Source organism: Sciurus carolinensis, chromosome 6, assembly GCF_902686445.1.
Source record: "Sciurus carolinensis chromosome 6, mSciCar1.2, whole genome shotgun sequence".
Classification (NCBI taxonomy): domain Eukaryota; kingdom Metazoa; phylum Chordata; class Mammalia; order Rodentia; family Sciuridae; genus Sciurus; species Sciurus carolinensis.
Window position 1 is genome coordinate 123,896,486 of NC_062218.1, and position 72,089 is coordinate 123,968,574.

The 72,089-nt window shown below is 37.0% G+C and overlaps 2 protein-coding genes and 1 pseudogene across 3 annotated transcripts in view; 2 read left to right on the top strand and 1 right to left on the bottom strand.

The window, feature by feature from the left end:
• Positions 1–13,462: 13,462 nt before the first annotated feature.
• Positions 13,463–18,513, bottom strand: LOC124986397 (transport and Golgi organization protein 1 homolog; annotated as a pseudogene).
• Positions 14,601–47,024, top strand: Tmed7 (transmembrane p24 trafficking protein 7). 2 transcript variants are annotated; one of them, XM_047555050.1, is made up of 5 exons: positions 14,601–14,693; positions 35,396–35,515; positions 35,793–36,196; positions 40,376–40,621; positions 43,993–47,024. In XM_047555050.1, exons 3-5 carry the CDS (start codon positions 36,002–36,004, stop codon positions 44,227–44,229), a joined length of 678 nt encoding a protein of 225 aa, XP_047411006.1. In that variant the 5' UTR covers positions 14,601–14,693; positions 35,396–35,515; positions 35,793–36,001; the 3' UTR covers positions 44,230–47,024. The 2 variants fall into 2 exon arrangements, with proteins under 2 accessions (XP_047411006.1, XP_047411005.1); XM_047555049.1 differs by lacking the exons at positions 14,601–14,693; positions 35,396–35,515 and having other exon boundaries at positions 35,726–36,196.
• Positions 47,025–65,650: 18,626 nt separating this feature from the next.
• The window catches only part of Ticam2 (TIR domain containing adaptor molecule 2), a 22,145-nt gene continuing 15,706 nt past the window's right edge, over positions 65,651–72,089 (top strand). The window contains exon 1 of the mRNA XM_047555048.1: positions 65,651–66,013. The gene's annotated coding sequence lies outside the window, so the exon portion shown is untranslated. The remainder of the gene's footprint in view (positions 66,014–72,089) is intronic.

Consider the following 72,089-nt stretch of genomic DNA (forward strand, 5'->3'; position numbering starts at 1 on the left):
AGTCACCCAGTATTATTGTGTTGTGGCCTACTTGATTCTTGAAATTGAGAAGGGTTTGTTTGATGTATGTAGATGCTCCATTGTTTGGGCATGAATATTTACAATTGTTATGTCTTGCTGATGTACGATTCCCTTAAGCAGCATAAGATGTCCTTCTCTGTCCCTTTAGCTTGAAGTTCACTTTATCTCATATGAGGATAGAAACCCCTGCTTGTTTATTTGATCCACATGAGTTTTTTCCCATACTTTTAACTTCAGGCAATGGAAGTCTTCACCTATGAGGTAAGTCTCTTGGAGACAGCATATTATTGGGTCTTGTTTTTTAATCCTTTCTGCTAGCCTGTGTCTTTTAATTGATGAGTTTAGGCCATTAACAAAATTCATGGTTATTATTGATGTATGATTTATATTCCCAGTCACTTTGGTTTATTTCTGGTTTTTAATTTGAATTAGTTTCTCTTTTGACTCACTGTTCTTTTAGTGTAGTTCTTCCCTTTGCTGGTTTTCTTTTTCTTTTTTTTTTTTTCATTTCATCTTAATGGAATATTTTGTTGAGAATGTTCTGTAGTACAGGTTTTCTGGTTGTTAATTCTTTTAAGTTTTGTTTATTATGGAAGGTTTTTTTTCATCTTCAAATCTGAAGTTTAATTTTGCTGGATATAGAATTCTTGATTGGCATCCATTTTCGTTCAGAGCTTGGTACATATTATTCCAGGACCTCCTAGCTTTGAGAGTCTAGGTTGAGAAATCAGCTGAGATCTGAATTGGTTTCCCCCTGTATGTAATTCATATTTTTCTCTCATAGCCTTTAAAATTCTATCCTTATTCTGTATGTTAGCCATTTTCATTATAATGTGCCTTGGTGTGGGTCTGTTGTAATTTTGTATATATGGGGTCCTGTAAACCTCTTGTATTTGATTTTCCATTTTATTCTTTAGGTTTGGGAAATTTTCTGGTATTATTTTATTGAAATGATTGTGCATTCCTTTTGTATCTCTGTGCCTTTATCTATCCTGATAAATCTTAAATTTGTCTTTTCATGTTATCCCATAATCCTTGGAAGTTCTGTTCATTGTTTCTTAACATCTTCTCTCTGTGGTCAACTCTATTTTTGAGATTATGTATTTTTGTCTTCATCACCTGAGGTTCTATCTTCTAAGTGGTCTAGTCTTTTGTTGACACTTTCCATTGAATTTTTTATTTGGTTTATCAATTTCTTCATTTTAAGGATCCCTGCTTTTTTTTTTTTTTTTTTTTTTTTTAGAATCTCTTCCTTTTTTTGAAGTGATCTTTCACTTCCTGTATTTTCTCTTTGATTTCACTCCTTATACCATCCTTTACTTAGTAGATCAGTTTAACTATGTACATTCTAAACTCCTTTTCTGATGTTTCTTCCACTATGGTGTCCATGGATTCTGTTTTTGGAATATCTTGGTTTGTTTGGGGTGATTTATTCCCTTGCTTTTCATGTTTGTTTGTGCATTTACCCATCTAAGAGTGTGGATTTGAGGCAGTAGAGTTTCTCCCCTGTGGACTTATAGTGTCCCTGAAGGTTTCCAGTACTTCACTGTTTAGGAAGATACAAATAATAACAACAGCCAATATAAATGATGTACAACATTAACACAAGTTGTTCCTATTATGATGTCTATAATGTAAATTATCATAATAAATAGAAATGGCATGATCATTTATTGCCTACAATAAAAACAGCAAGTTTGTTAAAGGGTTTATAATTTCAAATGGTTAACAGGGAGAAAACAGAAGTGATATAAGATATGATGATTATGAGGGAGGAGGAGAGAAGATAGAAGTAAAAAAATAAAGGGAGAGTGAAAGAGAATAATATAGATTGGCCGTAAACAGAAGAAAAGAGAATCAAGGGAAACAGGAAGGAGAAAATTCATATGTGTAAAGTAAAAAATCTTTTAATTAAAAATAAAAATAAAACAATACAAAACTAAAATATATTAATCAAACACCCTAGTTCACAAAAAACTAATCTATGAAAAATAGCTGGCTTAAAAAATGCAAGAAATGAGAAAAAAATATGAATATGTACAAATGTCCATGTTCCATTAAATTCACAATTTAACAGAGAAAAAGAATTTTAAAAAAGAAAAAAACCTTGATGAAAAGTTAAAAAATTCTTTCCACTGGAGTTCAAAAGCTTCTGTTTCTCTTCTCAGCAGCTTTAGGTTAGGTCTTCTGGGTGTGATGCTCCACACTCTGGACTGCTAATAGTGAGAGAGGTAATCCCATAGGTGGAGTTCCTGGAGGCAGGGTTTAGGTTTAGGTGGACTCCAGGCTCTTCTTTGAATGCCAGTTGGTCTAGAGACTTTAAATCAGTGCACCTCCAGAACCTAGCACTTGCTGATTTACACTGGAAGATTGTACCCTGGGTTCCACTCATGTGGAGGGGAAGCCAATTCTTACTCACCTATGGCACCCATGGACCCCACGTTTCCTAATCTTGGGTTCAGTCTCTAAACAATCTCTCCTGCCTCTACCCTTCTGAGTTTCCAGCCAGAGGCACCTTTCCCAGCTGGTCCTGCAATAAGCCAAACTGGAGGGGGAGGGGTAGAATCTGGTGGGTTTCCAGGACCAGCTGTCCCCTGTGTAAACCTCTCTCCACATTTGATTTTCTCCTGCTCACTGAAGCACACTGTATGCTGTGCAGTGTGTGGGCCTGTATTTTGGGCCAAACTCAGGTTTGCAAGGAATTGACTCCCTCAGCTGCCAGTCCCCATGCCACAGTTGCAAAATGGTTCCATCCTTTGTCCTCTACACTCCACCTAGAGAGATGCAGCTTCTTTCCCAGTACAAGGATATTGTGCAGCATGTCTTTCAGGTGTGTCAGGCAATGTCCTTGATCTCTAAATGCTCCATAACCAGACATGCCTTGGGCTTCCCAAAAATGCAGATTTCTTTAATTCCCTCATCTCTTCACTGTGCTTACAGAGGGACCACTCTGGCTGGTGTTTCCCACCTGGCCGTGGTAGCACCTCTGCCACTGGGAATTTTTTCCTTGTTTTATTATATCAAACTTCCTGTGTCTCCAATCAACTTTGAATGTCCATTTTTAAATTCCAGTAAAGTTTTGCCCCCGCCCCTCTTTTTTTGTTCACCCACTTGCAGAGAAACTGCCTGTCTGCTTTCTTAGTTTCATGCCACAGAGCAGTCAGGAACGTGACTTCCTCTATTCTGCCATCTCAAAAACCCCCAGTTCCTAAGTCCTCAAACTCCTTTTTTCTTCTACAAGAGAGATTTGGCCAATCTAAATTCTTTACATTATTGTATGAGTTTTAAAATCAGTTTGTAAGGTTGCAATTGTGGCTCAGTGCTAGAGCGCTTGCCTGGCATGTATGAGGCTCTGGTTTGATTCTCAGCACCGCATATAAATAATAAAGATAAAATAAAGGCATTATGTCCATCTGCAACTTAAAGAAAAAAATCAGCTTGTCAGTTTCCACAAGTGAAAGCCCTGCTTAAATTTTGATTGGGATTGTATGGAATCCATAGATCAATTTAGATACAATTAACATTTAATTAGTATTGAGTCAATATGTCATATTGCTTTACTTAGGTCTACTTTAAATTTCTTATCAGCATTTTATTTTTTATCAGAATTTATTTCTGAACACTTAATTTTTGAGTTATTAAAAATGGCATTTAATTGTTTTGAATTCTCATATTCATTGCTAGTGTATAGAAATACAATTGATTTTTGCATATTCAGTTTGCATCCAGTGACCCTACTAAATTCGCATGTTAAAGTAAGTAGGGTTTTTTTTGAGGGGGGTATAATTGGAATTTTCTAAATACACGATCTTATTACTTCTTTTCCAAACTCTGTATCTTTTATTTCCTCTTCTTATCATATTATACTCATGAGGGTTTTTTTTTTTCAAGTATTTTTAAAAGTTCCAAAACATATGAGGTTTTCTGATCTGTGTTTTAGTTTCTAATTTTGTCATACTCTTTACTGAACAAATTGTATGTCATCAGTTCTTAGGAATTTATTGATCCTTCTTAATCCTTCTTTATGGCCTTGTACATGATAAATTTTTATAAGTATCACATGTTCCCAGGCCTGTGCACTCTAATTGTGGAGGAAAATGCACAATATCTTGGCTGCTCATTTATATGCCATAAGTTGAAGGATTGCCCCCTAACTTTGAGCATACTTTCTTTGAACTTGTACTAGAACTGTGTCATGCACAGGCTATTCCACTTTTTATTGACCCATGTACTTCACAGAGATGGAACAGATGTAAGACCAGTGGATTCTACTGACCTGAACTCATTGTCATCCTTACTTTGCTCTGAAGTATGTCTCCATTCCATGATTCAGAGGCCAGGATTCCACTCACTCCCCAAAATTGCCCCTATTTTAAGGTAACATACCTCATGGATTTGAGCATTTAATTGGTGCTACGACCCTTATATTAAGATCCTAAGCTTAGTCCTTAGCCACATCTTCCTGTAACTGTAAGAAATGAAATACATTGTGGGGTGCAACTTAAGAGCAGACTGATCATCACTGATAAGTCCAAATTTGAGATTCTTTATTAGCTGGTCAGCTGACTATCTCACACAATGCCCAAAATGGCTATTGGGAGAACAACCCCTACCAAAGACTTGCAGGGATTTTTATATCATAAATCAGTACATCAATTTTAAGTGTCTGTAGATTCAAACCTACAGACTAACAGCATGAGATCTAAAATCATAAGTAGTAGGGGAAGTAAATAAAAAATGACCTTAGTTGGGTTCAAGTTAAAGAATATTTACTAACATCTAGACAATTGTTGCTGACATGGTACATTGTCCAAGAAAAATAGGAACCAAAAAGAGAACAATTTTACATTATATAAGAATTGCCTATCATGCTAAGTGAGATAAGCCAATCTCAAAAAAACCAAAGAACAAATGATCTCACTGATAAGTGGATAATGACACATAGTCGGGGGTGGGAGGGAGGTAAGAATGGAGGAAGGAGGGACTGTATAGAGGTAAAAGAGGAGTGGGAGGGGTGGGGGGAAGGAAAAAAATAATGGAATGAATCAAACACTATTACCCTATGTAAATGTATGACTACACAAATGGTATGCAGAGAAACAACATATATCCCATTTGTGCACAATAAAATAAATTTAAAAAAAAAGAATTGCCATTTTGTGTTGCCAAACATGCTATGCTAAGCAACTGTTGATGGGTACAGAGGGAGGCTGTTCCCATGGAAGAAGCATTTCCTACATAACATGGAGTCTCAGGGTAAAATGGAGTCTGTTTAGTCACTGCCCAGAAAGCCTGGCCTATAACATTTCCAGGGAGTCAAATATGTTGACCCATCACAAAATACACTTAAAAAAATTTTTTTTTATTTTAAAGCTGCTATTAAGACTTTCTGTCCACATGAATTCTTATCTGATTATTTCATTTCTCCTTTTCTCTGCTTATGCTCTCTAGGGATATCAGAATAACTCAAATGACACCATAATTCCAAAAACCATCATTGTTGTAGCAATCAAGTTGCACAGCTATTTGATTTCCTAATACCTTGCCTTTCCATGTCCTCAATAGCAACAGTTCAGTAATGTGATACTACTGTACATCAGGGATTACTTATAGTCCCATCCCCCAACCCCCTTGTATTCTTCAAATATTGCACAATCCATTCTAGGGCCTGATCCCATTTTAAAGATTCTACTCTGATTCCTGGGACCAGTCATGGTATCCATTGCTGTGTCAATCAGGGTCATGTGGGGAAAAGATGGTGCAGTCAATTAAAGAGAGTTTTACAAAGGGTCTATTTGTTAAAAGGCAATAGAGTAAGGCACACTATGAGCCACAGTGTAATTCTCTGGGACTATGAATAATAATTTCACACTCAAAGAGGCAATAAGAAGGAACTTCCACTGGAAGACAAGATCTTTGAGCAAGAGATTCCGCTCCCCAGATGTCAGCAACCCTGAAGGGAGATAACTAAGAGAATAGCTTAACCTCACTGTTCTCCTTCCCTCTGATTTCTTACCAGGGATCTTCAAATACAAACCCAGATACAAACATAATTAATAGGGCAAGAGAATCTGTTGAGATAAAATACACAGGATAGTCATGGGGCACACATTAGAATGGAAAGGAAAAAAGAGTAGATCTATAAGATCTCTCAAAAAGTGTCCAGCAAAATATGAATTGTATCTCAAAGATGCTGAACTTCCTTAAAGATGTACAGCATATCTGTTAAGTAGTCAGTCATTGGCAGATAGACGGTATTTAAAACTGTGAGTTTGGAAGGCCTGTGATTGAATTATGTTGTAATAAATATTGATCAAAGGAAGATGATCCTGCATGGGAGACAGAAAAAGCAGCCAAGGGTCTGAGAAGAAAACCAGAGAGTGATATATCCAAAGACAAGGAATAAGTGTTTCCAGAAGAGGAAAGTCCCTACTTCTCCAGCCTCTGATGATCAATTAGGTGGAGGAAAAATGTCTATTACTTGTCCCTGCCATTTGACTTACCATATTGGACCAGTAGTTATTAAACATTGTTATCTAATATTTTACCAACTTACATTCACATAAAACCACTTTATACATATTTTCTTTTTTTTCTTATGAATTTATGTCAAAGATGAAGGAACAAATTTTATTCAAGAATTGATAGTTTGATTTATTGATTTATTATTGTTATAAGAATTCTTTATTTGTCCTAGATACAACTACATTGTCAGTTGTATGATTCGCACATATTTTCTCACATTTTATGGATTGTCTTTTCATCTTTCTTGTGTCTTTTAAAGCACAAAAGTTCAAAATTTTGAAGTCTGATTATTATCATTTCTTGGTTGTGCTTTGGGTGTCCTAGCTAAGAAAACACCATCTACTCAAAGACCATGAAGATTTATGCCTGTGTTTTCTCATGAGAGTTCTATCACCCTAGTTCTCTGATCCGTTCTTGGTGAAGGTGTGAGGAAGGAGTCTAACTTCATCATTGGCATGTGAGTAGCTAGTTGTCCCAGCAGAATTTACTGAAAAGATTCTTCTTTCCCCAGTGAACTGTCTTGGCACCATTGTTGGCACTCCTGTTTTCTTGACACAATTGGCTGGAGATGTGAAGGTTTATTTCTGGCCTCTCCATTCTGGCCTCACTATTGATTTATATGTCTCACGTGCTATATCACATGCTGTCTTGATTACTACAACTCTGCAGTAAGTTTTGAAATCAAGAGGTGCGAGTCCCCCAACTAGGCTCTTTTTCAATATTGTTTTCACTGTTTGAAGTCTTTTGCATACCCATATGACTTTGAGTATTATTATGTTTATGGTCCCCTTGTCAATTTCTGCAAAGGCAGCAACCAAAATTTTGGTAGAGGCTGCACTTATTTGATCTGTAACTAACTTTATTTTTAAACTTTTTAATGTCTATGCATGTGATATGTAGGTCTCCAGGTCCCACAAATATGAGATTGAAGCTGACATTATTTACATTATTTTTCTGGCTCACAGTGGTTCTTTGAAAAAGATATTAAGAAATTTTCTCAAGATCATTCAGTTAGTTAGTGGCCAAAATGGGGTACTACCCCTGGTATGTTTGATACCCAAAACTACAATCTTCTCATGATAATATGCTATCTCTAATAATAACTTCTTATGGATTTTTTTAACTATATGTTTTTTGATATTTTCTCATACATTCTCATTACTCACAAAAGCTTACATAAATTAGAAAAGATAAAAATTATCATCTCCTAATTTGCTGTCATAGCACTCTGTGTAGGTCCCTATTTATCACATGTCTGCATGCTATGAAAACTGGCCTGTTCTAAACTAGACTGTGAGGACCTTTGGGTAGAAATATGCCTGTTTAGTTCTTTTATAGCTCTAGTGACTGAAGAAACACCTGGCACAGGTAAAAGCTCTGTGATGACTGAGTGAATAAATGATTGTGTTACTCCTATGACCATTAGATTTCCAAGGCTGGCATTATAAATTTTATTTTGTTTTTGTTTTTTGTTTTGCATTTCATTTTTTATTTAGATGTTTAAGATTTCACACTAAGTTAAATTTTTATAAGCTGGTTAACACTGACAAATTATGTTCCCAGAATTGTAGCCTCATATTCCCAGACAGTATAAACATATGGCTGAACTGACATTAATACATGTTACTATTTTATCAATTACATAATGAAACAAATTATCAAGTATTCAAATATTAAGTTACACAGTTCAGAAGGCATAAAAAATATTAAATGTCTTGCTCAATTCATTAGCATAACCTACTTTTTTTTGCAAGAGAGGTTAGAAAGAGAAGGGTGAAAAATCACACTTCAAACAAATACAAATGGGTAAATAGCTTCAGATAAGTATGGGGAAAAAATTTTATGATTAAGAACTACTTTAGTTGCAATAACAAAATAATATTTACTCCATTATAGAGCATAGTCTACAGGTTCTGCACAAGAGACAAAGGCAACATTTGACTAAAAATATTTAGTAACCCACTCCCACTCTTTTTTCAGGCCCCCTGTTAAGTTGCACTTCAGAGGGCAAACATTAAATTAATTGCAAGCCTTTTTTATTATTTATTGATGTGGAGACATGAAAAACGTGCTTCTGTAACAAAGTAGTTTTCAAAATGGAGGTTTCCCATAACAGCACAAAATAAGAGTTATAGAAAGACATTGAATAATCACAAGACTTGGTCAAATTTTTTAAAAAATGGGTAAGCAAACCTTAGGTATGCTGGTGTGATGTATGAGGGAGACATAAACATAAAGTGAGCAGGTAAAAACATATGCCTTACAATGTTTGAAACAACTGAAAGAATAAGCCACAAAAGGTCTAGAGTGTTCTTCACTCCTGGAATTTTGGTTCTTTGTGATACTAAAAATACACAAGTATTTTGCAGGTATTTTTGCACCTAATCTTTCTAAATTCCTTATATATTCATAAGATTCTGGTATGGAAATAGATTTAAAGACATTATTCAGTACTGCATGATTTCAGAAAAAGTCAGTTGGTTACTAATTAGAGGCACATTTTAAATCCTGAACATAGGAATTTTTTGCTAAATGTACAAACAGGTTGATCATAACCCAAGCACAGAGGTTGTAATTCAGTTTTTGAGGCCAGGCAAAATTTCCTTCTCGTCTTTCTATGGAAACATATTAGACTTTTTCACCACACCAACATGTTGGTTAAGATATTCAAATTGGATCCTTTCTCAAGTTCCACCTCCAAGTCACTAGCATTAGGCACTCAGCTTTTGTTAAATGCAACAGTTGTTTCTATAACCATTGGAATCTGAAGCATGGTTTCTTGGTGTTAAAGTCCCCATGCCACTTCTGTCTATGAGTTGTACTGCATCTTCATAATATTTTTTGCATCTTCATATTTTATTCCACCCTCAGTTAATGCTTGAGCCACAAGCACAGGAGCTTTCCTAAGGCCTGCAAAACAATGGACAGCTTCTTCATGACTCCTGATTTTTACAAAATTAAACCAGTTATCAACAATCTAGTAGGATGGTGTGTACCACTGTCAAAAAGCCAGATAAGAACCTGATGACTTCTTTCTCTGAGAGAGAGTCTAAGTTGCTTCACACATTTTTACTACTGTGGTAACTCCATAACTCTTAAGTTTCTCTGTAAATTTGTTTTAGGCCAACATTATGTGAAATAAGGAATCTCGTGTTCTTTTCTGACTTCCACAGGAACAGGGTGGTTCATTTTAACCATATTAATTTAGTTAAAAAAATGAAAGAATTTTAAAAATTGAATACAAAAACAATGCAAAAAAGCTGAAGTCTATTTCAATATGTTCCACTTGAAATTCTCAGTACTCTGAGTATGAAGTTGGGAGTATTGGGAAATGAAACAAACCTGCTAACAAGAAGTGAAGCAGCAATTCTTTAATCCCATAATACAGAGGCAAACTAAAGGACACACAATGAGGTTTACCCATCCAGGTCAGAAGTCTTGCAAAATGCTCTGTGGATTTCAGTTCAACACTTCTGGGTTCAGGCTAAACACTCTTATGGGGGCTTCTTGGTGGAGTAATAATTAATTTCTACAGTTCACCTGTGTGCAGAGAGCTCTTGCTGTACCTAGCAGTAATCTCCACTGCCCTTCAGAAACTCCATAAATGTGTGACCAAGAACACCACGGAACTGAGGAATATGTTTTCTCATTAAAGATTGTGTCTACTCATACAGCCAGTCCCTGAGGCAGCAGCAATACAGTCAGTGACAATGGTGGAGGCTGCAGGGCAGAGGACAGTAGTGGTCACCACTGAGCCATGCAGTCTGGTGTAAAGACATGAGACCACCATGCAGGGAGCTACTCTGAGGAGAGTGCTACTCTTTACTTGAGTGTGGTTCGTTTCCCCAAGCACCCTGGGGAAGCTCAAGGGCAGAGACCAGAGCCTTGCTTACAGTCAAGATCGATAGTCCAGGATGCATTCTTCCTCATTTCAAGAAGAGCCAAGCCAACTAGTCATGAGAAAACAAGCACATGCCGTTCACAGCAGAAGAAACACAGTGATTGATAAGTTATGAAAAGATATCCAACCTCTCTATTTATCAGAGAAAAGCAAACTAAGAATTTTCCTTTGCCTTATAAAACTAACAAAGGCCAAAAGGTTTATAATATCCAGTGTTAATAGTACCAGGGGGAAATTAGCCCTCTCACACAGTCTTTTTAAAAATTTGTTCTAATTAGTTATACATGACAATAGAATGCATTTTGATTCATCATACATTATGGAGTATAACTTCTCATGCAGTCTTTCAGGAAAAGGAACTTGGTACAAGTTTTGTAAGGGCAGTTTAGTAATGGTTATCAAGTTGTAAAATGTGAATATGTTCGGATACAGCAATTCTGCACTTGGTACAAGTTCAGCTTCGAGAGGCAGTCCTTGGACCTCTTTTTCTCCTCTTCTAGGTGTGCCAGGACTGCAAGATCCTTACTGCTCTTATACTGGTACCTTGTCTCAGAGTTATTTTTTTTGAGCTGGTAAATTTGAGAGCTAAGGTACCAGCTTGCTCCAGGCTAAGAGCAAACTTATTTATCGTTTGCTCTAAGAGCAGTGGATTTCCCAGCTCACTGTTCCTTTGCTGCAACAAAACCCCACTGAATGCATAGCATCCACCCAAGCTATATTGTATCATCCCTGTGTGACTTGGTGGCAAGAAACACCAACATAAACAATATTAAATTCATGCTGCTTGCTGTGCAATGAGTAACAAAGTCCTATGTTCCTAAATATATATATGCATACGTTAATTATATATATATATGTGTCTGTATATATATATATATATATATATATATGTATATATGTAATTCCCATTTTCTACAAATTGAAATTAAATTCCAGCCCAGATCACAGTCATTCACTTGTAGAGACAGAACCAGAGGTCAGAGTGACCAGAAGGCAGAGTGACTAAGCCTTGACAGCTAAATGAGGAAGATTTAGATAAGTAATGTGAGAAACTGGTAGAGGAAAATCACAGAAAATTCTCATAACACACTTCATTTAATCAGCCTCCTGGACTGTTTGGCCCTTTCTAGTTACTCCATAAACCATTCTAACTGTTTCCCACAGCCTGTTGAATACTGATGGCTACTAGGATAGTGATTCTCAAAGTATGACACCCCAACTAGAAGCATCGCATCCCTGAGAACTTGTTAGAAATGCAAGTTCTCTGGCCTGAGCCCAGACCTCCTGGACTAGCTGAAACACTGCCACTTCCAGGTGATTCTGATGCACACCAAAGTTTGGGAAGGCCCTGCTCCCTGCACCCTGCAACTTCACTCCCTCCAGCTGGGCTGTTTTTTTACCAAGAGAACGCTCTTCATGCCAACTGTACTCATCACTCTACTTACATATTTTAACTAATTGTTATGTTTATCCCGGAAATATGAAGGCAAAAGGAAAGAGAATTGCTGTTTCTATGACAACCATATTGAATCTTTTAGAAAGACCCAACAAAGACAAATGAGTCAATAAAAGTGTTCTTGAAAGAGAGAAATCGAACATCTAGTGTTTTGTTCTCAGTCTATTTCATAAGTCTTTTAATGTTCATTCCACTTTATAAAAACTAAATCTGGAAACCATAGAAAATGGATGAAGTTTAGGTAAGAAATACGGGGCAAAACACCAAGCAATGATTCTATATTCAAAGAAAAGGCCTTGCTTTGAGGCCTACATCAAAAGATTTGCAAATAAATATGCATCTACATATTTTAAGTTAAAATAAAATGTTTAAGGTGTGTATGTATTTATTTTTTACAATTTTTCATTTCACTGATTTTTTTTTATCCTCATTAACCAACTGATTTCTGGACTCCTATGTGGTGGGGAGAGCTTCTTTGGATATGATTTAAACTCTGATAGGAGGTTACAACACCTAGAATGGGGGATAAGATACATCTGTCTTCTAATTGCTATTTCTTTTATTCTTGGCTCATGAGGAAAGAGGTTTGCATTTCCCTTCTTTGCTTCTACTCTTTTATCTTTGGAGCAAGAGGAGACCATGGTTAAAAGCTATACCCTTGACCAGCTGTTATGCTAAGTTTAGCAGTATTCTAAGGAACATGTCCTGGGGTACATTATTGAACCCAGTGACTGATAAGGTCACCATCACACTGTCAGTGAAAAGCCATTTCCCAGAGAGAGAAGAAACTGTTCTCCCCATCCCAATCACCCTCCTTAGAGAGTTTTCCTTCATTTCTTCCTGAGAAATCTGACTTCCACATTGACTGCTCCCTTGGTCCATTGGACTCACTGTGAAAACTTGGTCCCTGCTGATTAATCTGTTCACTTTCCTGCAAATATGAATTTGAGATACAGAGACTCAAGTCTTTACTGAATGTGTGAATTGGAAGGGATGTACAACTGGAGCAGGGGTGGCCATATTCCCTTGCATTGGGAGAAGCCTGGAACTGAGAGAGTGAAGCAATTGCATGGAAAGAAGCAAAACCAGGAGAACCTATGAATGTAGACAGAGTAACTTGGGAACCTAGTTGTTTCCTGCCCTCAAAGACCATCAGCTCAGCTACTTATCCAGTCCTCCTCAGAGGTTACTTTTTTCCCCTTAACCTCTTTCACAGGCTTATAGTATTCACTAAACACTACTCCTGAAGTAGTGAGTAGTTAGTAGCAGGCATCTTAGTAAGCATATTGAAAACAAGCACTGGCATTCTATAATGATGTGTCTGTTGGCTTAAAATCTGAACTTTAAGCAGTTGCAGTTAGAGATAGTCTTCGGCTTAGCAACAAGGGCCCTAGTAAATGATATCCTGATAATGGAACAGGAATGGGCTGAGAATCATGGGAAGGAAGGAAGGAGCAAAGCAAAGTAGGATCACAACACTGTGTTGGAGAAGAGATGTTTAGAGCAGAACAGACTCTCTTAGCTCTTCTTAGCCAAGGGTATTTTATTAGAAATAAAATAATAAATGGTTGAACATTTATATCAGAAGACAAGTACAGTATTTTTTTATAAAACATAATTATGGTTAAATTAGTTCTTACTTCATGGTGAACTCAGCCATAACCCATAAATCCTGTTGGCATTTTATTTTTTTTATTAATAAACAATTTTTATGAACTATTACTACAAAGAACTTCAGCAAGAAGGGAAATAAGTTTATGATCTTTGAGTAAACATTTTTAGTGTAACAGTCTGTGACCAGATATTGAGAAAGAGAGAAAGATCAAGCTTTTAAACACCATTGCTCTGTATCAACTGGAATACACTAAAAATAGGATAATGGAAATACATGTTCTTAAAGCATTTCCACAGGAAATGTTCATATTTTATGACATTCTAAATCATTTAGCAATTATATATGCTACATTAACTAAAACACAGGTATTCCTTATTGCACATTTCAAAGTTGGAAGGATACTTTAACTTAAGAGGTGATCGTTATTTAGAGGGGGAAATGATAGTTTTGAATTTTTTGGCTCAAAAATGCATACTGCCAAGGCAGCTTAGTTCTAAAAACAAACTCTTAAAACTTTTGGATTTTGAAGCCAATAATCCCTTAACACAGTGCACAGTCCACATTCTGACCAAGTGTCAGAGGTCATGGTTACAGGCTCTGTTTTAAAGTCTGTGAATAGTCCTGGCTACTACTCTGAGAAGCAGATGAAGGCTCATCTCTAGAGCCTGAAGGTGTTAACTCTCTTGCAGCAGGTGATGGTAAGTAGTCTTGGGGACCCCGGGTTGGGGGTGGTAATCAGGTACCAGGAATGAAGTACTCTCTTGGACCAAATGAACCTAAAGGTCTAAATGGTGTGGGTCCTGGTAAAAATTCCCGAGGGTCAAGAGGCAGATCCCATTTTCCAGGTGGAACACCCAGTGCATATTCTCTTAAGCCTAGTGGTGGACGCACACCAGGACCAAATGGTGCAGGAAATGACTGAGGCCCAAAAGGCCCACCAAGCTGAAGTGGTGGTTCATATGGAACAGGTGGTGGTAGAGGCCCTCCCACAGGGAAGCCCATGAGAGATACCCCTGGGAAAGGAGGGCATCCTTTTGTAGCCATATTAACCTTGCCCTCATCCATCACCTTGGCCGGAGAAGAACTTCCGGAGCTGCTGTTCACGAGAGCTGGACCACATCCTGGGTCAGAGGCAAAGGGTTTCCCAGATGCCTCAGAAGACCATCGAGGACGAGGTAAAGGTCCATCCATTGACCCATATTCACTTGGAGGCATATCTCTTCAATTAAGAGTAGCAGAGAGAGCTGGTTCTGCTGTCAGTGGAGGGGAACATTCTCCACCACTCATAGGGGATGAACCAAAAGAGCCATTCTGGCTCAGTGGACCTCTCCAGGGAGGGTTTTGTGTATTTGGTCTTCCCGGCATTGGTTTTACAATCACAGGTTCATCTTTTGGGTCATTTCCAATAATTTGTGTCTCAAATTAGCAGTTTCCCTTTTCTCTTCAGCTATAGCTCTTTCTGCAGCACGAGCTTTCAGCCAGTTATCATGAGCTTTCTACTCATGAGTAAGCAATCTGGTTTTTAAATTAGTGCTTTGTTTTCTGTAATTCTTACTCCATTTCTTCAATTCTATGCTTGTAAGTTTTAACTTCCTCTGCAGCCAAAACTGCCTTTTCATCTGCAGCTGATAGCCGCTGTCCTCTTTCTTGTCTCTCATACTCTTCTTGACTCAGTTTCTCTTGCAGAGCCATCTCCTTCTGCTGGTACGGTTCATTTAAAATCTCCACTTTCTGCCTCAGAGTTTTGCACTCCTCTTACAGCCCAGCTTTAGCAGACTGTAGTGAATTGCTGTCATCTTCTAATTTCTTTATTTGGTCTTCTAGATTACATTTTGTGGACATCGAGGCTCTTAGCTTAAGTTGTAAAAGTTTTAGATCCTGTTTAGCTACTGATATTGCAGTTTGTGTCCGAGAGAGACATCCATCAGCTGCTTAATTTGATTTTTCGCCTTCACACTCTGGTCACCTCCTACTTCTCCATTGGCTAATTCATCTGACTCACCTCCTCCTTTATTCTGACCCTCAGATCCCAATTCACACTTTATCTGATTCCACTGTGTAAAACAATAGTCAAAGCATTAATATTATTATCTTTGTGAGTAAGAGCTACTTCTAAATCTTTCTGGGACTTCTCAAATGATTTTATTTGCTCACTGAGCTCAGCATGTGATTTACCCCCATCTTCGATTTCCTGCTGCAACTGCTCTTTCTTCTACTTAAGCCTAGCATTTTCTTCCTGAACCCAATGGCATTCAGACTTCACCTTCTCTTCACTAAGCTTAGCTTCATTAAGAGCAATTTGAACCTCTGAAAATTCTGAAGCATTCATTGAAATAACATCCTTTAACAATTTCTGGTTTTCTAATATCAAGTCCTGATTCTTGACATTCTGTTCTCTCTCAGATCCTAACATAACATGAAGACTTTTAGCTCTGTCATCAAGAATCTCATTAGTTTCTTCAAGTAGCTTGATTTTATCCTTATATTTAATTGCTTCATCAGAGAGAATCATATTTTGTTTCTTGGTTTCTTGGATATGTTTCTTTGATTCCTTGATCTTCTATTCATAATTTGACAACTTTTGCACCAGTTCTTCATTTTGTTCATGATATTCTTTAACTTTTCAGTAACTTGATATACTCTAACTTTTACAACAAGGACAGTACTCCAGAAGAAAATGGCAAATGAAACAATTCCCAAGAAGACAGTGAGAAGTACAGGTTCCCATGTAGTCCATAAAAATCAGGCCCAGGCTGAACATCATTGGGCAATGTGGCAACTAGCTGAAATAGACAGGTTAGAAGCAATGAGAAACCTTATATTTATAACAAAACAGTCATAAAGAATCATCATGGCAATTCCAAAACCACCATCATCCAAAAACTACCTCTCAAAATTCTCCAATAGCTTCTTCGAGAGATAGGATCCTGGAAGTGTCATATTTCTTGTTTGCTTGCAGTGTTTTCAAGTATAATGAGTCTAAATACTTTAAATTGAGCATATATTTCCATTTGTAATAGGCCCTATGACATTATATTGTCTGACACCTGGCTAGAATCCCTCTGTATATAATACTTCTCTCATTGATAACCCGGTTTTTATGATTTAAAAAAATTATGTAAGACAAAAACTTAAATATATGATGAAACCAATTAATTTCATGGTTACAAATAAAACCATGAGGATAATGAATAATACCAATAATGAACTATTTCTCTAAGGTTTTAAATCATATTTCCATTCTACTCTTATATAAACAAAGACAAATGACAAGTAATTCCAGACAACTCTAGAAAATGGTTTAGATAAACTACTCTGAATCTAGTTTCCTGCTATAAAACTCAATGTCTAATTCTAAATGTGTGCTCAAAGGGAGTGTATTGAACACCAGCCTACGCTCCACTATTCTACACCGCCCTCTACAAGTATCCAAGATAACTCTCATTCTGGCCCCATCTCCCAACAGTCTCCATAGGGACAAGACCTATTGTGACGTTAGCTGCATTTAGGAATGTAACAAGGGCTTGTCACCTCTAAGTAGTCTGTTAAAAAGTGCAATGAGGAAAGCTTCAAGTACATTCTCACTGGCCTCGCCTAACAATACAGTTCGATCCTGCCTGCCTGGGGCCTGACACACTCCAATTCTCTGTCTCCGCATCAGTCAGTGCCCCCACTCCGCTCAGATGCTTCCCTGCTGAACGGCACAGGACTCCCTGTTGGCATTTTAATGAAATTCAGAGTTAAAGAATCCTCCTCCCTCCAGTCTACACCCCACAGGGTGCTATGGAATATGGACACTCATGGACCTTTAATACAAGAGTCATAACTCTGTTACCCAGAGTGGGCAATACCAGGTGAGCAGGCCCACTTACCAGATATTCTTTAACAGGGCTTCCTTTCTATCTGGAAGTGTGAAATAACCAGATTTCCTTTTGTAGCCCTTTCTTTGTGTTCCCTCCTTTAACCTTGTTAAGAAACAAAAACTAATGGTGAAGTTATATCCTGGAAGACCCAAAGATGGAGCATTAACTATAACTTAGAGGAAAACTAAGATTACCTTAGGCACCCCTGCCTGTTGGACAGAAAAGGGCTTTGGAACTGAGTCTGGCAGGCTGGTGGGAAAATGAGAAGCCTCAGACACAGCTGAAAGGAGTTAGGCCTATGGCTGAGGAGGAGGAGGCAGTTGGGGACTGGGGTCCTGTAACCCAGCACCAAATCCTTTGCATTTGAGAAAAGAGAGAAGCCAGGGTGGACTCAATGAAAAGGGTGGGAATAGTAGGGTTAAGGCAGACTCAAATGGTAAAGGGCACCAGTCCAGAAGAAGGAAGGTAAAGGAAGGCCAACTATAAATGGTAAGAGAGAAGGGGGTCATTCAGTTGGGTGAGGTGTGGTGTGTGTATAAACCAGTAAGGGCCATGGTGTGTGTGTGTGTGTGTGTTTCAGCCAGGGGACAGATTTTATTGTCATGGCTTCAATGCAAGTAGAGTGCATCCATTTCAGCTCCTTGTTTACTTTTCAGAAAACATGAAAAGGAGAGTTAAAGGATTAAGAGTGCAGAATCTGGTATGAGACAGGCATGGCTTCAGAATCTGTTTGCTGCAGTTAGCTGTGTGGTCTTCATCAACTAAACAAATTTTACCCACCCTCCCTTTTTGAAAAATGTGCAATAGTAATTTCCACATAACCATACTGTCTTGAGAAAGAAATAAGACAGTATGCATAAAGCCCCTGACAATATCTAGTGCACAGAAAGCACTTACAAATGGCAGCCTTCGAGGTAGCTCTGGCCTCTGTTGGAGCTCATGTACTCAGTGCTGATTCTGTGCCAGCTCTTTACATCTATACTATACTCATTTCCTGATGCAAGTAAAGCTAACATTAGTTATGGTTGTTTACACCAAGATTCATGCCTTGAAAGCAAGGCATATTTTGTTTCCCTGTGATTTTTATTCATCCTTATATATAACTCACATGGGCACTATAAGCATATTCCATGTGAACCAATCATGAAAAAGCTGGAGTCCAAATAGAAATTAGCTACATTTCCTGTTTTACAAATGTCTTATTTATATTACATAAAAATAGATTTTTAGTGAATGTATATTACACATATGAGCCTGTAGATATATAAATGCTATTTATTTGATATTTTATAATAAATTCAGCAAATCTATTCAAGAAAAATAAGCCCTTTTATTTTATAATTTCCTTTTCCTTTCCCTTTACCCTCTTAAAAAACCATAGCAACACCCAGCTAAATCGCTCACAATTCCAGTGACTTTTATGTTGTTAAAATCTTTAAGTCCAAAAAAGTTTTCACTTATCAGCGATATCATTTGTCCTTTGGTTTTTTGAGATTGGCTTATCTCACTTAGCATGATATTCTCCAAGTTAGTGTTAGGGTTAGAGTTAGGGTTAGGGAGGTGGGGCAAGAATGGAGGAAGGAAGGACTGTATAGAGGGAAAAGAGGGGTGGGAGGGGTGGGGGGGAAGGGAAAAAATAACAGAATGAATCAAACAACATTACCCTATGTAAATTTATGATTACACAAATGGTATGCCTTTACGCCATGTACAAACAGAGAAACAACATGTATCCCATTTGTTTACAATAAAAAAAAATAAAAAATAAAAAAAAAGTTTTCACTTTAGTATATTCAAAATAAAATATCATGAGTAATAACAAAGGAGTCAAGATACTCTTTTGGGCCTTGGAGCATTGGTTCCCTAGGCCACAGCTCTGAAGACAGAGAAAACCAGCCTTATGTTTGGCACCTGGGTTAAATCTGGCCTATCAGTTCATGATTGCCCCTCATCCTATATCCTTTGGTTTGCCTCCAGTACTTAGACTTACCTATGCACTACCTTCCCAGAGGAGTCACTGTTCTCTCTGCTGTTCCCAGCTCTTGTCACATTTTGTAGCATGACCTCACATCATGACCACAGTTCCTATAACCAATCCCAAAAAACCAAAGGCCAAATGTTTTCCCTGTTCAGTGGATGATGCTACATAATGGGGGTCGGGGGGCAGGGTGAGAGAAGAATGGAGGAACTTTAGATTACATAGAGGGAAATGAGAGGGAGGAGGGGGGTAGGGGTATGAAAGATGGTGGAATGAGACAGACATTGGTACCCTATGTACATGTATGATTACACAAATGGTGTGAATCTACATCATGCACAACCATGGAAATGAAAAGTTGTACCTCATTTGTGTACAATGAATCAAAATTCAGTATGTAAAAAATAAAAAAATTTTAAATACAACAACAACAAAAAAGGCTTCCTGAACTTATCCACCTACTGCAGCATTTATTCTCCCATCTAGTCCTTGGAAACATGGTTTCTTTTTATAAATAAGTGTAAAGTGTCATTATGCATGGGCTTAGGGAAAGCACAGTATTATACAGTACCATATTTAGACAACATACTGTTATCTTGCCCAGACTTATATAAAAAGAACATGTTGTTACCTCTTATTCCTGTGTATTAAGAAAGTGCATGTGCCATTACTACCTGCACCCTTGTCTTTTCTCTATAATCTGCAACTTTAACACACTTTGTTTTATTTCTCTTTTTTCTCCTTGTGAAATTTCTGAAAATAATTTTCAAATCAAATATGTATAGTACCACCTAATTCAGAAACTGCATCTCTATCCTGTTTTAAAAGCATTTTAAAAACTTGCTATGTTTTAGCATGAGGAAAGCTCAATAAATTTACCTACTCTCAAGATTGATTACTTTAAAAAAAAAAAGATTGATTACTTCATCACTTATAACCAGGGAGTGAGGAATGAGGGATGGGTTAGTTTTCATCACAAATAATATAGCCTCAAAAATAAAAGTTTATCTACCTCCTAGAAATTAATACATAAATTAGGAAATATCAACATATATATGTATTTATGTTTGCAGTGCTGGGGATGGAAACCAAGGGCACTCTACCACTGATCTACATTGCCAGCACTTTTTAATTTATTTTGAGACAAGGTCTTGCAAAGTTGCTGAGACTGGCCTTGAACTTGAAATCCTTCTGCCTCAGCTTCCTGAGTTGCTGGGATTACAGGTGTGCCCTATCATGCTTGACTCAATCCTCAATCTTGAATGTAACATTTGTTTAATTACTGGTAGGTAGTTTTCTTCTTCATGATTAAACCTTCTAAATGGTGAGTAATTTATATATTGGGCATAATATAATGATTGCCATCTGGGCATAATCAACAGAACTTTCTTTGATTTCTTCACAAAGGTCAGTATGCAGTTGTCTCATCATATTCATGTTTTGATGGTGATCATCTGACATCCACTACATAATCCTCAGCGCACCCTTTCTTTTCCTTTCTATTTTCCTCTCATTTTCTCTCTCACCCTGCAGGGATTCTTCCCGCCATCTTTTTTCCCTTCTGTCTGTCCTCCTCACTTTTCTCTATCCTCCTGGTTTTCCACTACATAATCCTCTGTGCCTTCACTTGAATGGGGATCAGATTCAATACCACACAGTCACAGACACTTAATAAGCTATCATCAGAATAATGCTAGAGATAACAAAAGTATGAGTCATTAGTTATTAGAGATTTTTTTCGTGCATCTATGTTGTATTCTAAGGTAAATGGAAAATGTGCAGTTATCAGGTGAACTTCTGAGTGCATGCTATCCACAATCCAATGAGCTGAATTCTCACAAAGGATGGCCTATCATCTTTTGGTCAGTATACGGGGAGACAAGTCCAAGAGGTCTTATTTGATAGCCATGAATATCAAAACACTTAATAACATGCATATTATTTGCTTGTTTTTAATCACCAGCTTCCTATCCAAGTGATTATTATATCATATTTTATCATATTGATAAATGATCAAATTGAGTCAATACCCATAAACAGGAAAAGAAATTTTTATCAATTTAAAAGAAAAATTTTAAATTTGAATTTGAAATATTTATTTGCTTTAAACTATATCAAGTCTCTTTGAAATCAATATTGTCTTCAATCTATATTGTCTTTAATCAATATTGAAATAGATATCGTCTTCAAGAAAAAGAAAATTATTTTCTATTTTCTAGTTGGCAGAAGAGAAAACTTGATGTTTTCAGGAAATCATATACTAGAAATGCACCACGCTATACTAATTTGAAGTATGATTATCTATTAGACTAGAACTAAATGGGAGACCATAATAGGCATTTTCATTGTCATTTGTCCACATTAGCCCTTGTTCAGTCTGAAGTCATATTTTTTTTCTTTTCATGAAACTGAGAACCAATGATCATTATGCCAGATAGCTAATGGGTCATCTTTTTACCACAGGACCTTTGGACATGCTGTTACTTCAATAAGACTTACCTTCCTTTTCCCCTTAGAACAACCTATTGCCCTCAGCTGAGTTTTACCTTCCTCCAGGAAGCCTTCTCTGACCACCCTTACTGACTGGCTCAATAACCCATCTCCACATTAGATGTTTCCATTGCACCCGGAAACCCACATCCTTAGGAATTTGTCACAGCTGTTACTTTATCAGCATCTACCTTACTCATTAGATAGTAAGGTCCATGGGAGCATAGACTGACTATTTTTAACCATTATATCTCAGTATCTACCAAAAGGCCTGGTATGATAGATACAAAATATTCGATGTGTAAATAAATGATAAAGGTAAACTTTACTTTTTGTATACAGTTATTTATTGCAAAATAAAATGCACATATAATATCAGTGAAAGCTAGAGGGAAATCATTTATTTATAAAATATACACTTTTTAGGTCTCTCCTGACTTAGGTTTCTTATTTACAGCTTGAACAGCCCCTCTTTCTCTATAGCATTCTGTCTGCCAGTACAGTTTAGCTGTGAGGCTGCAATCAAGATGGAGAAGATTATGATCTGAAAGTAGAAATCTCAAAGCTATAGGCCTGAGGGACTGGGGAAGAGAAGGAAAAAGAAAAGGAATTCTACCTCTCCTCTGTAGGTGTTAGCTGGAAGAATGGTAGATGAATTAAAGAGAATATGCTCATCCAATTAATGTTTGGTCAATTATTTCCCACTTTGCCCTACACCAATAGGGAGATTTGCCAATCCATCATGCAGCCTTATTAGATAGAAGGATGGCCAGAATTAACTTTTCCAAACCTCTATCATTTCCAAAGTGGAAGGACCCAGAAACTCCTACCCAATACAGGAGGCACTGGGGAGAAGGCTGTGTTGAGAACCAGTAGCCCTAGTTGGTGCTGCACTGTGAGGGGAGAGACTACCCTACTTCAGAAACTGTGCAATAAACTTCTAAGATTAGTGGCTGGTCTAAGATATATGAGGCATACACAGAGACTCAAACAGCCCACAGCATCAGCCGGTCCAGTGAGGCTGCATCACAAGGGGCACCACCAGGCCATGACCGAACAGGATGACCTGTGGCTGGTGGGACACAAACTGAGCTCCACCAGCCCCAAGCATCAGCCTCACATACCTTTTGAACAGGAAGTGATCAGCATTCAGGGGACATCACTGGGGACACCAGAGGAAACTCAGGAGGTCACTATATAGATGTGATGATTCCTTTCTTTCTTTCTTTGTAACACCCCCTCCTACACCCAGACATCATTTGAGAGATCAGAAGAAAAGGGCAGAGTGCTTAGGAAAACTGAGCATTTACCTGAAGAGAATGGCAGATAAGTATGTGTGCACACATGCGCGCGCGCGCACACACACACACACACTATACGTTCTCTTTGATGGTTTATTTAGACCATTTAAAGTAAAAAAGAACTGGAATGTCTTTTTTTTTTTTTTTTTTTGGTGTGGGGATCAAACCCTGGGCCTTGTTCTTGCAAGGCAAGCACTCTACCGACTGAGCTATCTCCCCAGCCCTGGAATGTCTTTTCATTGACACATGTAAGGTATCCTTATACCTTACATAAGGTATTATTACTCAGGGGTCATGAACAACATCAGAGCAGAGCAATTTCAGAGAAATATGGTAATTCTATACATTTAATTGTTCTTGAACTTACTTTTGTTAATCAGCTTTCCATCAATATAACAAAATACCTACAATAAGAAACTCGTAAAGAGGAAGGGTTTATTTTGTTTCTGTTTGGGAGGTTCTAGTCCATGATCAGTTAGTCTCATTGCTTTTGACCTGTGGCAAAGAAGCATATCATGGCAGAAGCACATGGTGAAGCAAAGTCATTCACTTTAGAGTCAAAAATTAAAAGAACAAAAAAGAGGATGGTGTTGGGTCAATAAGTCCCCTTTTAGGAAATACCCCCAGCAACCTAATACCATCCCTCTATGTCTTACCTCTTCAGGGTCCCTCCACCTATTCAAGAGCATTAATCTGGGGCCCAAGCCTTTAACATTTAACACATGCATCACTGGAGGATATTCAAGATTCAAACTATGGCAGCACTGGATGATAAAGTGAAAGTCACATTCAAAACTAAAAATTCTTTCTTCAAGGCACAGTATGAAATTCTGTACCTTTCCAGTGACTGCTAGAACCTAAGGTCACTGAAAACCAAAGAGATTAATTTTTGGGCTGCCTCATTATAATGGTAGTTGAATTTACCACTTCACTATGTCTCATAATTAAGTTAGGAAAATGGTCAGAAAAAAATTAGGATCCTGATAATTAGAAGAGCAATATCAAGACACATTTAGGACTTGGAGAACTCAGAGCCCCAAAATTCTCTGAAATACTCAATTTTGCTAGCCTTTGCTGGGGCAATTCACCTGCTTTTCAGAAGAAAGTTGAAAATCATGCCCTAAGTCTCACTGTGACTTGGCTGGTAACCAGAATTCAAACACAAATAGACTGAAGGACAGAGCCACAGTAGGGAACATGAAAGTTACATTCACAAGGAATTACAAGAATTTACTAATTCGTACCATAAAAAAAAAATCTGGAGAATATTATTGCAAAGAATGTTAAGTGATGTTAGAAGGTGGCAAATCTTTTTGCACGAGGTTGAGGAAGGAATTCAATGATTTCAGAGGATGTCTGTGCTGAATTGAATATTATAAACATGCCTTCCACCTACCATCACTCCATAGCAACCCAGGAAACTCTCCCTTCACACTTGCATGACAATTAGATGGGTGGGGAGAACACTGGAACCATTAAGGCAGGCTTCAATGGCTCTCTTAGTAAGGTGGGAAGGCTGGTAAGGAGAGTTGAATAAAAATGGGCTCCCTGAGCTCCCTGAGTTTAGGAGGGTCCCAGAGACAGTGCCCTAATGAATGTCGTTCTGCTAATTATAAAAGGCAGTAGAGTGGGTTTGTTAATCACCTAAAGAAGAGAGTAATATGCAGTGATTTTTGGTTGCAGTCAATTCATGGGGTCCATGGGATGAAATTGACTGTATACCCACCGAACCCTAAGTAAGGTAAAGGTTGAGAGAAATCTGACCTGGACCTCCACATTAGAGAGTTACAGTCTTCCACCCAGTTTCAGACATGAGTCTGTTCCCAAAGCTTGAATATTTTCAATAAAATCATAATGGATGTCCTTGAGAAAGACCCTTTCCCTGTACAAACTGCTAGCCTTTCCCCAAAGGATCTTGGCAATGTATTGAAAATCATGCACTGAAGAGGTAACTTTAATTTTGAAGATTATTAGTTACTGGCTAACCAACACTGATTCCTGGGGACCCCAAACAATGCTGACTCAGGGCAGGTGCCTGTAAGGGTTGTGGTATTTATTATATAAAGGTATTTTGTCTGTGTCTCTGGTTCCTGGCACAGAGATCCTAACACCATTGGAACTTCCTTAGTGACATAAGTGGTATGAGTGTCTTTTGTTCTAATGGTATAGGTCTTGGTGGGCCCCTAGATAATTTCAAGAAAGGGATCGTCACCAAAAAGACCATGCCTTGATTAGAAGCTTGTAACTTTCATCCCAAACCCAAATCTAGAAGATATTTGAGTAAATCACCAATGGACAATGATCTAATCAACCATGACTATATAATGAAACTTCCATAAAAAAAAAAACCCATACAATACTAGGGAGCTTCCATGTTAGTGAATACCTCCAGGTACTAGGAGGCTGGTGTGCCCAGAGACTGTATGGAAGCTCTGCATATTCCTGCAAACTTTCTTGCCTTCTGCTACTTTTACATTTGACTCTTCCCAAATTGTATCCCTTATAATAAACCAGCAATAGTAAAGTGCTTCCCTGACTTTGTTGTGTTAATCTAGAGAATTATCAAACCTGGACAGGAAATTGTAAGAACCCATGATTGGTCAACCACAAGTACAGGTGGGCCAGGACTTGGGATTTGCATTTGAAGTAGGGGCAATCTTGTAGGACCAAGCCATTTAATTTGTGAGATCTGATGCAAATTTCAAGTAGGTGGTATGAGAATTAAATGGAATCAGTGAATACCCAGTGGTGTCAGTGAGTTCAAGAAGTGGTGTTGAAAAGATATCACAGAAGTTAAGTAATAAAGGGGGTTTTGACCCATGTCTTTGCCCTACCCTAAACCTAGTAGGGCACAGGAGACTTTCTGTAGTTACTTTCTCCATTTGTAAATATATTGTTGAAAAATCAACAATAATGGATAACATTTCATTTTGGCTCCTGACTCATGAATGAATGGAAACTATGGTAAGTGTCAGCGTGGATCATCAGAGTTCCTTCTCACTGTCAAGATGCTCAAGCAAAGCAATATGGAGGAAAACAGGCAACTCAAAGGTGATTCCTGGCTTTTTAGGTGAATGAATGAGATAACAACATAATGGGACTATTGCTCAGAAACAAACTAGCTGCATATTTTATGCAGTTGTTTAATCCAGAATAATCTGTACTTACAATAAGATTGCAGAGGCCTTTTCAAAGGATACTCTAACTGGGCTCTTCCTAATTACAATGTACTGTCTCCTCATTCAGCAAAAAGCATGGCTGATGTTATTTTCCTAGTACCTATGCTAAGCTAAAAGACATTGTCTTATTATTAAATCCTTTCCATTCCAAGTATGTAATTTAAAATAAAGGACATTGCATGTTGTAAATTAAGCTCAATGCAAATGAACTAAGTAAGATTCTGTCTTCACCACATGCCTAGAACAATGAAGTGTCAATGAAGTTCTTTATTCCAACTACAATATTCTTATAAGTGAAAAAGTTATATCTGATTAAGGATATCCTAATAAATATAGTTGTTTGAAAATGGCATACTATATAATTCTAATATTTACAAATGGTTAAAATAAGATTATCATATATATTAATATAAAAGATGGATACTGTATAGTGCTCTACATTCATACAATTATCATTCTTAGTATCCATCCATCAGTCACCCATCCATCCTTCAACTAACATTTGTAGGTCACCTATTATGTGCCAAATAAAGGAACAAGAAGACAGTTCTGTCTTATAAGGTGATAGAAAATGGATGGAATTAAAATAAAGATAAGAATGCCTGACTTGATATTTCAAACTCCCAGCAGAGTACCTAGAAAAGAAGTGCTCATTTATAGAATGACACTTTACAAATTTCCCAGAATCAGTTGCTCCTGATATTCACTATAAGAATGCTCCAGTTACTTTTGTGTCAACAGGATTTCTCTGAATTTCTGAGTACCTGGCTTCATTTAGGGAAAACTTTCTCTCTCTCTCTCTCTCTCTCTCTCTCTCTCTCTCTCTCTCTCTCTCTCTCTCTCCTCTCTCTCTCTCCCCCTCTCTCCCTCTCTCCCTCTCTCTCTCTCTCTCTCTCTCTCTCTCTCTCTCTCTCTCTCTCTCCCCCCCCCCCCCGCCCTCCCCACGCCATCCCTTCCGTTACTCAGTCACTCCGGGCCTTTATCTTTTCATCTCTCTGTACTGACTCACAAACTCTTTCATCCCACTCTGATCCCAACTAGAGACATTCAGCCATTGCCAGACACACTATTTTATTTCTGGCCGCCAACCTCTTTTATCTGGGTCACTGTGACAGTCTTTCAATTGATCTCCTTGTTTCCATATTTGCACTTCTTTAATCCAGTCTTCTTACGGCAGCCAGAATGCTCTTTTCACAATAGAATTCTAATTAGGTTCTTTCTTGGTTGTAATTCTTCAATGGTTCAGTGCTGTTCATGACTTTCCAGAAGCAGTCGTCAGTGTGATTTTATGATCCAGGCACTTTTCATTCTCATCTCCCTTCTGTTATTCTGGAGAATTTAACAAAGTTTTAGTCAAATATTTCACAGGGAAAACGAAATACCCAGTTTGTGACTGGGCAGAAATAATAAAAGTGAGCAGCGCCATCTGGTGGCCAGAATGGTGTGATGCGGGAGAGTCGAAAGGGAGAGGAGGTGAATCTGAAAGCCTATGATGTGGTTTCATGCCCCCCTGTCCATTTACAGGTGAAACCTCTCCCACCATTGCTCTCTGCATTTTGGAGAATGCAAAATTAGTTTTCTAAATGGTAGTGTTCTTTTTGCTTCCATTTTATAAAACACAAAACATTTTTCAAATGCAGATTTAGAATATGGCTCAATTTTTATTACACTTATAAAAAGAAATCTCAATTCCTGGATGTGGAGGAATTTTATAGGGAGGTGAGCCAATGTGGTGTAGCTACTGTGCTTTCTGATGAGCCAACAATCTAGCACACTGGCCTCCTGACTTTCAGAGAATTCTTCCATGTTTTTTGTTTTGGCCACTGGTAAGCAGCTGCTGAAGACCAGTAGCTTCTGACCCTCTGTTCTGTTCTTGAGAGGAATGTGATTCACATGACTGACTAATATCAGGGTTCCCTTGTGGTTTTGTTTTCTCTTCAATATCAGGTGGCTGTCACACCCAGAAAGGTTATGAAGAGGTCATTGCAGTTTTTAAATTTCAAATTTATTGCCTATGTGGAAAAATTATATGCTATAGAAGTACTCATAGATTTAGGAATTCATAAAAACTCCAAATAGTGTTCTTTGTGTATATTTTTATGTCTGACTCTTCAAATATATTAAGGAACTGTAAAGATAATGAATAAGTGTGTCCATTTGACTTTCTCTTGAATATCAGAGATATCAGACAAGCTTTTTCTAAGGAACAATCATGTGGGGGCTGGGCAGAAACACAGGTATTACCCACTTTATGAATTAAGAGAATTGCAAACAATTTTTATCCAAATTAATTTTGAATCAAATCCCTCTACAATAAACCCACATGCATCTGCCAGCTAAAATGTGTACTTTAGCTTAAACAGCTAGAGGCGAAGGTGTAGAATACACTGCAAACTTAACTCCAATTTTTTCTAGACAAGATGAATCTTAACTCTCAGTGTTTAAATAGGTTGCACATTATAACCTTTTCCACATTATTAAATAAAAAATGTCTGCTAGGAAGTTGATCCTGCAATAGTTGCTGACTACCAATTCTTTGGGTAGTGATAATCTCAAAAGAAAAAAATCACAGATGTGGTTAAATAAGAAAAATTGGGCTTGTTCAACTTAATGCTCACTGTTGGTCAGAGGAGGAAGCAGAAGATGAGCAATCTTGATATTTAAAAGATATTTTATGGCAGGCACAGGAAATGCCTGACATCATAAATGGCTGTGATCATGATATGAGCAGGATACCACATTAAAAATGCATTTAAAAGCACAATGTTATTAAGTTGTAGAGTTGCACGCAAAGGAATTATTGTTCATCTGCGGGGAGTGTTTTATCTCTAGTTTGGGGTTTTGTCCTAGAGCTTCAGGCAAAGAGTGGCTGTCATTGACTGAACCTTAGTTCAAGATGAGAAGACTGTCTGTGCTTTGTATTTAGACCTGAACAGACTTCCAGCATGTACAGCATCACTTAACTTCTTTACTCACTCATTTTCTCTCAAACTTCACCCATCATCAAACCATTACCAAGCCCACATCCTTCCTTCCCACCTCCCACCACCAAATTTCATTTGGGCAATTAGAAAGTAACTTTTTATTGCCTTGCTTGATTTTGCTAAGAGTAATGATGTACCTTTAACATAGTGTGTCCTGGTTCATTACAAAACAGTTCAAGTGCTTTGTTGTATAGAAGAAAAATACAATTCATGTCTGATACTGTAGAACATCCTTGAGATGTAAACAAACAGTGGATAAGTTACTTAAGTGTTAAATAAGTGAATAATTAATGATTAAATGCTTATATTATGCAGATATACTTGATGAATTGTTATATAAGTTTAAGAGTGATATTCAGAACAGGTGGTTAGATTTTTTGTATGGAAATGGAATGCATGATTATTTTCCTATTTAAAAAAATAGGAAATAGAATATAGGCTAACTATACCCAAAGTTATTATCCAAAGGGTTACATCAAATGATTTACCCCAGAGTCTATCTTACGTGTATCTGATGTTGATGCCACAAAGTCATGTCTATGTAACTCCCCTCATCCTAAAGCTTGTCCTTTGAGACTTCTCTGATCTTATATTAGTTCTCATTTAATTATTTTATATGATCTAATATTCTAACTACAGAAATAAGAGGAGAACCTAATCTATAGAAATAATAGTTTTTTCTTAAATACTGGCCTTTGAAAGATAATTAGATAGTCTCCCTATTTCATTTCAAGCACTGTGCTGTGTGCTATACAGATATTTTCTCATTATCTCATTCAATCCTCTCAGTCACCTATCATTACTCCCATCCTATGGATGAAGAAACAGAGTATCAGAAGGGTTAGGTAATTTGCCTACATTAGAAGGGGCTATGAGATCACCTAGGCTCAAAGACCATTTGGATCAAAATTTCTATTGCATATTTTCACTGTAAGCTGAAAAAATCATGGTTTATTTTTTCCCTGTAATATTTTGTATTCCCTAGTAAAAGTGTGTACCTGACATAAAACTTATATCAATTTGGGTATTTTATGAAGGTTTTTCATATATACACACTCTTGATGATCCTTATGATAATCCTGGGTAATTAGGAAAAGAGAACTAAAAATCTGCAACAAAATTAAATTCATATTTTCCACACTATGAACTCTCTCCAAGGACATGAATCTTGTTTAATACATTTTCTATCTTTATCCAGGGAAATGGATTGAATGAAAAAATAAACAAAATTCTTTCCCTACCCCCTCCCCACCTTTGTAAAGTATCTGTGGTGCATGTGTATTATTTTAAATTAGTTAAGCTGGAACCACTATTTCCTAGAATTATGTTCCCTGCATAGTTGGAGGTTAGTGGGCTTCAAGAGACATTTTGCAGCTAATGAAGCAGCAGCAATATCCCTTTTTATGCCTGAAGAGTCTCTGGCTCTCAGGATTGTGCGTGTGTGTGTGTGTGTGTGTGTGTGTGTGTTTAGAAAGCAAGCCAGGTTTTTCTACAGTTCATCCATCATCAAAGTTGAGGCTTGGAGACAGTGAGAAAGTGCTTGTGAGTGTGGCCCATCATCCCGGGTTCTAGTTTCTCCTTTTCCCACTTCCCATTCATCTTCCTTCCTGATTGTGTCTGTTATCTGTAGACTTCAGACTCCAGCATCAGATACAGAAGGAACAACTTCCTCTAGACTGTTAGATCAGCTATATATGTATATACAAATATATTCTATATATGTACCTGTTTATCTGTTCAGTGTTTCAGTGATTCTGCCTCTCTAATGGAACCCTCACTGACAGTCGGTGTCTTTGCAGTTCCTCTTCAACACTTGAATCTGGGTTGGCCTTGTGACTTTTGGATGATAGAATGGAGGCAGAAGTGACAAGGTCAACTTCTGAGCACTGACCTTAAGAGGTCTTGTACATTCTCTTTCCTGAAACCCCGGGACCATCATGTGAACAATCCTGAACTAGCCTATTGGAGGAGGAACGACTCCTACAGGAAGCAGAATCTACCTGTACCTGGGCAAGATCATCCTAGAGCAGCCTATTATGGTTTGGATGTGAGGTGTCCCCCAAAAGTTCACATGTGAGAATGCAGGAAGGTTCAGAGGAGAAATGATTGGGTTGTAAGACTCTTAACCCAACAAGTGAATAAATCCCTGAAGGGATTAAGTGAAGTGGTAGGGTGTGGCTGGAGGAGGTGGGAATTGGGTTGTGGCTTTAGGGTATATATTTTGTATCTGGAGAGTGAAGTCTCTCTCTTCTCCCTAATCACCTACCATGATGTTCAGCCTCACCTCAAGGCCTGAGGAAGGGAGCCAGCCTTCTATGAACTAAGACTAAGACCTCTGAAACTGTGAGCCCTCAAACTTTCTCCTCTGCAATTATGCTGATTAGATCCTTTTAGTTACAGCAGCAAAAAACCTTACTAAAACACAGCCTTTAGCCAGTTCTCCTGCCCAAATATAAATGAGACCAGCCAAGATCAGCAAAGCTGCTTTCCCAACACTCAACTGACCACAGAGGATGAGTGAGCTCAGCTGAGAGCAGACCACCCACCTGGCCTGCAGTCTACTATGCAGTAGATGATAAATAAAAGTGTTGCAAGTCACAAGTTTTGAGGTGTTTTTTTCCAGAATAATAATTAACTGATGCATCCAATATATTAACTTTTCTTTCCTTTCAGGTGAAATGTACATACAGAAAAGCTCGTAGATCATATGCAAGCTTAATAAATAATTATAACATGTACATCCAATGTAACTGTCATCTAGGTCAAGATAAATAGCACCACAAGCAAGAAACAGGACGCCCATTTTCCCACCCTATGTCATTTCTCACTTACTATCCCATTCATCCCTACTCTCCTGACTATTTAGATAAACATTCCCAAGCTTTTTTGTATATCTTCTCAATATATTAGGGAAAACAGGCCTATTTAGTTTTGTTGTCAGTCTTTTTCGGCACTATTTCTGTCTTGTCTAGTTTCCATAATAATTGTAAGATTCCCCATGTTGTCTTGTGTAGCTATAATGTGTTCATTTTCATTGCTGTTATATCCTATTTTATAAATATATCCAAATTTATGGATATTTGGTGCATTTTCAATTGGGACTTAGGTTAGTCAGTTTTCCATCACTGTTGTGGTTTGAATCCAGAGTGTCCCCTAAAAGGTTCATGGGTTGAAGGCTTGGTCTCCAATGCAGCAATGTTCAGAGGAGGACTTTATAGAAGTGATTGGATCATGAGGATGCTGACTTCATCAATGGATCAATACACTGATGAATTCATAACTGAATATGCTACTAGGAGGTAGAACTCAGGTGTAGGAAGGTCACTGGAAGCATGCCTTTGAAGGGTATGTTTTGCTCCTGGATGCTTTTTCTCTGTTTCCCTGCTGCCATGAGGTCAGAAGCTTTGCTCTGCCACACTCTCTGCCATGATGAACTGCCTCACCACAGGCCCAGAAATGATGGAGCCAGCCAGATCTGAACTGAAACCTCTTAACTGCCAGTCAAAATAAATCATTTTCCAAGCTGATTTTCTCAAGTATTCTGTCAGTGATGGAAACCTGACTAACACTGTCACTGTAAGAAATATCTGAGATATTCAACATATAAAGTTTATTTTGGCTCACAATTTTGGAGGCTCTAGTCCATGATTGGTTGGTTCTATTTCATTTAGGTCTGTGACAAGGTAGTGCAGCACATCAGGAGTATGTTGCAGAGCAAAACTGTTCATATGATGGCCAGGGAACAAAGATTGAAGGAAGAGGAAAAGACTGGGCTCCCACAATCTGCTTTAAGAGCATTCCCCAGTGACCTAAAGGCCTCCCAGTAGGCCGTACCTCTTAGTTTCCACCATCTCCCAAAAGTGCCACACTGGGGACCAAGTCTTTACAATATGCACTTTTGGAGGACACTTAAGATCCCAAATAGCAGGACTATTACAAGCCTTGGCTCTGTTCTTGTACATGTATCCTGGTATGCCTATGCATGAGTTTCTCTAAAACAGTGGTTCTCATATTTCTCATCTTAAAACATTAAAAATAAAAAATTAAGTTTTAAAATTAAAACATTTAAATGAAAAATTATTAATATGAGACATTTAAAGCATTTATTGAATGATTCATTTAAATAACATTAAACTCATTACACATTGCATTCATTTTCTGAGGCTCTCATAACAAATAATCACAAACTTGATGGCTTAAAACAACAGAAACTTATTCACTCACAGTTGTGGAAGCCAGAAGTCTGAAATTAAGGTATAATCAGTGCTATTTCCTTCTGGAGGTTCTGAAGCGAAAGCTGTTTCAAACTTCTTATCTTACTCCTGGTGACTATGGACAATCTTTGGTAATTCCTGACTTATACACACTTCATACCTCTGTCTTCATGGGGTATTCTTCCATGTGTCTCTGTGTGTCTTAAATTTCCCTTTTCTCGTATAAGAACACCAGTCATTAAAATTAAGGATCACCCTAAACCCACAAAAATCTCATCTAGAGATTTTTAATTTAGCTATATCTGCAAAAATCCTATTTCTAAATAAGGTAATATTCCCAGAAATAGTGGTTAGGAGTTGGATATGCTTTTTGCAGGACACGATTCAAACCACTACACATATTACACAAATAGCACATTTAAAAGTGAAGCACAGCTATATTTGCCAAATAAAAATTTAATGAGTGACATCATATGTTTATAAATCTCCTACATTTAGATTCATAGAAGATGGATGCTTATCTCCTTTTACATTCGCTCTGTTCACATGTTGCTTTGGTTGACACGTGATTAATAAAAACCAGCTTCACACATAATTACAGACCCTCTGAAAGGGTTTGAGAGGTCCCAGGGGTGTTCAAAGGATACTTTGACAAACACTGCTCTAAAGTATACACTCTAAAGCATATGTAAAGTGAAATTTCCAGGTGTGTTTTCTCTTTTGCTCTCTCAATATAGGTATATGTGTATTTGTGTATACACGCATGTATATATTCTATACTTATTAGATAATGCCATACTGCATACCAAAATGCTTGCACCCATTTACAGAGATTTTGTTGCTCTATATGATTAAAAATATCTGGTAGTGCTACACTTGAAAATCTATGCTTCTTTAGGGATATGTGATCTATCACATTGCTGTTTTAATCTTATTCTTTTTTGCCAGTTCCTTTGTACTGCCATTTTATGTAGGAAAAAAACTGAGATCTGTTAAAAGAGCAAGGTTACTTGCCCCAGGTCACAGTTAGTAAGCAGAACCCACGTTTCTACTTTCAAATTCAGTCTTATTTTCACTCTCCAACACAAATAATGCTTCTGTTTCTGGCCTGGATCTCAGGAAGGTCTGTTTGCCCAGACTGCCTCCCACCAACTAAGGATTTTGACTTCAGGTGTGTTCTACTTCTTTTTCCCCTCTGTAGAGAATATGGGTGGCCCAGGTCAAGAAGAGCCCATCATTCATCCTTCAATTTCCCAACCCTCATTTCCCTGCCTGACTCCAACCTATCTACTTCTATTTCCTTTTCATAAAACCCTCTACTCAACCTCCTCTGACTGGAGTCCACAGTGGTCATTTATTTAAAAAATAATAATTACACCTGATTCGTGTAACATGCATGAGAAAATGTATAATGCACTGTTAAGAAATAGCATGTTAGCTACAATTATTAACATTACCTTCTATTATTTTATAAGCACTCCAACCAAACCAGTGGTGTGATCATAGGCCATTTTACTCAATGTTTTTGATCCTTAACATCCTTGTCAGAAATACAGCCTTAGTAACTAACAAGTTAGGGTTGTTTGAAAGGTTGAATGTGCTTGTTGATTGGAATGCTCAATAAATGTTTATTTTTTTAAAAAAAAAAAGCTTATCTAGTGCTTACCCTGTGCCAACCACTCTTCCAGGTGCTATTTTCAAATAATGAAATCTTATAATAATCCTCCATAGTAGGTACTATCATTATTCTCATTTTACTGATGCAGACTGATCCAAGGTCAGATGGCCAGGAGTAGACTGCAAGAATTAAAACCCCTACAGTCTCCAGTCTTTGCCATGCTACGTCCTTAAAATATTATTACTTTTAGGAAAACTCTGAATTGCAAAGCGCTCTACTACCAGTGATTAGGCCCGAAGAAGAAAATGAGTTCTTCATCACTCAGTTTCCGAGACGTTCAAAACCAGTAGCACGTCGTTAATCCTGGAAGGTGAGTCGTAACGCTAGCCCCACCTCCTGCCTTGGCCCCGCCCCATCCGTTTACAACGCCGGCCCCGCCTCTCGCCCCTGGTTGCGGCGAAAGCACAGAGGACGCCTGAGTGGCTTCCACGTACACACTCCAGTGCCTCTCTCGCGATGAGAGCACATCCGGGTCGCTGGAGCAGGTGCCTCAGGCCCCGCCCCTTCCCTTCTAGCTCTCACTCCCACTTCCGGCCATTTCAGGCCTTTTCCGCTGCTTCTCTGAAGGGTTTCCTTTTACTCTCCAGGTGGTTCTCTGACTGTGGCCCAGCCTCTTCGCGCCCCTCTTCCGAACCTGGCGGCTTGCTGTCACCCCTCATCTCCCTGAGACTCGGGACGGCTCTTGGCGTGCGTCCTCGCAGGGCGCCTTGGATTGAGGCCTGCAGCGCGTTGTGACTCCGCGCAGACCTGACCCCGCGTCTCAGCGCAGCTCCGTCGAGGCCGCCGCCGTCTCGGGATGCCGCGGCCGGGGTCTGCGCAGCGTTGGGTGGCTGCCGCGGGCCGTTGGGGCTGCTGGCTGCTCGCGCTGCTGCTGCTGCTGGTGACCGGGCCTGGCTGCGCCTCCGAAATTACCTTCGAGCTGCCCGACAACGCCAAGCAGTGCTTCTACGAGGACATAGCTCAGGGCACCAAGTGCACCCTCGAGTTCCAGGTACCACGGGCCTGCGAGACTCCGGTCCCCAGCTCGCGGCGGCTCCAGGGTCGCGATAATAAACTGCGGGGGTGCCTCCCTCGGGTCCGCGTTTGTCTGTTCTTTGGTTAATTCAAGAATCACCTCTAGGTAGCTGATGCAGGGCATTTGACTTTCCTCTTCTATACCTTGGACAGGAGACATTTAAGACCGGATATTAAGATATGTGAATTCCAGAAATGCTTCCGCTAGCTGTGACATTTTCTTTCCATTCTCCAGTGTCCTTCGTTTTAAGGCCTGTTAAACTTTCTTTCTTAAAAGATTTCCTTAAAAAAAAAAAAAAAAGTTATACCTGCTTTGAAATGCCCAATGTCAGTCTCTCACTCTACTCCACACCTCCACTTTAATCGGATTAGAGATGCTGCCAGTATTTGTCTTCATTTTCATTTTTTCCCGTGATATTAGGACTCTTGGTTAATACGGTTCTGTCATTGTTAAGAACTACATTAGAAGCTGAATGACCATCTGCAAATGTGTAGAAAGAATTGTAATGAATAAGAGGCCTCTTCTCATCTTTGGAATGGTGTGAAAAAGGAACTTAACAGGATGTGATGTCTTTAGTTGAGTAGAACTATCTACTGTTTGAATTTTCACTCATTAGCTCATTAGCATTTTAGCAGCTATTGAGCATTAGGTACTGGTGATACAGAAATGACTTAAGATTGCTACCATTATTTTTTATTCCCCTTTCATCCTACCCTTCTTAATTAGTACCTGCCTGTTCATCAAACCTGTTTTTTGGTTTCATTGTTGTTTTTACGGTACTGGGGATTGAACCCAGTGGCACTATATCACTGAACTACATCCCTATCCCTTTTTTTTTTAAATTTACATTTCTATTTTTACAGACTGCATTTTGATTCATTGTACACAAATGGGGTCCAACATTTCATTTCTATAGTTGTACCCTATCCCCTTTTTTTTTTTTTTTTTTTTTTGAGACAGGGTCTTGCTAAGTTGCCCAGTCTGTCCTGGAACTTGGCAGTCCTCCTGTCTCAGCCTTCCAAGTTGCTGGAGTTACAGGCTTGTGCTCAGAACTGTTTTTTAAGAGCAGGAATTAAGGAATATGTGATCTGCTCTTTGGACTCATGGAAGGCTCCTTTAGAAAATCATTTTAATGGTGTACTTTGAAGGATGAGTTGTAAATAAGGAAGTAAGGGAGGTAAGTAAGGGAGATGGGAATAACTTACCGTAGGAGAGAATGAAGAGAATCTGAGCAAGACCAGTATGGTCTGGAATAAAGAGCCAGAGGAGGGGCATTCAGCAGGGGTCAGACCATGTAGAGTCTTGCTGGTCATGTTGGGTGTTTTTAGTTTTTCTTAGCAGTATAGGATGCCATCAGAAGGTTTTAAGTAGTTTATTGACATTGGGATAGGACAGGTGAGTGACAGCATGACCAACATGGTATGAATGGTTTATAATTTATGCAGGTTGAAAGGATAGATAAGGCATTTCAGAGAAGATGTGTAAGACTGATGTCCAGGCAAAAAACTATAGTGGCTTAGACTGAAGTGGTAGCAGTGGGGAAAGAGTAAAATGAAAGGATTGGAGAGAATGCAACAGGTATAGTCAATAGGACTTGGTAATGATTTTGTTATAGTGGGTGAGGGAGAAGAGGCTAAGGATAATTCTTAGTTTTACCTAAATTTATGGATTAAGACCAGGAGACAAAAAAGAAGATAGCAGGAATTGTACTATAAGTGAAAACTAAAATTTCCTGTATTTCAATTTAATAAACATTTCTTGAATTCTTATATGTACAGACATTGTCTTTATGTTGAGGATACTATAACAGCTAAAAAATTAGCATCTGTTATGTGTATATAGTATGCCAGTTGTTTAGGTGTATTTGTTAATTCTCAGGAAATCTTGATGTGAAGTAGATATTTTATTATTTTGTTGGTGAGACTGAGGCATAGATAGGGTAAGACCATGAGTCACCCAACTTAAAAACAACAGAGTCAGTGTACAATGCCAGGTTAAACTTTTAACTACTTTATTGTATTACTTCCCAAAGATAAGAGTCACTTTGACCTCAAAGAGCTTTTATAGACACTAGAGTTATATAGTGCTAAATGCCAAAATAAAAGTATGCACAAGGAAGAACAATGGCAGAGGACAGAAGGAACATTAGGGGAAATTTAACTGAGGGGCTGATGTTTGGCCTAAGTCTGGAAGGATAAATTGAATTTAAATACTTTGTGATGTGGCAGAGGAGGGAGGAAAGGGCACTGTAGGCGGATGAAGGCCTGAAATTAGCCTGAGCTCCTCCATTAAAGTTTGTGTGTGGCACTGCAGTATACTGAGTACTAATAGTTTTGCTTTGTAATGTGGGTCTCGGGGCTTTGTGGGCAGTTTGTATCAGTTTGTCAACATTTTTGTTTTTTTTTTTCACGTCAACAAGATAGATGATTTTCACTGGGTCTCTGTGAGGACTGCCCCCTCTCTGGAAAGGTTTTTATTGAGACAGGTTATTTAGTAGGAATATGCCTATCTGTGGGATGAAGTATTTAAAAACCCAGCCAACGCTCCATTTTGGGTTCCCTGACTCTGAGGTATTCTTTGCAATTTAGAGTGGTTCCCAATCTGAGAGAGAGTATGTCTTGGCTACAAACCTCACAGAGGGAAGACAGAGGAGCCCACATTGAATTCTCAAGACCTCTTGCTGTGAGACAGCCTTTATCAATGTTTTGTGTTTGTACTCTTTCCCTGTAGTAAACTATTTGTAAGCATTGCCATTTGGGGTCTTATTAGTCTTCTTTAGCAAACAAGCCCTGTTGAACTGCCACTGTCGATGCAAATGTAAAGCAGAAGTTCAGAGAACTTCTGGTAGTCTGGTAGTTTAGGAATACAGAATAACTAAGATTTTGAACAAAAGAGGTACTGAGGCTACTTAGAGGAGGAACAGGAGAATGATACACCATTATTAACAGAAGTTTGGATTTTTGGTAGTCCATAGTGATTATCAGAAGGTTTTAGAGTGCCCATTGGAGGGCGAAGAAAGATGGGAGGTGTCCCGACTACCCCTGGGAGACATTTGCTGCTACTGGCATCTAGTACATAGAGAATGGGGATGCTGCTAATCATTGTACAATGCACAGGACAACACAGCCCCTGCTGCATTAAATTATACAGCTCAAAATGTAAGGCCAAGGTTAAAAAGCCTGGAGTTAGTGTGAGAAGAGATTAGGTTGTGGGAAGACCTTTTAGGAAATTGTGACAACAGTGTATTATGGATTAGGAATGGAAAGAATGGAATGAATCTGAGAGAGGCAGTAAGATCAAGAAATTTTTGTCATTGTTTGGACAAGTAGGAACACTTAAGTTTGGGATGATCTGCAGTTCCAATCATAGGTAACCAGAAAGGTTTGAAAAGGATACTTTTAACTGGAATAGGATTATTTGTTTTAAATTATGATGAAAGTGAGGTAATAATCAGTTTCGATACTATACAGTTTGTAAGTTTGTAGTTGATTATTCAAAGTACAGTGATCAAGGATGAATAATTGGTTATATCAAAATGAAGTCATTATTTTTGCCTGGAGAAAAGATTATTGACTTTTTTAGGGAGGGATAAATGCCCAATTGATGAGACACTTTTTTACCTCAAAACATTTCACATGTATGTTAATATTTACATACTTCTACACTTTCTAAATACATAATTTATTATCAAAATGATCTAGTAACATGGTTCAATTGTCACCTCTCTTTAATGATGAAAGGTCACATAAATAGCAGATCTTCCTTTGAAGTTCAAATTTGACCTCTTTTTTTTCTATTGATGTAGAATGTAAATATTATGTTACCCAAGAGAATTCAAGCCTGAAAATAACAAGTTTGTACACCCAGTCTCTCGCCCAGTAGTTCTCAAACCTAATGCTTTTTCCTCATCACCTCTTTCTAAATTAAGTGATATGATAGACTCATATTTATTAGCACAGTTGTCTGAGTACGTTGAAGTGCAATTTCTACAAAGCTTTAATTGAACTGAAATGTGCCTCTGAAGTTGTATCCACAGAGGAAAATCAAAAAATGTAAAATTGTCTGTGACAGTAAGAGTCCTTATTGCCATCTTAAAAGGAAACCTGGCTAATTTCTCAAGCTCATGAGTTGCAGTGATTTCTCTCTCTCTTATAGGTGATTACTGGCGGTCACTATGATGTAGATTGTCGATTAGAAGATCCTGATGGTAAAGTGTTATACAAAGAGATGAAGAAACAGTATGATAGTTTCACCTTCACAGCTTCCAAAAATGGAACATATAAGTTTTGCTTCAGTAATGAATTTTCTACTTTCACACATAAAACCGTATATTTTGATTTTCAAGTTGGAGAAGACCCACCTTTGTTTCCTAGTGAGAACCGAGTCAGTGCTCTTACCCAGGTAAATAATAATGTTGATATATTTAAAGGGAAGAAAAAAATTATAATTTAATATCATGCATGAATTCATTGGTGAATATAGAATTTTGAGATTTTAACACAATCTTTCAAACTTAATTCTTATGGGACATTAGTCATTTCACAGATAACTTCATACTTTAATGTAGAAAATCGATGTTAAAGGTTTTTATGAACTTTTAAATGTGAAGAAAGGAAGAAGCATTAAAATAAGAGAAAGATTACTGTTAGTTTTCCATTGTTGGGATGAAATACCTGAGATAAAAGAAGGAAAGTTTTATATTAGCTCCCAGTTTCAGACATTTCTCTCCATGGTTGCTGGCTGTACTGGTTTTGGAGCCTGTAGTAAGACAGAACATCATAACTGGGAGCACGTGGTAGAGCAAAGCTGCTTATTTCATGGCAGCTAGGAAGCAAAGTGAAAAAGAGCAAAGGACCCAGGTTCCAATATCCCCTTCAAAGGCATGCCCAGTGACCTAATTTCTTCCCAATAGGCCTCCACTTCCTAAAGGTTCCAGCACCTCCCAGTAGCGCCACAGACTGGCATCCAAGCCTTTAGCCTGTGCCTTTGGCAAATATTTAAGATCTAAACCATTACGGTCACTAAAAAAGAAACATCAATAGTAAGGGAAGGCTGCTCAGTGTTCTGAAGCATTTTCTGTGATCTGTGAAGGTTGCTATTTTAGTAGGTTGGTGTAACTGGAAGCAAAATGATGCCTAAATTAATATGTAAATACATCACACAGTAGTCTATACCATACTTAGTGTTACTCAAGCTGCTGTTACAATAAATTTGCAATAACTTAAGGTAAAATGTTGAAGATTAATTATAAGTTGTCTAACAATAGTTATTGAAGCTAAATTTGGTTTTATTTTGAAAAAATGTTGATAGAGTGAAAGAAATTTAAAGCTAGTGAATAGATATTACTTAGATAATGAGAATGTTTTGTTTCCAGTTCAAATACAGTATAAGATTATATCTAAAAGATCTAAAAGATAACCTAATGAGTTATCTTCCTATCATAAGAAATTATTTGCCACATAATTGTGAAAACCTTAAACTGGCATTTTATTGTTTACAGGTCCTATTGAATCTCTTGCTAATGTTCAGATGATAGAGGCAATTTTAAGAATGTGTAACAGTTTTATTTAATTCTTAAACCTAGTGTAAGCATTAATAAGATATATTCAAATGCCCTTATTTTTATAAAGTTCTCTTTAGGATACTATGTAAAAGGCACTTTGTCTTGTAAACTGACTTTTCCATGGGGTCATTGTTTATAACTTAACTCGTATCTATTTTTTAATGAATTTTAACTTATATACAAAGGTAGCTATTCTGAAAACTTAAGTGGGTAAATAGGAAATGAGTAACAGTAAAGCAGTTTAGTCTCCTTTATTCATATCACATTTTTAATCTTTGTCTCATTCTTCTACTTTCAAAAAGCTAGTAAATTTCTCATAGTAGGGGTACTTAGTTACTTATACTTTAAAATTAAGAAAAATCTCAGCTAATTAGTGGAGAATAAATGAATGAATTTTACTATCACCATTTGTTGTGCATTAATAAAATAATGGATCTAGAATAGGCAGGCACTGCTAAAATCATGAAGTAAAAGGCTGGTGGGAAACTTCGTATTTATGGATTGAACTGATATCACTTAAATCTAATGGTCATTCTCCAATGGAGAGAAATCAACATTATGTGCATTGTGATCGTATGCAACAAGAAGTATACAACACTATGAGGAGTTCCCTGCTCAGAACATTACACCTCAATCCCATCAAGTCTCCAACTCCACCTGCCAGTTTTCAGTAACTACAGAAGCTAGAGAACATCATGGGAATACAGTCAGCAAAATCCAGGAAGTGGGAAATACCGTAGGTATCCAGTTTCTTCAACAAATAGATAACAAGGGAAAAAGCAGAAGAGCCTAAAGTTTAAAGAAGACTTTACAAACCTATCAGCCAAATAATTGTGTTGACCTTGTTTGGATTCTGATTTGAAAATAACTTTGAAACATTAGAGGAAATTCAAACACTAAATTTGCATTTACTGACTTTATAGAACTATTTTTAATTATGTATAATGCCATTGGAGTTACTTTGGAGTTTTTTTTTAAGTGTTATCTTTTAGAAAGTAAGTAAAAATATTTGTAGCTGCAATTCTAAAATATCTGGGATTTGCTTAAAACGGGGAAAATAGGTGGGGGGATTTAGTTGAAACAAGATTAGCTATGTGTTAATTACTGATATGGGGTTCATTGTACTATTCTCTGTACTTTTGAATATGAGAATTTCCGCTTTAAAAATGTAAAGAAAATCCTACACATCTCAAAAATTATATGAATTCATTAACTTAGTTTCTTAATTTCTGTGATTTTTCTCTACTCTGGCAGTTCTTAATCCAGATTCCTGGAGAGGATTCAGAAGGATTTTACACATTCTGAGTTTGTGTGAAATCCTTACTTTTATGTGTACTTGCCAAGTGAAGAACACTTGAACTACATTTCATTTTGAGAATTCATAGAAAGCAAAGAAATGCTAGCAGCACCTTTTTCTCTGTCTTTAGAGGTTATTCGTTTTAGAAGTTTTGGTAATTTTCTATTCCTAGGGAACAACAAAAACATGAGTATTCTAATAGATAAATTAAATTTGTTAACATTACACTTTCTCACATTTTTAAAAGCATCTTTAATTGAATATTTTTATGATTATTCCTTTCATATTTTAATTGGTATTCCTTTCATATTTAATTGGTATTTAATTGGTAGAATAATTTTAAGTGTTTAAATTATTTCCTCATCTCTGCATATCTTAATTAGAATTAAGGCAAGCTTAGATTTTTAATTCTTAATACATGGTTTGTGAGATAAAATAGTAATAAAGTATGTATTTCATCACTGGATTTAAGTTTTAAGCAATAAAAGAAATAGTAAACCTTGGTATAAAAAAATTAGACACAAATACTTCAGATAACTTTGACAAAAAGTTATTTCCATTCTTCCTAATTCTTTCAAAAATTTGAGTTTGAAAGTCTATAGCCACCAACCTTAGCTGATAAGTTTGTCTGCTGTCGTTAACTTAGTGTTCAGTCTACTGCCTTATTAACACCACACCTGTGTTAAGGATAAACAGCTGCTTTGTGATATCTTTAGCTTACCATTGTCCTAGGGGGGATGAGTAGAAGAGTTTGCAGGACAGCTGACATAAGTGAGTGAATGAGTGAGTGCCAGTTCATGAGATTGTTAATCCAATGAGGAATTGAAATCAAATTGAAAGTTAAGATGAATATGCTAGATATGGAGAGCATAGAAAGTATTAAACATACTAACTGAAGCTATTTCTCTTTAGATGGAATCTGCCTGTGTTTCCATTCATGAAGCTCTCAAGTCTGTCATTGACTATCAGACTCATTTCCGATTAAGAGAAGCTCAAGGCCGAAGCCGAGCAGAGGATCTAAATACAAGAGTGGCCTATTGGTCAGTAGGAGAAGCCCTCATTCTTCTGGTGGTTAGCATAGGGCAGGTATTTCTTCTGAAAAGCTTTTTCTCAGATAAAAGAACCACCACAACTCGTGTTGGATCATAACTACTTTTTAAGAATTGATGCACCATTGCCACTGTAATATTGCTGTCCTCTAATTTTAGGTACTGAAGAACTTAATATTGGCAACATTTTAAAACCTTACTCATACACTTGTTGGGAGAGATGTACAATGCATATCCCCAAACTGTGGAAAGGACGCCTTTTTTTTAATTTGTAAAGATGGAAAAACTTTGGAACTTACTTTGGGCTATTCATGTTAAATACTCAACACCAATGACCTACTTTTTTCTTGGTTGTTTATATCTACTCTTCACACACTAAACTTTGGTATTTTGATTCCTTTTAACCATTTAAAAGTACTTTTCTTATAGGTAGTTGATATTTTAAAAACCTTAGATTTAATCTCTACATGTGTTATGGAGGAAGAAAACTGCCTTTAAATTGTTTATAGTGAATAAAGTTGTGTTTTTAAGAAAACCAAATGTGATTAACTGTAGCCCAAGCCCTATTCTGCACTGCTTAATTTTATGGGGAAAAAATTCTACCATAGAATTGTTAGTTAATATTGATACAATTTTTAATTGATATATCATGGTATAATTTATTTCTCATTAGCTTGTAAAATGTCAGATTTTTGTTTTGGGATTTATTCTGTGATTTATAACTAGTTCGATATATATATATATTTTTTTTTATAAAGGCATTCTTACACTGAAAACAGTGGTTTCTATAGCAAAATAGAGTTTATACAGACTTTAAAAATGAGAAGGTTGTAACAGGTAGAATAATTTGAGACACTACAATGGGGGCAAATGAAATGGGAAAATTTGTAGTGAGTTATCTGCACTCATTACATTTCCAGTGCTTTAACAAAGAAAAAAAATGGTCTGTGTCATTTTAACATTTTAATTGGCTAGTTCCTGTCCTTTTGTGGCTTTTATGTCTTCAAGTCATTTCCAGCTAAAATTGACAGTTGTAATTTAGTATCACATAAGTGCCATACATTTTATCCTCATGGGTGTGATGCACTGAGAAGTTAGTTTTTTTTCCTTCTTTGCTTTCATTTGTGTCTTGCACATTTTTTTTCCTACAATCTGGTTAGCAACCCAAAAATGATTTAAAAATTTAGAATGCTATGTGTGTTTCCTATTTAATAATCTTTATTGATTGTTCATTTAATGAGAAATAGCACATTCTTTACACTTTAGGGTTTAGACTGTATCTTATAATATGTATGGATAAAACTGATTGAAATAAGACTTTTTTTCCAAATATTCCAGAATAGAATACAAGATAATGCAAAATTGTGTAGATATTTAAGGATTTTCTAGTGTTTAAAAAAAAAAATTGCAACTGCTTTTTGGCTACACCTTCCCATCTTCACCCAAGTGATGACTACTAAACAAGACTGTCATATTGTACGCTTTGATATGTGATACCACAGAACACTGAATAACAGTTCTAGTCACTTAACCATTACTGATTAGAAGTTAACTCTCAATTCTAAGATGACTTAAAATGCATATATATACTTATATAATACTTATATATATGTATATAAGTATATATATAAATATATATACACTTCTGCATGTAAGAACAAAATGAATTCAAGTTATCATGCTTGCTAATTTCAGATGTCACAGTGCAGCAAGGGGTAAATGTGTTTTCAACCCTTTAATATTCTTAAAGACCAAATAGCTATTCCTTAAACAAAATTTATCAATGAATTAAGATGAGAAGTTCAAGATTTTGCAGATTTATTTTTATTTGGGTTCTTGTGTCAAAGTTGTCCTGCAGCTTTATAAGCATTGCTTTATGTTTAGATATGAAAGTTTTGAGCACTATTGTTAATGTGATTGATAAGTATGGATAAATATGGGTATATATAAAATGTCATTTTCTGGTTGCCCATGGACTCTAATGTGTTCAGCTACTTACACCATAATTGAACAGAGTCAGGTATAGATCTTGCCAAGTTAGGCATAGATAGTGCACTCATTTAACCTGTGCCTCTAAGAACTTCATGATATCAGACTATTATCACAATTTTTGATGGAACTATTGAGATATATTAAAGTTTTTGAAATTACCCCTGTTATCTGTTGTTGAAAGTAGTATAGTCTTATTTTAGTCTCTGTGTAGCTGGCTTAATTTGACAGCTATCTAATTAACTGGGTATGTATATATAAATAAAAAAATACATATCTATTCAAGACATAAATGTTAAATAACATTTTTTCTTCCTCCTACTACATAGTCTACAGCTCTTTTTTTTTTTTTTTTTGTCTTTAATTCTTTCATAATTTGTTGCAGTAGTTTGAATTTCCCAAATAGTTATGTTTGGACATATGACTCAATACATATTTGAATATGATAGTTGTATATATTTTTAAAGTAGAATAAATAATGGAAAGCGACTTGATACACAGGTTTATACTAAAATTTCAATTGAGTGAAGATACATTTTAAGATGTTACTTTATTAATCTTTACATTCTTTTTTCTATTAAAGTAACAGTTTTTGGTTTACAGCTTTCATCTGGGCTTGATGATAATCAGCTTTGAAAATACAGTGGATTGAAATTCTTTGGAAGATTTCATTGGAATGTCTGTACTATATCCATTTGTTTCCTTTTGGTTTGTAAACGTATATAGCATTTATAAATAGGACAAAGCAGACCCTATGAATTTTGTTTTCACAAATTAAATAATTCAAAGGGTTTTTCATTTACTTTTAAAAAGAAAAAAGAAATTTCTCTAAGTTAATAGTTGTTGGTTCCACAAAATTGCACCCATCAATTTCTCGTAGAATAAAAGAATCTTTCAGCAAACTGACTTCACTTGTTTCTGTCAGGATTTAAATCTTTCTAAAGCTCCTTAAACACACACTATGGAGTAGTTCTTTAACAAGAGTGATCATTTATTTGGTATTTCATTATGATATCTGAGGGACTAGCCAAGAAAGACAGTTACAGAAGCACCATTGCCTCATTTTGTATCTTCTTTTCGCTTTTCTTATTGAAAGTCTTTAGGGGTAAAAGACACTGAAGCCATCAATTGCTCTAAAAGACTTAAATTTTTAAGTAAATTAACTTTATGTTTTGTAACATCCAGGAGCATTGATTCCCCCCCCACCCTCGCCTTTCCCTTCATAAAGCAATCAAATAAAGACATCTAGTTCCTGGGCATAGCTCTGCAAAAATAGAGAAATAATCGTAAATATAGGTTAACATTTGTTGAATGCTTACCCTGGGCTAGGTGCTGTAGTAAGTATATTACTCACTTACCTATCTCCTTTTTGTGCTAATCTTATGAACTGGGGATTTCATTCTTATTTAACAGATGAGGAATCTGAGACATAGAGAGGATATGAAATCTCATCACACAGAAATTAGCAGAGTCTGAAAGGAACCTTGGTGGTCAGTCTTCCGAGCCCTCCTTCTCAGTATTGCCTTAACACCAATTCGGATAGGTCTCTGAAGGTTTAGCTATCTTTATATCACTATAACTCAATGCAGGTTCAGTGCTTAGGAGTCATACCAAATTGAATCATGATTGTGTGACCTTGTACAAGTGATTTTATTAACTATTTCCATTTCTTCATCTGCTTCAGTATAATAAGAATGAAATTATTTATAAAACATACAGGATGAATGTCTCACATACACAAGCATTGTGTTACTATGTTTTTATCTGAGTATCTTTCATCTGTCCAATTCTATTTTTTTTTTGGTGCTGGGGATTGAACCCAGGGCCTTGTGCTTGCAAGGCAAGCACTGTACCGACTGAGCTATCTCCCCAGCCCCCTGTCCAATTCTGTTTTAATCTTCAGTTCTTATGTTCTCACTGTGGCATCTGTTTATATCTTTCTTAATCTGTGACACAAATTTGAAAGTGAATGTTTATCATCAACATAATAGTCTGCTAGAAGTTTCAAAAATGAAGATAGTCAGACCCTTAGGAATATAACTTGATTGGTGGAGATAGAATAGCTACATGAGCAACTAATATAACTGAAGTATTAGAGCAGAATGAACTTTACAGGTCCAGGATACTTGAGGGCTGCTAGAGGAAGAAGAGAATAGGTAGATCAAAAGACTTATTCTTTAAGAGTTTAATTTTGCATTACCACAAGGGACACCAGTGGTTGTGTGTCTGTGCCAATAAATGAGCTATTTAATCTCATTCAGGGAGTATTATCCAGTCCCTGTTGCTACAGATTGGAAATTGTATTCTTGTTAACTTTGTTAACAATGGAGATGATTGGTCTCCTAAGTAACTTCATCTTGGAATCCATATTCTGGAAGAAGAGACAGGGATATTATTCTATTTTTCAGTCTGCATTTTTCTATCCATGAGATAGCATCATTAGGAATCAGATTTCTTGCTGAGATCCAGATTTTTTAGAAGTAGCACTTGTATAATCTGTTTTCAGTGCTGGTAATTACTAGTGATAATTACTATTTTAAAAAGAAAAAGTACCAACATAAGAATTTTATAATGATTTAGAGAATAAAATTCCACCATTTTGACATAGTTCAGCTATTTTTATAGATACTTACTAATATTTTTAAATAAATTGATATTATACACTTAATAGCAAGTTCTTAAACTTCTAAAACTATGAAATCTGTCAATACACTTACAATTTAAAGGGAAAATTATGAATTACACTTATATCCAATACTCAGGTTAAAAATAAAATTTTGCCAATACCTTAGAAACCTGTCTGTGCTTTCCTGGTCACACTCTTGAATCTAGAGATAGTCATTATTCTAATGAAAATAATTTCCTTATTTTTCTCTATATTTTTTACCTGTTATATATACTATTCCTCACACCTTTTGTTTAATAATTTCCAAACTATGACAGACTTTTGCAGATACAAGTTGTGTATTGGCAATGTCAAATTGTTCAGTGTTTCTAAATGCTTACTCCTTTACATACTTAACTTTTTGTCAGCCTGTAAAATAGTTCATTGATTAGTGTGGCTTAGACTGCATTTTTGAGTATGCTGATTGATATCTCCTTTCCTTAACCTGGTCTAAAAATTCAGGCAAATGTAAATGTTAACAGAAATTTAAAGTTAAAGTCTTTTTAATAAATAGAAAATCACACATTTTATTACTCACTCAACATTTGAGAGTCATCCATCGTATTAATTTTCTCTTGTTTATGTAGCTGAAACTGGGTGTTCAAAAAGAGGTTTATTTAGCTCATAGTTTTAGAGGTTTAAAGTTCCAGATTAGGCAACCACATTTGAGGACCCCTGGCAGAAGTGTTTGTTAGAGGGAAAGATCATACTGTGAGACAGGAAGTCAGACACCAGAAAGAGGACAGTCTTGCTTTTTCTTATTTTTATAACAGCCCATTCTTGCTAGAACTAATGGGCCCCACAAAAACTGTCTTATCTCCAGTGCAGTGCCCCCAGTGGCCTGATTACTCAGTAACCCACCTCTCAAAGATTCTGGCCCATGAGAGACCAAGCACACCCAAACTGTGGCATTCATGTTAGTGCTTGTGGCTGTGGTTTGTTTTCTTCACTGTGTAGTAGTCTATCATATTAATATACCATAATTATATGTTTTTTCTACTGTAATGGTATTTGTATTGTTCCTAGTTTTTTATTATTACAAACAAAGCCACTGCGAACGTCCTTATATATAAGTTCTGTTGTCCTGCATAAGATCTTGAGAATACATCTAGGAATGGAATGATGGGTCATAGGATATGTGTATCTTCAACCTCACTAAATAATACCTAACTTTTCCGAAATAGTTATATATCAATATTTGTATGGCTAGTGTTAGAAAATTCCACCTTCGATATTGTCAGACTATAAAACTTAAAAAAAAAATAATCCTCTGTACATCTAATGGTAAAGGTTGAGCACTCCTAATCTGAATCTGAAGTGCACCATCACTCAAACACTTAGGAATTTGGGGGCATTTCAGATTTCTGGTTAAAGATGTGCAAACAGTAAAGTCTATACAAATATTCCAAAATTCAAGAAACTCACAAATCTGAAATACTTCTGGTCCCAAACATTTCAAATAAGGGATATTTAACATGTAATTCCTTGTTTAATTTGTATTTCCTTGAATCTAATTCTCTCCACAGATTTATTATCCTTTGGATTTTCTCTCCAGACAGATCCTGTCTAAACCATTTGGCCATTTTTAAAAATTGGATAGCCTTGAATTTTTTTAAAAAAATATATAATTTTTTTACATATTGAAGAAACATCCTCTGGTCATAAGTATTTAAAATGTCTTTTTTTCATTGAGATACTTTCCTTTTTTTGATTTTAATATTACTGCATTATAGTTATAATGGTGGGTCTCATTTTGACATTCATAAATGCATACAACATATTTCACTCTATTTCATTCTCAAATATTTCCTCTTTCCTTCCCCTGGTACCTCCTCCTGATCCCCTCTTTCTATGCTATTTGTCTTCCATATGCTTACTGGAAAACATCATTCTAAGTGAAACATGCCAGATTCAGAAGGTTAAGGGACAATTTTTTTCTCATGCACTAGCTAGAAGGAGAAAAATGAATTTAAAAAAGGCCCCTTGTAAAAATGGAAAGAGGAACAGTAGAGTAGAAGAAGGGGATTAAGGTAGAGGAAGAGTTATTTAAAAGGAGAAAAATGGGGTAATGATATGAACCTAATTATGTTTTATATATATATGAATATTCCAATTTTATATACAACTGTAATGTATCAACTATAGATAAAATGTCTTTGCACACTTTATTTTTATCACTCTACTTCTAGTGAAATGGATTGATTTTTTTTTTCTCTCTCTTTTGGTGTTTTGTGTCTTGTTTAAAAAGTAATTTCTTGACCAGGCTCCGTGGTGCACACCTGTAATCCCAGCAACTCAGGAGACTGAGGCAGGAGGATCTCAAGTTCAAAGCCAGCCTCAGCACCTTAGTGAGGCCCTAAGCAATTCAGGGAGACCCTGTCTCTAAATAAAATATTGAAAAGGGCTGGGGATGTGGCTTAGTGGTTAAGCAACACTGGGTTCAATCCCTCGCACCAAAATACATAAATAAATAAATAAATAATTTCCTGAAGTCGTGAATATCTACTGTATCCTAAAAATATGTATGATTTTTGTCTTGTACTTAAATTGAACTTTGTGTTTGGGGTAAGGTAGGCAACCAGATTCTTTTATTTTTTTCCTCTAGGTCTTGAAAAGTCATCTTTACTTATTGACCATACCACTTCGGACATTTATTAATGCTCATATTTACATGAGTCTATTTCTTTGTTCTCTGTTGTATTTCATTGAGCAGATTGTCCATTTAAGCTTTAAATTTAAGTAATTAAGATAGAATATTATTAGTAAAACAAGTCTTTCTAGACCTTGTTCTTAAAGATTTTGGCTATCAGTCCTTTGCAGTTTTGTACAAATTTTAGCATTAGCACATCAAATTTCAGTTGAAGAATATAAATCTGTTAGGATTTTGATTGGGATTATATTTGGTCTGTGAACAATTTTATGTTTATAATAGTACATTTTCTGGTGAACTAATATGTAATCTTTATAGAGTTGAGGTCTTAAATTTTGATAGTTTTATAATTTTCCTCATAGAAGAAGTTCATGTATTTCATTAAATTAATCTTGTTAATTCTTCATATTTTTTGATGCTGTTATAAATGGTATCTTGTCTTTATTCTTTTTACCCCCCTGTGCTGCTAGGGATGGAACTTAAGACCTTGTACATGATAAGCAAGCACTCAACCACTGAGCTGTATACACCAAGCCTTTTTAAAAATTTTTCTTTTAAATTTTGAAACAGTCTCACTAGTTGACCAAGCTGACCTCAAACTTGTTGTCTTCTTAACCTAGCTTCCTGAATAGCTGAGATTATAGGTTGAGCTACCACATGTGGCTTATATATGGTATCTTTAAGTTTTTTTTATTTTTTGTTTGTTGCTGGTATATTGAAATCATTTTCAAATTGACTTTTCTATTCATCAACCTTGCCAAATTCTCTCATAGATTCTACTAATTTATCTGTAGATTCTTTTGGACTTTATATATATATATATATATATATATATGTGTGTGTGTGTGTGTGTGTGTGTGTGTGTATATATAGGCATGTTTCATCTACAATTAATAATGAATTTGTCTTTCTGTTCTTGCATCTTTTTTTCTTATGAAATTTCATTTGCAGGGACCTCCAGTGCAGTATTGAATAGAACTGATCTTAATAAGCATACCTGTTTTCTGGGAATGCTTTTAAGTTATCCTGTAAGCATCTTAAAGTATTTTTATTAAATTTAGAAATTTCTAAGTGTGAGAAATTTTTCAATCATCATAAATCAGGTTGAGTTTTATCAAAACTTCTTATTATAATTTTTGAGAAAAATCATGTTTTTTCTGCCTTTACTCTTTTAATGGGGCCAGTTATATGAATTGGCTTTCTACTATTAAACCAACTGTGTTAAGTCAGCTTTTTGTTGCTGTGACCAAAATACCTCATAAGATTAAAATACCCCATAAAGATTTTGGGGAAAACGTTTATTTTGATTCATGGTTTCAGAGCTTCAGTCCATAGTCTGCAGGCTCTATCCGTTCTTCTAAGCCCAAAGTGAGGTGAAGCACCATGATGTAAGGGCACAGCAGAGGAAAGCTGCTAACCTTCTAGTAGCAGGGAAGTAGGGAGAGGAAGGAGCCAGGGAACAAGACATAATTTCCAAGGCCCATGCCCCGCTTGATTTGACTTCCTTCAACCATGACCCGTCTGCCTAATTACCCCCCACTTAGGCCATTCAAATTAGGATAGACTGATTAGGTTATGGTTCTCATAATCTGATCATTTACTCCTGCATCAACAAAAGCCAATCTCTTCCTGGCATAAAACCAGTCTGACCATGGTGTGGTTGGTTTGTTTTTGTTAACTGGATTTGATTTAAAATTTTTTGCTTAATTTATCAAGGCTGTATTTGTCATCCAAAATGAGTCAGAAACTGGTTATTCTCTAGAGGTGCTTCTATATGATTTGTGTTACCTCTTAAAAAAGTTTTTTAGAAGTCATAAGTGAAATGTTGTTTGGGCCTCATGTCTTCTTTGAGATGTTGATTTCATTTTCTTTTATCATTAGAGTGCACACTTTTTGTTTCTTCTGTAATATTGGTTCCTGAAAAATCTTTCCATTTCAATATCTGTATTTTCACATTTATTAGCAACACCAGAGACAGGAACTGGAACTTTGGACTCAGTGCTGGTAAAAACAGAATCAAAGTCTAGGAGCACAAATATACAGGCCAAGCTTTAATGCAGTGGGGTGGGGGCAGACAACCCTGAATGGGAGAAGTCAAAACTAAGAGAATGGGTCAGTCTCTTTTAAAGTGGCTGGGGACGGTAAAGAAGGATCTGATATTTTCATGATAATTTCTAGAGTTTCTTGAGGAAGACTTGTACACATCTGACACTATTCTATGCCTGAAATTTATGATTGATTTGATTAAGAATAAAGGAATGAGAAAAGGCATATCCTATGGGTTGTAAAAGTGGAGGAGTAGGAAAAGACTTTTAGCTCACAAAGATTCTGAGTTGAGATTAGAGTGTGAAAGATTTTAGCAAGTTAACAACTTATGAATTAAGGCCCAAGAACTTACGGTATTAGCTGGTGTCATTCTGTACCTGCTGTGTATGGTTGATTTTATTAAGACCAAGAGAGTAGGGAAATTACGTTCCATACATAGGAAAAGGCTTTTAGTAACAGATTATGAAATAAGACCTGAGCATTTATGTGTCACTTTAATCCCTTTCTCATTGGTACAGTGTTATTCCTGCCCATTTATCTTTTTAACATATTCCAGATCTGTAATAAAGTCCTCCTTTTTTATCCCTGACACTGATTATTTGTAGTTTTTTTTCCATATTTTTATTTACAAAGTGTAATAGTGGGATTCATTGTTACATATTCATACATGCACATGATATAACAATATAATTTGGTCAGTAATGTTTCCCAGTATTTCCCCTTTCCCTTCCCTCTTCCCTCCCCCTGGTCCCTTTCTTCTATTCTACTGGTCTCCCTATTATTTTCATGAGATTCTCTCACCCCTGACCTTTTTTCCCTTTTTGTACTCTTGCTTCCACATATGAGACAAAACGTACAACTCTTGACTTTCTGAATTTGGCTTATTTGACTTAGCATGGGGATCTCAAGTTCCATCCATTTTCCTGCAAAGGACATAATTTCATTCTTTTTATGACTGAATAAAACTCCATTATACATGTATACCATATTGTCTTTATCCATTCATCCATTGAGGGACACCTAGATTGGTTCCATGATTTGACTATTGAGAATTGTGCTGCTACAGACACGGATATGCATGTATCACTATAGTATGATACTTCAATTCTTTAGGATAAATACCAACAAGTGGTATAGCTGGGTTATATGGTGGTTCCATTTCTAGTCTTGAGGAACCTACATACTCATTTCATAGTGGTTGTGCAATTTGTAAATATGTTCCTTTTTCCCCATATCCTCTCCAGCATTTATTATATTTTTCTTGATGGCTGCCATCCAGACTGGAGTGAGATGAAATCTCAGTGTAGTTTGGAGTTGCTTTTCCCTACTTGGTAAATATGTCAAAGGTCTTTTTCATATATTTTTTGGGTATTTGTATTTTTCCTTTTGAGGAGTGTCTAGTTTATTTGCCCATTTATTGATGGGGTTATTTGTTTTTTGGCATTAAATTTTTTGAGTTCTTTATATATTCTGGGTATTAATCCTGTGTTAGAAGAAAGCTATCAGAGATTTTCCCCATTCTGTAGTTTTTCTCTTCACATTTGCAATTATTTCTTTTGCTGTGCAGAAGCCTTTTAATTTTATACCATCCCATTTATTAATTCTTGGTGTTATTTCCTGAGTTTTAGGAGTCCTATTGAGGAAATAATTTCCTGTGCCTGTTGGAGTGCTGACCCTGTGTTTTCTTCTAGTTCTTCTAGGAGTTGCACAGTTTCTGATTTAATCCCTAAGTCTTTGATCCATTTCAGGTTGACTTTTGTGCAGGATGAGAGATAAGGATCTAGTCTCATTCTTCTGTATGTGGACAACCAGTTTTTCAAGCACCACATATTTTAAAAGCTGTCTTTCTCCCAATGTATATTTCGGCACTTTGTCAAGAATCAGTGACTGTATCTCTGCAGGTTTTTCTCTGTCTCTTCTATTCTGTTTTATTTATCTGTGTGTCTAATTTTATGCCAGTTCCATGCAGTTTTTGTTACTACAACTTGTAGTATAATTTGAAGTTGGATATTGTGATGCTTTTTGACTTAGAATTACTTTGACTATTCTTGATCCTTTATTTCAAATGAATCTTAGTACTGTTTTTTCTACTTCTGTGAAGAATGTCATTGGCATTTTGATGGGAATTGCTTTGAATCTTTAGATCACTTTGGTAATGTGACCATTTTAATAGTATTAATTTTGCCTATCCATGAACATGGGATGTCTTTCCACCTTCTAGTGTCTTCAGTGGTCTGTGTTTCTCATTGTGAAGGTCTTTTATCTCCCTGGTTAGATTTACTCCTAGGTGTGTTTTTTTGCTGTTCGTTTGTTTTTGGTTTTGAGGCTATTACGAATGGAATTGTTTTCCTGATTTCTTTCTCAGCAGATGCATTATTTTTGGTTTATAGGAGAGCTGTTGCTTTTGTATCCTGCAGTTATTTGTATTTTATTTTTTACTTGATCAGTCTTAGCAGAAGTTGATCATTTTATTATTTTTTTTACAAAACAGCCAATACTTACGTTGTTTTTTCTTCTTTGTTATATATGTTTTCTGTTTCACTGATTACAACTTTTTAAATTCTTCTAGGTTGAATTTAACTTGTCATTATGTTATTGTAATGGATGCTTAGTTCAAATCCTTAATTTTATATTCCAATTTACATATTTAAAGTGTAGAGTTCCCTCCAAATGCTACTTTATCTCTGTGTTGTTTCTTATGCTATGTAATAAATGACAAATTAGAGCATAATTTATTATCTTACAATTTCTAGGGGTCAAGGGTCTAGGCATGGGTCAACTGGGTCCTCTACTTTGGGTCCTACATGACTGCAATTAACTTAGCTGAGTTGTATTTTCATCTGGAACCCAGAATCATCTTCTAAGCCCATCTCTTCCTTAACAGCTATAGAACTGGGGCTCTCAACTATTTGAGGCCTCCCTTCTATAAAGGCAGTTTACAGCATGACTGCTTTGTTTTAGGACATCAGGAGAACATCTGTTTTGAATCTATTCTTTAGTGGAAGGCCTGAAAAGTTTCACCTGATAAGTTCAGAGCCACCTGTTATCCCTGCTGTCACCTGTTATCATCTGATAATCTCTCTTAACTCAGAGTTAACTGCATAGAGAACTTAATTGCACCTGCAAAATCCTTTCACTTTGGCCATAATTTCCTGGTAATGTTACAGGAGAAGTGGTGTCTCTAAAGAAGGGTCTGAGGAATTCCCTTAGAGAAGGGGGAATTCAATTTAGTACTATCATGTTTCTTGGCTTACTTGATGGAGATACGGAAAGAGGTTCATGGAAAACGCAGGTGATCTCAAGAGAGAGACATGTCTTGGGTGTTCCTGGCTCTTCTTTTAAAGAAAATGTAATGTGTGTTGGGTATGAAAAGGTATGCAGGAATAATATCAGTCTGGTGATCTTAGGGTGGTTTATGATGGTCTGGTCATTCTCAGGATCCTCAGACTGACATTGTCTTCATTATCTGATAAGTAGATAATGCTGGAAAGTCCCATAAATTATAGATTTCTGTCTACATAATAAGTTTCCTGGGGATTTAATTAACAGTTCACAGGTAGATTTATCAAATGGAAGGAAGACAGGATTAAGAGACAGGATTTAGGAGGGAGTGACAGGCCTGGAAAAGCAGGTGGAACTTCTGAGTTAAAATCTTATCTTTTTGTCCTTCCTTTATGTCTCCTTTCTACCTATTTCTTATCCTATCCTACCTCACTAAGAAGCAAGTTACATGTTGTACCTGCACCAAAGAAAGGACACAGGGCTGAGAAGGGATTTGTACACCTATCTTAGAATTCTTCCTACCACCAACCACATTCTGTAAGTCTCAATATCTAGCATTTTTTTAATTAACTTGAAGGAATTTCCTGATTTCATTACTACTTGTTCTTTGACTCATAGATATTTGGAATTTTAATTTTCAATTTATAAAGATGTGTACTTAAGTTCTCTCTTATGATTGATTTCTAACATAAGTGCATTATAATCAGAGAATATAGTCTGTATATGATTTAAATTTTTTTCAGTGTGATAGCAGTTGCTTTATGGCCTAACAAGTAGCCAATTTTTGTAAATGTTAGTGTACTAGAAATTTTTTTTCTGCAGTCATTAGGCACAATGCTCTATATATATCCATTAGATTATTTTAATCATGTTCGGTTTTATTTCCTTTGTGGTGGTTTTTGTAAATTTTTTCTTCTTTTTTCTCCCCTCTCTCTCTCCCCTGCACTCCCCTACCACACTTATTTTCATTACTATATTGTATTAAAATCTCCAAATGTGTGGGTGTAGTTCTTTCAGTTTTTTCCTTTTTCGTAAAATTTTAGTGGTGTATTGAGTGCATAAAAATTTATAATTGTTATATTTTCTAGTTGAATTGAAAGAAGTTTTATCATTTAAAAATTATCTTTATTTCCACTAATAAACTGTCTTGAAATCCATCTTGATAGTAATATGACTGTATCAGTTTACTTTTGGTTAGCATTTGTATAGTATGTCATTTCTACAGTTTCACTTTTACCCTTTATGTATCCTTAACTTTTAGATGCATCTCTTGTATGTACTATGTTTTTGTTATTACTATTATTATTTGTCCTGAGCTGAGTCTAGGCTCATTGGTAAAGTGCTTGCCTGGCACATCTGAGGCCCTAGGTTTGATCCCTAGCACGTTACTCTTCTCTATTTTCTTTCTTTCTTTGTTTTTTTGTTCGATTGGTACTGGGGATTTAACTCAGGGGCACTCAACCACCTAGCCACATCCCCAGCCCTATTTTGTATTTTATTTAGAAACAGTCTCATTTTTGCTGAGGCTGGCTTTGCACTTGGGATCCTTCTGCTTCAGCCTCCCAAGCCACTGGAATTACAGGAATGCCCCACCACGCCTGGCTATTGTTTTCTTTTTGAACAGATTTTTAAAAATTACTCTTTCTTTTCTGTTAGAAGCTGTGTACTTTTCCGTTAATGATTTTTCCTGGCTAGAAATTTCAATATGTATGTGTGACTTATGGCCATAGAATACTTTAATTCCATTTGTCTTCCTCCTAATTTATATGCTATTGTCACATATTTTATGTCTCTTTAATGCAAGTCACTACTATTGTTTTACATAGTTAATATTCCTTTAGATTACCCACAAATTTGTCACATCCTTTGTTCCCCATTCCTTAATTTGCCTTTGTGCATCCATTTAAAATAATTTTCCTTCTGCTTCAAGTATAACATTTAGAATTTGATGTGGCTCCTCTGGTGGCAAATTTACTTTGTTCTAGGTTTTTGAAAATATCTTTATTTTACCTTTCTTTAAGTACTATTTTTCTGGGCATAGAATTCTAAGTGGATGGTTATTTTGAAGATGTCTTTCCATTGTATCCTAATGTCTTGTTGCTGTGAAGTCAGCTTTTAGTCATCTGCTCCATTGAGATTTGTCTTTTTCCTCTGACTACTTTCAAATTTTCTTCTTGTATCTAATTTTATATAGTTTCATTGTGCTGCATATTAAGTGAGGATTAAGCCTATTATATTTTTCCAGTTGTACTTTATTTAGCATCTCAAAGTTGTGAGTTCATCTATCAGTTCTGGAAATGCTCAGTTATAATCTAATTAAATAAATACTGCCTCTGCCCATTATTCTCATTCTTCTTGAGATCCAAGTAAACAAGTTAGGCCTTCCCCTGCCCCCCATAAAAGGCCTCATACATACCACTTGCCAGCTATGTTCCCTTGTTAATTTTTTTTTTTTTTTTTTTTTGTCTTGTACTGGGGATTGAACCCAGGGACACTTAACCACTGAGCCACATCCCTAGCCCTTTTTATATTTTATTTAGAGACAGGGTCTCACTTCAGTTGCCTCGACCTCCTGAGTTGCTGGGATTACAGGTGTACACACCATGCCCGATCCCTTGTTAAAATTTTGAGACAGGGTCTCACTAAGTTGCTCAGACTGGCCTCACACTTGTGATCCTCCTGCCTCAGCCTCCTGAGTAACTAGGATTACAACTGTGCTGTTGAACCCAGCTTCAAGACTATGTACCTTTTGACCAACATTTCCTCATCTCTCCACACAGTGGTCTTTGGCAACCACCTCTCTACTCTGCTCCAGTGAATTTAATTTGTTAGATTATGTATATATGTGAGATCATATAGTATTGGACCTTCCGTTTCTGTCTTATTTCACTTAGTATTATATCCTCCAGGTTTATCTGTGTTGTCACAAATGGAAGGATTTCCTTTCCTTTTTTGGCTGAATAATATTCCATTGTACATTAAATACCATGTTTCTTTATCTCTTCATCTGTTGATGGATACTTAGGTTGTTTCCATATCTTGGCTATTTTGAGTGATACTGATTTCATTCCCTTTATGTAGATACCCAGAAGGAGTTGCTAGATTGTATGGTAGTGTTTTTTTTTTTTTTTTTAAAAGGAAAACCCATACTGTTCTCCAAAATGGCTGTATCAATCTACATTCCCCTAATATGGCATTATTCCCAATGGGATTTGCTGGAAACCTGATAGAATGTTTTGTTCTATTAACTCTCCTGGATTTAATCTATAGATTCTACCCATCCCTGGGATGCAATTGCTGATATCTCTGCTCAGTTTTATTTATTTTGGGTTTTGGTTTTTTTGTGAGCATTACATGTGTGTGTAAATGTGGCATATATATATGCCTGGCTTCCTAGGGGTATCCCTGTGTCATCATAGCTTAGTGGTCAGCCAGTGATTGGTCAAAGACTGCACTCATACACTTCAAACCTGAAAGGTATATATTCTCTGATGAATGTGTATGAGCTGAGACATACATTCAAAGTTCAAGGTATTTAAACCCTAGCTTTACTTTTTGCCAGGTCCTCTTGAGTTTCTCTTGCATGTGTATTCAGCCTTCCAATCAGCCAATGATGTGTAGAGTCTTTTCATTGAGTTCTCTCATCTTTTCTGCATATAAACAGATTTCTTAACAAGGAATGTATTGAGATAGTGAATTCTCTTGTGTCTCCCCTCTGCAGGCTTCCAGTCATGTGGAGGTGTGTGAAAAGCTTATCTAGATCCTTGGTGGCTTTCTCATTTCTAAGATCTCCCTGTTAAATTTCTGGCTAGTCCATTGGTCTGATGCTCACTTCTGTAAAACTGTGATCTCAAGCTAACACAGCTATGCGCTTTCTCCATTTATTTCCTCCTGTTTGTGATTTCTTTCTTTCTTTTTCTTTTTTTTTTTTTTTTTTTTTCTGACAGCATCACTACGTCTGATTTTTTGCCGTGTAGTCCATATCGAGTTAGCTTGCCTTCCAATGGTGTAGTTCCTGGTTTTCATTTTCAGCCCACTCTGGTAGTGCTGTTATACCAACTAAGGTATTTTGTATTTTGTATATATAGCTATGTACAATTTTCACCAGTTTTGTATGTGTTTTTTCTTGGGGGTGTTGGTAGTATCTTCACCACCACTAAAAGTCTCACTTGTCCATTTTTATCAGGTTTGGAATTTTATTTTATCCTACTTTCACTCTACCAAGTTAGCCTATTACATGAATATCAGCAGAGGATGTGAAATTGTTGGATCAGAGACAAAGGACTTTATTAATACTTATGGCACAATGAATAGCACTTCTATCAGAATATTTTCATTGGTTCCTCTTGCCCACAAATCCTTATAGGGGTGACATGAAGGGGCCCAGGTGATGCTATACATGCAGTGATTTTGTGACACAATTGAAGAACAAGGAGCCTAAGGAATCTACCACTTTTATAGCAAGTAGTTAGCTAGTCTTTATTTTATCTTGGAGAGACACATTATATCACATCTCAGGGTTGTTCACTATACACACTACCCCAAGAAATGGGTAGTGGAGAGTGACTAGTCAGGGTTGGCATACCAAGCAAGACATGCAGGAGCACTAGAAACCCTTGTAGGACAGCACATTCATCTGAATAATTTATTGGAATGAAGTTGTTAACAACATCCTACATCTTTTAGATATGATCTGCAGTGATGTCTCCTTTTTATTTCTGGCATTTGTCTTTTCTTCCTCTCCCTCCCTTTTTTTCTTGAATAGTTTTACCAATAGTTAATTTTATTGGTCTTTCAAGGAACATCTTTTGTTCTTATTGAGCCTACTTTATTTTTTTGTTTCTTTAATATCTGGTCTTCTTATTCACATTTTTGTTATTTATTTAAATTTATTCCCTGTTTTTCTCCCTAATTTCCTAATATGAACCTTTAGTTACTTGATTATCAAGTTTTGTTCTCCTAATATGTGCATTTTTTTTTTTCCAACCTCAGTTTGTTCTCAAAGCAACAAGCATGGCATGGGGCTTCAGTCTTGGAGACAAGGGCAGGATTGCAGGTCTGTCTTGGCCTGGGAATATTTGGGATCCCCCAGCTGGACCATCCAGATCACCCTTCTGGAATTGCCAGCTCTCTCCTCTCTCCTCAGTGGACAGGAGAGTGGGTGGGAGGGCAGCTTCACCCAGCAGGAACCACCATCTCCTCTCTGTGGGACACCCAGCGTCTCTCCTGGGCAGGACCTCCGGGGCCACACAGGCATGTCTAGATCTCCATGTCCACAGTGCAAAGGTTGCCTGTTTGTGCTTTCTGACCCACAACTCTCTGTCTTAGGCCGGGTCCACTTTTCGAAGCAGTTGGTCCACAGGCTCAATTTTGTTTTGGTTGAACATATCCGTTTAATGCACAGCTGTGTGTACTGGCACAAATGTTTCCAGATCATCTCCACCCTCTCCACTTCCAGCCGCTCCAGCTCCAAAGTGGTGGTCACCATCTCTTCAAACCACTTGGACTGCGCCTGGTTGTAGAGGTCTACACAGCACACGAGGTCATCACCAGCCTTTGTGGACTTCCTCTGTGCCTCCTTGATGTCCTCCTCCATCTTGTTGCTCAGCTTGATCTCCAGCTGCTGGGTCTTCATCTCCAGGTCTCTCTGCCACTATGGGAGGGCTTTCCAGGCCTTCTTCATCAATGCATAGCAGCTGGCAAGTTGCTTGCAGAGGTCAGCTATAATGGTGGTCACACTTTTTCATGTCTTTCTTGAAGTTCTCACAAAAAGTTCATTAGGGGCTTCTTTACCTCACTGTGAAGCTTGGCGGACAACTTGAGATGAACTGCTTCATCTTCCAGGCTCCTCTTCACCTGGGCCCATGCTTCTCCGAGGGAGCCTTCCTCCTGTGCAGCCAAGGAGTTCTGAGAGAGCTTAGCAAAGTTCTTTGCATATTCTTCTTCAATCTTTATCCTCTCTGGATGAATTCAGACATTTCTTCCTACATTTGTTTTCCCTTCAGTTGCTTTTGGAGCAGCAGTTGGAACCCCACCACAATGCCATTGCCTTGGGGGTCTTTCTTATCAGCCCAGGAGTAGTCACAGTAGCTCCACTCCGTTGGCTTCAGCAGCTACTGTTCAGGTGTTGTGTCTGGGTGAGGGAACATCACATAATTTATCATCTTCTTTGTGGTCACATTTATTTTCAAAATTATATATTTTGTCTTCATTGCCTAAGGTTCTGTCTTCCAAGTGGTCTCCTCTGTTGGTGCTACTTGCCATTGAATTTTTATTTTGGTTTATTGATTCCTTCATTTCAAAAATTTCTTCTAGATTTCAGGGTCTTCATCTCCTTATTTAAGTTATCTACCTTCTCCTGAAACATAGCTCTGATTTCACTCTTTATATCCTCCTTAAAGTCATGAAGCAGTTTTACTAAGTAAATTCTGAACTCCTTCTCTGACATTCTTCTACTGTTTTGTCAATGGAGTCTATAATTGGAGCATCCTGGTTTGTTCGGAGTGCTTTATTCCTTTTTTTTTTTTTTTTTCATTTTGTTTGTTTGTCTTCCCATCTAGCTGTGGAGCTCTGAGGCAGTACATTTTCTACCCTGTAGAGTTATAGTGTCACTGAAGGTTGCCAGTACCTCACAAATCTGGGTTTCAGTTTCTGTAGGCCCTGCCACACTGCAGTCCCAAGATGGCTCCTGGATCCTCATGTGTACATGTAAGACTATAAATTTCCCTCTAATATGATTTTTGCCATGTTCCACAAGTTTTGATTCATAGAATTTTTAATAATATTCACATCAAATATTTTATTTCTATTATGGTTTATATTTTGATCTATGGGTTATTTAGAAATGTATTTTTTAATTTCCAAACACTTGGGTGCTTTTCTAGTAGTACTGGGGATTGAACCCAAGGAAGCTCTCCCACTGAGTTACATCCTCAAGCGCCCTCACTTTTTAAAATGTATTTATTTTGAGACAGATTCTCACTGAGTTGCCCCCTGCTGGCTCAAACTTTTCCTGCCTCTGTTTCCCAATCAGTCAAGATTATAGGCAAACACCATCATGCCATGTTCAGCCTTTCAGATTTTGATGAAACTTACACTGTGGCCCAACACAGGACCCAATTTTGTTAATGTTCCATGTGTCCTTGAATATGTATTCTGAAATTGTATCGGGTGCCATAATCTATATATGTCTTTCCTTACTGATTTATGTGTGTGTGTATGCTGAGACTGTGTGAATTATCCACGGAAATTATAAACAGACCTTGAAAACAACAGCATTTAATGCAAAAGGTTGGAAGGGTGTGAAACCATAGGAAAAATAACCTATCAGAGAAGCTGTCTTTTCCCTGGTTCAATTAGCACTCCCCACTGACTCTCTTTCATCCATTTATTCATTATCAGTGCATACATCTGAAATTGTCTTACATGTTTACATTTCCATCTGATTCCCAGATCAGACTATAAAATCCCCATGTGTACTGGTCCCACCTTTCTGTTGTTCACACCATATCCCTACTGTTTAGAGAAGGCATTCTAAACATGCGGCATAAATTGTGCATTTTCTTGAAAAACTGGAGAGAAAATGTTATGTAATTAAATTTGAAACCAATTTAACATTTTCTTGGTAAAACGTATGCATATGTTATGAGGAACAATGCAAAATTTGGAGCAATTTAGAAGAGAAAATGAAACAGCTAAAGTCAGTATACTTTGACGTTAGTTAATTCTGATTCATTTGTGCACTTGAATAAGTGATGAATGGGGAAGTACATGATTATTTGTCATCAGTGGTATTTTAATAAAAAGTTTAAGAAACACTGATTTGAAGGGTTGCAAAAAAAGAGGAACACTGAAATAGAGGAACCTGAAATAAGAATTTTAACACGCAGGATGAGCAATAAGGTGAAAAGGGGTTGGCAATTTCAGGGAAATACAGTAATTAGAAGAGACAGTGGTCAATTGCCAAGGGAAATAGGGTCAACAAAAGTATCAGTTGGATTTAGTAACAAGAGGCCATTGTTTGCCAGAGCAGTCTTAAGGGAATTGTTGAAAGGTAGAGTAAGAAGAAACAACTGTAAGAGGATAATGAAATGGGTTGACATGGTACTTAATATGATATCTCACACAGCAGCATTTAACCAAGTAATTACTTTCTGCCAGTGCTTGCCTTCAATGTTCCACCCTGTTGGCTGGGAGAGAAAAGAAAATAACTTTTAGCTCTATCTGTAGTATACCTCAGACCCAGGTAGGGACCTTCAAGCCCATTTACTATGGGTGCTTCTCTGAGGTTTGGTAACAGTTCCTCTTCTTGGGCAGGGAGTAGGGACTGCCTGAAAATAAGAGGAGGAGAGATTTTCTTAAGTGAGCTCCTAGGGTATGACTAAGATTGAGAATTTGAAGTAGCAACAGTGAAAAGATTTGGCAGTGTTAAGATTAGGCTTAGTAATTTTTTTATTCTGTTAGTATTCACTAGAGTTTTAATCGGTTTTGACTGGAAAGCCAAAAATGAAACAACAACAAAAACACTTTCTTGAGGGTGGGGATCGGAGCGGTAGGTTAGGGACCCCAGCCAGGGATGTAGTAAAGCAGCAGTAGTTGGAAAGCCCAAAAGCGAGAGGAAAAAAATGAAAAGACTGTCTTGGCGAACCAAGAGAGTAGCTCTACCTCTAGATGGTCTAGGGTTTATTGGATCTGTAAAGAACAGACACAGTGGAATTCGTTTCCAAATTTCTTCAATCCTCGAAGTTGGGATTTAGGGGGGTGTTAAAACAAGAAAAACAAGAGAAGCGCAGGCAAAGTTCTTATTTGCCTGGGCAACAGTTCCCCTTAGAGATTTCCTACCCTCCGCCCATTTTGGCCAGCAACTTCCTTTTGCGGAGAGTGATGCGGCCACTTTAACACTGGTTGGCAGCGGCAGAGTCGCCCCCACCCGCCGCGTAGCATCGAGGGCTAAACCTGCTGTGGCCACACGGAGCCCTGCTCTGAGTGGCTAGCTGGCGTGGCGAGCTGCGACCTCCAAAGGTTATGTTTCATTGCCACTCCGAAAGCGTGGGGACTCCGCAGTCCTGGGCCTCCATGTGACTCAGTTTGGGCGCGTAGACCGCAGGCAGCAGTGGCTTTTGGGACCAGATTTGCAGCCCTCGTGACCTGGACAAGCCCTCCCTCAGGACTAAGTAGCACACCTACTGTGCTAACAGATGAGAGAAGATGACAAAGGAGCCCAGGGCTGACAGCACAACTCCGTCTTGCCAGGCAAGTTCCAGGCGCTCAGGCGGGAGCCGCCGCGGTGGGATAGGTTAAGGTTCAGGGCCCGAGGAGGAAGGCACAGGACACTGAAGGTTCCAAGGCGCGGTGGGCGAGCACCTCCTTTCTGTGGGTTGCTTTACTGCGATGGGAAATCCCGCTCAACTGTGCCTTTGTTTCCTTTTGACTAGAAAACTTATTTTTTCGAAAGGAACCTCAGAACCATAAGCAAATAGCCCAGTGTCTTAAATGGCTTAGAAATCTGGTGTGAGCATCAGCCAGGTGCAGAGCCAGTGCAGAAGATTTTGATTTTGAGTTTTATTTGGCTTCATGTCAAAGTAATTTGAATCAAAATAATTTGGTCTGGTAGTTTTGAACTATTTTTCAGTATTAGTTAAGATCTTTTAAGGTCAGAGTGCCCATACGGTGGTGCACGCTTGTAAACCCAGCTACTAGGAAGGCTGAGATAGGAATCACAAGTTTGAGGCCAGCCTGGGCAAGACACCGTCTAAAAATCGGTGGCAGAGTAACCCTGGATACTGGAGATTTACCCACCTCTCCCCAAGTTAGAGTTTAAACATATGACCCTTCCATTTTAACACTATAGTGTGTTCAACATAAATGGAGTTAACTCCATTTAAAATCTCATTTAAATCAGAAAATAGGTGAGCAAATCTAAATTAATGATTAACCCACATTTGAAGCAAACAGGGTAAATGTTACTGGTGTGTCCAACTTCATGGATCTTGAAGTATAAGTCATATTTATATTGTTAAATCATTTATGCCTCATCTGTTGAGTCATTTGCTGTCATTCTCCTTTTTTGTTCAATTAAAAACTATATGCTATTAAATCTTACATTTAAATCTTCTCTAGGCCCCACATCCCCTTCTTCATCCCACCCCACTTCTTTGCTTCCTTTTTATTAAAGAATCTCTTTGAAAGATTTGCCTCCCTCTAGTTCCTCTTCTACTTACTTCTCCCCACTTCCATCTCAGGCAGTTTGTCCTCCTTGTGCCCTACTTGTCTGGGTGTTATGAGTGAACATCTTGGGAACCTGTGTCTGTGTACAGTTCTTATTTTTCATGACCCCTCAGTCTCATTTGACACAGCTGACCATCCCTCCTCTTTAATATTCTTTCTTCATCACTCTTTCTTTTTCACTTGGCTTCCGTGTCATCAAATTCTCGTGCATTTCCTTCTACCTCTTTGATCACCCCTGTGTCTCCAGGCTTTTTAACTACTAAATGTTAGAGTGCACAGGGCTCAGTTCTTGGCCCTATTCTCTTTCTAGACATATTTTTCCCCAAAGGTTATTTCTGTCCCAGGCCATATTCTGTGGCTATCAATAACATCTATAAACTGACACCTTCCAAATTTTTATCTCTAGGTTTACTTCTCTGTGTTCCAATATATATGTATCCAATTCTTTTTTTCAATATCTCCACTTGGAAATTTGATGGTCATTTAAATTTAGTATATACACACAAAATTATTGATTCCACATCTAACTAGTAGTCCTCTTTTGTGCTTTCCTCTCAATAATCATCCTTATTTCAGTTAAAATTACTGCCATTCAAGTAGACTGAAACTCTTGGAATCATTGCTGATTTTTCTTTTTAGAAATCATTCTTGACTCTTCCTTTTAGCTCAGACTCTACATTTAACATCAAAAAAATTCTGTGGACTGTACCTTGAAAAGATATCTCAAATCTGATTACATCTCTGTCCCTAAGTTGAGCCATAGTAGTAAAGTCCTTACTTCTGCCCTTCCTGCTCTATAGTCTTTATCCAAGCAACACCAGTTTTTTTGTTTTTTGTTTTTTTCAGACACATCAGAACTTTCACTTCCCTTCAAAACCTTCTAGTGGTTTCTCTTCAGAGTCATAAAAACCAAATACTTACAAAGGCTTTGAAACCTGTGTGATCTAGCCCCTGACTACTCTGATCTCATCTCCTAACTTCCCTCTCACCCACTCAACTGTAGTGACACTGATCCTGCTGTTGTTCTCTTTGCCTGCAGGGAGTCTCTGCTAGACCATTGCAGGCTATACTCCCTCATTTCCCTCCTTTACATGCTGCCTCAGTACTTATTGTCCTGTTAGAACAAGATCCTTTTTGCTACTATCTCTGTGGGATGGGCTGATATTAGACACTGAATGCTACTCTATAGTACAGTCATTGTCCTCTATCTGTGAGGAATACATTCCAGGACCTCCAATGGATGCCTGAAACTAGATAAAAAGCCAAATCCTATATATCATGAGATTTTTCCTATACATAGGTACTTTTGATAAAGTTTAATTTATAGATTAGTCATATTAAGAAATTAAAATAATAAAATAGAACAATGATAACAATATACTATAATATGGAGTAGTGATCACCAGCATGACTAACTCTTCTTGTGCTTTGGAAAGTAAACTAAGCGTTACCTGAACACTAATCCTGCAATACCATGACAGTTAATCTGATACCCAACAGGTGGGTAGCATATATAGCTTAGATACACCGGACAAAGGAATGATTCATGTATAGGTGGGATTGGGTTGGAAAGAACATGATTTAATTACACTTCTCAAAACAGCAAGCAATTTAAAGCTCATGGATTATTTATTTCTGGAATTTTTTATTTGGTCTGCATTTGACCCATGTATGAAACCAGGGAAAGAAACTGCAGAAAAGGGAGAACGTATTTTACACAAAGCATGTATATTACATGAAGCTTATGATATCTTTAAAACATTGTTGGTTGCTAATGCTCTCTGATATTAAAAATGCACAGCTATTTTTTCCTCAATGTCATTTTTGACAATTTGCCTTTAAATTCTGTATTCTTATAAAATCTTTTCCTGGTTTTGAGAAGTTTGCCCTTTATACCAGTTCTCATTTCTCATTTTTAAATACAGAAAATGGAAGAAAATTATTATTCAGTTTACCAAAAAGAGGAAGAAATCATTTTTGGGGTGGGGGGAGGGGTTTGGGCAATCCGGAGCTTCCTAGTTACTGAGCAAAGAGAGACAGGGTCTTCAAGTTGGCAAAACAGGTGCCCAGGTAAAGATTAGTTTTATATTTTTTGTTTTTCAATCTGACAGGATTAGTTTTTTTAAAACTAATTAAACATTCACTTGCTCATGTTAGATGTTATGGAGAAGAATGTACTGTCCCATAGTTCTTATAATTATTTAAAATACTGGAGGAGCTCTACTTGGTTTAGAGTTCACAAACTTGTGCTCTTTGAAAGTCTCCATTTATGTTAAAAACAGATGAAATAGAGTTAAACCTGAAGATTGGCTAAACCTATTTGAAATTTGTACATATGGCATATGAAGATGATGCTATCTGGGCATCAAGTTAACATGCCCTGTATTGAAAAATTCCAAGCCAAAACAATTTTTTTATTTATTAAAAGCTTATTTTTTCAGATTGCAGAATCATCATTGAAAAAGGTGTATTTATATATGTATATGTGTGAGAAGAGTAATATACATATTCTTCATATACGTGTAAACAAAGGAAAAATATAAATTTCTATATATTTATAGTCATATATATATATATACACACAAATATGTAATCCACAGATAATTAGTGCCAACTGAGGATTGAACCCAGAGTTGTTTTATCACTGAGCCACATCCCCAGCCCTTTTTATTTTTATTTTGAGATAGGATCTCACTAAGTTGCTTAGGGCCTTACTCAGTTGCTAAGGCTGGTCTCAAGCTTACAATTCAACTATCTCAGCCTCCTGAGTCACTGGGATTACAGGCATTCACCCCTGTGCCTGTCTGATGCTAACTTTTTGGTATACTTTTTTCCTATCTAACTTATTTTTCTATATCTTATTACTTTATTTTCTTTTATAAACTGAAATCATACTGTATTTAGTATTTTATAGTCTACTTTTTCATGTATTATTTATGGAAACATTTTCTCTTATTAAAATTATAACATTCCTAAATATTTTTAATGATTTAATAAGATTTGATTATATAAATATGAATGATCATATGAATATGACATAGTTTATGTTGTCATTCCCAGTTTTGGAGCATTTTAATTATTTATCTCCAATAGAATTTTGGATAGTCTGTGAAAATATAGTCATATAACTCACATTTCAAACATGCAATAAAAAGTCTCTGAAGATCCTGTGACCGAAAGCTGAGTCCATTTAAGAAACTGCCAGGGGATGGGGAGGCCCAGGAAGACCCCTGTGCAGAGGCTGGAGGAGCAAAGGGCAGTGCAGCAGAAGATGAGCCAGGTCATGCAGATCACTGATTGTCTTAGTAAATTTTGATTTGAGACACAATAGGAAACCAGTACAGGGTTGAAAATGGTAATAACTTATCAGATGTATGTTTAGAAAGATCAGTTTGACTGAAGAATGAATTAGACTGACCAAAAGTTAAAGACCTAAGGGGCACTGCAGTCCACCTGGGAGAGATGTTGATCTAGAATGAAGTTGTAGTAGACAGTGGAACAATTTTTGAGTTTGAACTTGGTGATTTCTTGGATGTAAAGGAGTAGGAGAAGAAGAGGTAGGTGTCAAGGATACCTCAGGTTTTTTTCATAACTCAGCAAACAATGGTGCCATTGATCATGATGGAAAAGTCAGAGAAAAAGAGGTGGAAGCCACCTCCCAGGTCAGTAAGTAACACAAGTTGAGTTCTATGATCAGGATATTTTGAGAATACAGAGGAGGAGTGCTTATTTTAACTTAGAAAGTGAAAGGAAATGCTTTCTGGCAAATAGAATCCATGAATGGTATCTTTAAACAAGGAACTCTTCATGCAGACAGTGGGGAATAGTATATGCTGAGCAGGTGGGACACAGAAGCAAGACATGACATTTTGGCGGATTGCAAATAGTTGGATATTGTAGCTCTGAAGAGTAGTGTGGTAGGAGCAGATGTTACGGATAAAAGCATAGAGGAGCTGGCATATTATTCTAATAGGATATAATTTTTTTCTTGAAGATGTAAGGTATTATCAAGAGCACACTTTAAGCAAAAGAAAAATAGTCTTTCTTTGCAAAAATATCTTTTTGTTTGTTTTTGGAGTACCAGGGATTGAACTCAAGGGCACTTGACCACTGAGCCACATCATCAGCCCTATTTTGTATTTTATTTAGAGACAGGGTCTCATTGAGTTGCTTAGCACCTTGCTTTTGCTGAGGCTGGCTTTGAACTCAATATCTTCCTTCCTTAGCCTCCCAAGCCACTAGGATTATAGATATGTACTACTGCACCAGACACAAAAATATCTTTCTAAAGATAATCTAAAGGGGAAGAGATCAAGAAGCAATGAGACTAGTTGGATATTTGTGGAAATCTAAGGAGTAATGATAGGACTAATGCAAAGCAGGAACATGGAGAGAATGGGAAGATTTGAAAAACCTTTAGAAGACAGCATTATCAGAAGGAATTAAAGATTAGTTAGATGGAATTTTGGGGAAGGTTAGTTTGAATAGGGAAAAGATTGTTAGAATGATTCCAGGTTTCTCTGTTCAAAGGTAAATAGTTACTACTATCATCGACAAAGATCCAGAATATCTGAGGTAGAACAGATTGAAGAGGAAAGATTGAATAATTTATTCATCTGTTGGTCCTTCTTTCCATCTGTCTTAACTTATGAGAACATTATTGACCAGATACTATTGACTTAACCTTGTAAGAGGTCAACTGTTCCAAGACACAGTTTGGTATATTTCATTTGTATTCTGTGGCCCAGTCTCCATTAAATCATTCTAGAGTAGTGTGCAGAGCTGCAAGTGCTAGAGCAGGGGATGACTCAGAAACAGGATCACTAGCTTAATCAGGTCTACAGTCATTATCTCAGATGGAGATGAGCTTGTCCATCTTTGGAAAATCTCCTGAAGTCACGATATACCTTCAGCTACAGTTCTTCCACTTCTCACAATTTAAGTCAATCCTGCAAGGCTGCAGGGATAGTCATGCTGCCTTCTTAATGCCAGAGGTTTTCTACCAGTTCCTGATTGCCTGATAATATGCATGTGCTTTGTTTCTTTGATCATTTCCTGAAGATGCATTTAGCTAAAAACATTTATCATATTTTATGACAGG

Bases quoted from the DNA above. Each gene is read 5' to 3' on its own strand.
- Tmed7 (XM_047555050.1), top strand. From the start codon at position 36,002: ATGCCGCGGCCGGGGTCTGCGCAGCGTTGGGTGGCTGCCGCGGGCCGT. The intron at 36,197-40,375 runs GTACCACGGGCC...TCTCTCTTATAG, and splicing joins AGTGCACCCTCGAGTTCCAG to GTGATTACTGGCGGTCACTA. The intron at 40,622-43,992 runs GTAAATAATAAT...ATTTCTCTTTAG, and splicing joins GAGTCAGTGCTCTTACCCAG to ATGGAATCTGCCTGTGTTTC.